This window comes from Passer domesticus, chromosome Z (genome assembly GCF_036417665.1).
Source record: "Passer domesticus isolate bPasDom1 chromosome Z, bPasDom1.hap1, whole genome shotgun sequence".
Classification (NCBI taxonomy): Eukaryota; Metazoa; Chordata; class Aves; order Passeriformes; family Passeridae; genus Passer; species Passer domesticus.
Window position 1 is genome coordinate 79,143,049 of NC_087512.1, and position 72,089 is coordinate 79,215,137.

The 72,089-nt window shown below is 38.4% G+C and overlaps 2 long non-coding RNA genes across 2 annotated transcripts; one reads left to right on the top strand and one right to left on the bottom strand.

Annotated features, from left to right (window-relative positions):
- Window positions 1-1,172: 1,172 nt before the first annotated feature.
- LOC135290109 (uncharacterized) lies at window positions 1,173-36,974 on the top strand. The gene is made up of 3 exons (XR_010352818.1): window positions 1,173-1,384; window positions 15,348-15,421; window positions 36,622-36,974. It is a non-coding gene; the product is annotated as an uncharacterized LOC135290109 (long non-coding RNA).
- Window positions 34,177-43,915, bottom strand: LOC135290108 (uncharacterized). The gene is made up of 3 exons (XR_010352817.1): window positions 43,315-43,915; window positions 36,557-36,734; window positions 34,177-35,237 (listed from the first exon to the last, which is right to left on the bottom strand). It is a non-coding gene; the product is annotated as an uncharacterized LOC135290108 (long non-coding RNA).
- Window positions 43,916-72,089: the final 28,174 nt, after the last annotated feature.

The following is a 72,089-nucleotide window of genomic DNA, read 5'->3' on the forward strand; positions in this document are numbered from 1 at the left end:
AAAGTGTTTAGTAAGTGAAGTGGTTTTTTTCTCCTCCCCTCCCACTAAAAATAGAATTAAATCTGTGTATTACAAGTAATGGCAGACATACTTCAGTACTTGAAGTGCTTACTATAATTTCCCTATGAGTATTAAACTTTTGGTAGCTTAATTATTAGTAATATTCAGGCAGCTACTTTGGGTTACATTGTACACCCAGTAATTTGCTTTTTCCTACTGTTAAAAAGTTATAAATAAAACAGATTTTTGACATTCATGGTAACTTGGAAAACAAGACGTAAAAATTTCCAGTATCTGATCCATTTGTCTACTTAATCTCATTTTATGTGTCATTTAATTCACCTGTTTCTTCTCCACATTACAATGGTATAATTCACATCTGCAATATATGAGGGTGCTAGGTATACCCACAATAATCAGACCATGTAAAATTGAAACTGAAATTAACAAATATGCTCACTGAGGGGGGTTTTGTGTTATTATTGTCTATCTTAGAATATTGTGTAAGGATTGAAAAATATAATCACTAGCCTATAAATTTGGTAAGTTGCCCAACTTTCAGTCATCACAGTGCTGGATTTAAAAACTCAGTTTTGTTTACAAATTATTCTGACTTTGCAGCTATATTTGGGATTAGGGCAGGCTTTGATAAAACTGAATACACAGTGCTAGCATATGTGAGGCTGCTTCAACTATTTCCCAGCTGATTCCTGAGGAAGTGCTCACCTCACTTGGTGTAAATGTCAAAGGCTGTTCTGTGACCTTGTTATGACATGGCTGATTCCCATTCTTCCTTACCAGGATATTTAAACAACTCAAGATTTATCCTCTGGAGCCAGAAGTATTTTAAGGCATATATTTGGATCATTGTTGGCTGCTCTTTTTTTTTCTACAACAACATCTGGCTAAGGAGTTCCTGAGCCTGCTCATTAGTGCTTACCACAGTTTGAACTGAATCTGGGGTGGATAACATTGGCTACTTAAGACTTGTTTTGCATCTTCCTAGTAGTGTGACCCACTGGTGTCTCCTTTGGTGGACAGAAATGCAGCAAGACTGGCTCAATTTTCTCTCTGGAGCCCTGAGGTGCAGTTTTGCCAGTCAGTAGATGACACAGCCTGTGCAATACTGCATCAGCCGTGCCAGGCACACACCTTCCTCTCGAGGCTATGAGGAAAGCGCTGAGAGCCTGTACGCCTGCTTAATCCTCCTGAGCCCAGGAAGTGCCATGAATCAAACATGTCAGGCCTGGATCAGGCCCAGGAGGCTCACAGTTGTTATCGGAGTCACGCTCCACTGTGCCCATTGCTAGTGAAAGGATGAGCTTGAAAACTTGGTCCAGAGAGCGGGAGGGAAGGCCTGCAGGGACAGCTCAGGATTACCCAGGTGGGGACTGAGCAAAAACAGACCAAGCGCAGCTCAACAAGGGGAAAGTATTGGATTGTGCCCCTGGCATGGTGCAAGCCTGGATGCACGGACAGACTGGGGAATGAGAGGCTGGGAAGGGAAATGGGGGATCCTGGTCAGTGGCCAGCTGGACACGAGCCAGCAGTGTCCTGGAGCCAGGAGGGACATCCCTGTCCTGGGGGCACATCCCTGTCCTGGGGGCACAGGCCCGGCATGGCCGGCCGGGCCAGGGAGGGATTGTCCTGCTCTGCTCTGGGCCGGGGCGGCCTCACCTGCAATACTGGGTGCAGTTCTAGCATCACAACATAAAAAAGGCATTAAAGTGTCAGAGAGTGTGCAGAGGAGGCCATGGGGATGGTGCAGGGCTGTGAGGGGAAGCTGCGTGAGGAGCAGCTGAGGGCACTTGGTTTATTGAGATGGAGGAGAGTGCAGCTGCCTCATGAGGGGAAGAGGAGGGGCAGGCACCAATCTCTGCTCTGTGCTGACCAGAGGATCCATGACAGCATCCATGGAATGGCCTGAAGTTGTGTCAGAGAGGTTTAGGTTGGATACCAGGAAAGGTTTCTTCCCCCAGAGGTTGGTAGGACACTGGAACAGGCCCCTCAGGGAAATGGTCCCAGCCCCAGACTGAGTTCAAGAAGCATTTGGACAATGCTTTTGGGCACATAGGGATTCTTGGGGATGCAGGGTCAGGAGCTGGACTCAGGGATCCTTGTGGGTCTCCTCCAACCCAGCATATTCCGTGATTCTGTGACAGGACACCAGAGCAGCCAGGAGGACAAAGCAGGCACTTTGCTCCTGCCACTGACCTCTGGAGGGAGGAGAGCTGTGCCGTGGAAAATAGCTTTTGTGCATTTATTTCAGCACTTTCTCTGAACATCCATTTCCTGTAATCTGAGTTCATGCTGGGCTTTCTATTGTCTTTTTAAGCTTCATTGAGGATGAGACAAAACAAATTTTCTTGAAGGGGAACCTTGGTGTCAGGTACAAAAGCAGCAGGCATCTTCTGCCACAGATGAGTACATTGTCCAGGATGGTAGTATCGTATATGTGCTGTTACTGGGAGATTTCTCCTCATCATCTCCTTGGTTTTCAGCGTCTCCTTGCACAGTGTAAAACAAATCATGGCACATCTGGACTGCAAGTATGGGCTATTTAATGCTCCCATTTAGATAGGATTTCTTTGCCAGCTTTTGACATTTACGAGACCAACTAAACTTCAGTAATTCCTGAGCAGAAAATTCCATATTCAAGCCCAAACTATTACATCAGAAGTGCAGCGATTTCAGTAAATCCAATAAATCTGGCTTTATTAACCATTCAGTTCAAGGTTTCGATAATGAATTAGACCAAAAAAAAAAATATATATATATACTGGTGTAAACCTGTGCAATTGCTTACTATGACCTAAATTACTCTTGGCAGTAGGCTGAACATGGAAGGGATGTAGGAAAAAGTCTGTGGCTTATGTAGATTGGTTTGATCACCCTTCCTGGCAGTCGTACTCATGTAGTGATGATAAAGGTGGCTTCGTTCATCATTAATGAATGAATTAAAATATTATGATAATCATGTGAGTTACACTTCAGAAACATCTGCTAAAGAGTGAAAAGATGACCACTTGGGCTATGGAACAGTTGCATGATAGTGTGCGAAGCAAATTTGTGTGTGGTGGCAGCAGGCTGCTTGATTTGAAACCATACATTTCACTGGGTGCAAAATTTAAGGAGCAGTACATGATTGCCACAGGCCTCTCCTTGACTGGGCAGTATGTACTGGATATTCCTGAAGAGGCCCTCTGCTCAAGGATGCTTTTAGGAATAGGGTTAATTCTCTGTTATGAGAAAAAAAAATGCAACAGAAAGACAGGGAAGAAAAACCAGAATGAAAGAAAAGAGAAATTATCAATTTCACACATACCAACAGAAGTATACAACACTACCAAACCTGACATCCTCACACACACAAAAAACAAGAGTGTGGAGTAACAGAGTGATTCAACACAAAGAAGCCACATGAAGCTACCTGGTTATACTGAGAGATCCCCTCCATCACTGAAAAAAATTTATTTTTGATTACCAGAAACCTGATGGTGCCTAAGCACCATTTTAAGCTCTACCTGCTTTTTAAAATGGAAGCTCAGCATCTGTAGAGTTGCTGGTTATTTATGATTTTTTTTTTTTTTTTGCTAAAACTCTGCAGGGTGCTGAAGTGACAGAGGTCCTGCAATGTCTTTCTAAAACACAGACTGTTTTAGAAAGAATGGAGGTTGCTTCCTATTTTTTGGGTGTATCTTTTCAGGAGAGGAGAGACTGTTTCCTGTTCTTTTTGTTGCAGAAGACTTTAAGCTAACCAAGCACTCTTTAAAGCATACACCAGCTTTAAAAAGACAAGCCTGTGAGCTTGTTAGATTTTTTTCAAACCATGGATGGTTTTTTGAATTAGGTTTTGTGGGGGTTTTCTCTGTGGTAGCAGTTTCTGGCACATCCTGTCTGCAGTGGTGATGGTTGAGAATGCACAAGGTGCACAACACTGCCTGTGCTCTGTTAAGCGGTTTAATAAGAAAGGATGTTAAGCCTCTTACATTAAAGGTTTATTATCTTAAGGAAAAATTCCTGCTTGGAGTTCTCCACAAATGCCACCCAAAAACTTTATGACATCAGTAAGGGTGTTTTCTTCCCTGCAAAAAGGAGGGAAGAAAAGAAAGAAAAGATATAAAATAAAAACTTTTCTAATCGGAAGTGGCACATCTTGGAATTACAGACTCATGGACTTGTCAAGATTGTACAAGACCATTAATTCAGCACCACCATTTTCACCACTAAACTGTATCCCCAAATGCCTTATCCATGTGTTGTGAACAATCCCAGGAATGTCCAGCTGCTGTCACAGCATCCCAGGCCCTGTCCCAGTCCCTTTCACCCATCCTGCAGCTGCAGGGGTTGTTGTGACCCAAGTGCAGGATCCAACATTTCATGGTGTTGTCCCTGACCCCACTGGCCTCATCCCATGGATCCAGCCTGCCCAGAGCATCTGCAGAGCTCTCCTGGCCTCCAGCAGATCCACATCCCACCCAGCCTGGTGCTGGCTGAAGGGGCCCTCAATCCCCTCATCCTGGTCCCCAGTGAAGAAATTAAACAGGGCTGGTCCCAGTACAAACTCCTGAGGAGCCCCAGGGGTGCCCAGTCCCAGCTGGATGCCACTGCACTCCCCACCACTCTCCAGCCTGGCCATCAGACAGTTCTTTACCCAGAGAACACTTGGCTGCTCATGACATCTCCAGGTCATGAACAGCCAATTTCTCCATAAGAATCCTGCAGGAAAGGTGTCAAAGACCTTAATAAAGACTCCAGAGCCTTTCCCTCATCCCCTAGATGGATCACCTTGCCATAGGAGGAGATCAGGTCAGTCAAGCAGGACCCATCTATCTAAATCCAAGCTGTCTGGGCCTCATTCCTTGGTTGTCCTGCACATGTTAGCACTCAAGCTGATTTTAGCAGCTGCAAGTCAGAAAAGTGTTAAAAGACAGGCCCAGCTGACACAAAGGGTTTCTAATTAAAAAAACCCCAAACATATTCAAATAAAGGGTAAGAAACACAATTATCCAGCTGGAAGGAAGGGACATGTGTGACTGACTGACTGACTGAGTGACTGACCAACCCCATGTGAGGTTTCCTAGAGCTGGGAGAGTTTCTGGGAGATGGGTGAGGGTTTGTTAGGAAACCTGAGAGAAGGGTGTAAGAAGGAAGTATCCTCTACTAAACTAGAGGATTTAAGAGCTCACCACCACTACTGCAATGGGATCTGGCTGTCCAAAATCTCTGACTCTCACAGCCTTGCTGTTTTTTAGCTGGGACAGCATCAGATGTCTCTGATTCTTAGCAGAACATCTTTAGTCCTGGAAGGACAGAGGGAAACATGGGTGGCGTGGGCAGATACCTGCATGTAAACTGAAATTTCTAGTATTCTGGTTCTTTGCTCATGACACTGGCCACTCAAAGGAGGAGGGAAAAAATTGTGTTGTGATGCTCCCTGCTTTTAAGAGGGAATCTTCTTAAAACATGCAGAAGTGGTTTACAGTTGCTTGGTTGTTTAGTTTTGGTTTTTATTTTTTCATGACATCCACAGAAGATGCAGTCTCTAGGAGAAATTACAGTACCAAATTTGATCCAGCCTAATGGTGATGAAAGTCACAGAAAATGGTGCCTTGTGGTAGAGACCAGTCAAAATCCAGCTCTTGGAAGAAAAAGGCTGTGGGGTCTTGAGATCTGGTGGGGTTTGCATGATGTTAAGACACTGAATGTATGAAGAAAGACACCAAACTAAATACAGACATCCCACGGGATATGTACCAGTAAACAGAACCAAGCTTTGCCCAGCTGGAGATGAAAAGTAGTGTCCTATACCTCACAAACTCCTACAAAAGGTCTGCTGTGCTCTACCTACAGCTAGAGCTGATAGAGCTGATCTGCTGGCTGCCTCACTGGGACCTGTGTTTGGCTGTTCTTTTGCCTAATCATTTCTGGTTTGTTTGCCTCCTACTTCTGTGTGCTTCACACTTAATTTACAAGTGGCTAAAAGCCAGTTCCTGTGAGAACTTAGTCCCTTTGCAGACGTTCTCAATTATTTATGCCTTTCTTCAACAGTGAGTCTATTGTTTTCTGCCCTGTCGGCAATGAATCCTTGTCTCCTCTGTGTGAGGAGTATTCTCTGTTATACAAGGATGCTCCATTATTTTTTTGCAATAGCTGGTCTCAAATTACCAAAAAGCTAGACAGTTTTTGTAGGTGATGATTTAAAGAGATCTTATTTGGAGCACATAACTATGATGCAGTGGGCAGAGTAATAACCTTTACAGGAAAAAACGTACATGGGGAAAAAGAGTGACTGATGCCCCACTAAGCTGCAAACATTTGCCAGATTATTCATAGAAAATGAATATAGTGGTGCAAATCCCAGTGGTTTTAGGGATTGAAATGATGAATCTATTTTCTTCTGCTTTCACCTGTATGCAGTATCAGTTTTCACTTATTCTCACAATATTCTCCACAGGTGACTTTGTCTCTACCTTTCTTAATTGCTTTAATTAAGATGTTTTACAACTCCTGCCTTGAAAAATGTTAAGTTTTGTTAAGCATGAGGCCATTCTGCCCATGCCTACTAGCAGGCAAGTTTATTATTGATCACACATGGTGCTTCTGCTGTGACTTTTTCTCAGAATTGTCTGTTGAAATTTCGCTTGGTTCTGTTCAGCATTGATTGCTGTACTGTGCTCCAGTTAAATGTAGAACGTTCCTCTTAGCTGTTGTATTACAACTTCTCCCATTTCATTCTTCTCTTTAAATTGTTCTTTTAGTCTTACCTGTCCCATTCAATCAGTCTCGTTTCTTGTCTTTAGATAACATCCTTCAGCTGCTTTTTAGCTTTTGTTACAATTTCTATAAAATGTCTTTGTGATTAAAACATTTATGGAAATGTTCTACTCTGTTCACATTACGTTCTTATCTAACCAAACCATCCCTCCTTCTCTTGTCTTTCTCAGACTCAAAACTGAGGGAGAAAAAACTTAACAGGACATCATTTTTTTCACAAAGGATTAAAAAAAAAAGGGAAAAATCACATTCATGTTCATGACAATGTTGAAAGTCATCCTAAGAGAGCTTTAGGCAAGGAATAGTGATACAGATGGCAGAAGGTACAACACGATGGTCAGTGAGCACAAATAGTATTTTAGGTCAAAAGTTATCTTTCCCTTTACATTCTTAATTTTATTTAGTGAACTATTTGTAGTTATCTAACCATTTCTAGCAGGGAGCCTCCTAGCTGATGAATTCTGCATGTTGTTCAAGAGAATATGCTCTGTATGGGTCTCTTGCTGGCTATGCCTTCTGTCTTTAAATCTCTAAAAATAATTATGAGACCATCCTTTTTCTGAAACTATTATGAGTTAAGTGAGCCTTACATACATAAAACAGAAGGGGAAAATCTTTATTTTGTCCACAGTCATCAAAACCAGGCAGAATTCTTGGCACTTATGCTTAATAGTAGGGTTTGGAGGGGTGGTGGGTAGCTTTTGCAATCAGTAAAATTGTCCCAGAAGCAAACTTGATTCAATCTTAGTGTGGGTAAAATGGAAATTCTCCATCCTAGCATTCTCAGTTTGCTTATTTTGCCATGTGGAGGGATGAAACTGGTGAATTTGAGTAAGGATATATATGGGTTAGGTACCTTGGCCTTCCTCTGTGCCAAAGCACAAAATTAAAATGATGAGTCAAAACACCTTGGAGTAAGGAAACAATCAGAAATCATGTTAGGAAGAGTTTGACTATTTATTTCTCAAGGTTGTGATATGGGTGGATTAACTTAAAAATCTCTGCTCTGTTTGCAAACAACGGATACAATTTTGAATTACAGTGTTCCCACATATACAACCTGGTGTAACAGAACACATAACTTTCTAAACATTTCAATTTATTTTATTTTTTTTTACTTTCTAAAAGCAGCCATGCTTGACTGCAATATAATTCCTTCTGGGACCTCTGCCTGTTGAAATTAGCTGCAATTTTTGGTGATTTCTTTTAATCTTCATGCAGGGTGGTTCTCTCACTGCCCATCTATGGGTCCATAATGTGTTGGTGTTCTGCAAAGGTGTGTTTACAGTTCTCATAAATATACTTACTAGTGAAATAGAAGCACAATGACTGCCTAAAGCTGTGTCTGAATAGAAGTCTGTTCATAGGAAAAACCTTGAAATTGTGTAACAAATGTTTTCAAAGGTTGAAAAGGCATTAATATCAATGCTGTAAAAGCACTGATATTGATGAATGGTATTTTCTTGCCCACAGCCAATAAATTGTGAACTTTCTGTGGTAGCCTCAGTCTGTTTTCCAGCTGTAAACTTTTGTTTTTTAGCTGCTGAAAACCTCATAGTGAAAAGTTCATGACAGGATGACATAAAAAAAGAGGAAGGATGTGAGTGTTGCTTTGTCCTAAATAAGTGAATCAGAAAGTTTCTTCTTCTGCACCACTAGATTTTAGTAGTTTTATTACTTTATTTCTTTCTAGTAATTTAGGAAACTTGGCTGTGAAAGCAAGGAATTAAAAAGCTGTCATATTTTTCCCTATAACCTGGGTAAAAGCACTGATCCTTTTTAATGCAGACTGTAGATTTGTTTCAACTGCAGTAAAAAGAAGTCTGCATGCTAGGAACCTTGAGATCCCTGTGTTTTAGGAGGTCAGGAAAGCAAACTGACCAAAAGAACTTCGAATTCAGACACTAGCTCTTCAGAAAATTATATAATTTTCCCAGGTTTCATGCATCTTCTATTATATAAATCTCTGTTTTGAAAATGAACTTCAGCCTGGTTGCCTTGAAGCTGAGGGGCAAAACCATTAATTAGCAAGAACAATGTAGCAGAATTTAACAATGTAGAAGTCTATGAGGTATTAATTCATTGAAATCCAAACAAAACCCCTGTAACGTCAACCAAAAAGGGGTGGAAATGGGTGGGAAAGGGTGAAAAACAAGGCAATGATTTATTCTTATAATTTGCTATGAAGACATGGAAAAATACCATGCCCAGCGCACGCACTCAGCAGAAATCTCTCTTTAGACAGAGACACAGGGGAAAAAATGTTGTCTGCTGAGCTAACACATTGCTTAATCAAGATTTCACAAGCAGAATTCCTCCTTGCCACTTGGAGAGTGATTAAATTTTGGCTGAACACGTCTGACTGTTGTAGAAACCTAAGCTAAGAAACTAAGATTCTGCAACTATATGACCTGTCTCCCTTGATTATTAAGGCATTTAAAACTTTCTATGGATTTCAAAATGGGGGCAAGAATCTTGTAGATGAGTTTCCACATAGGTAGAAGGTAGAAGAAAGAGAGCATGGTAATTTTGGTACCCAAATTAACAGCACATCAATTTGAGTTCTTTTCTATGTAGCCATCAGCAAGACTTAATCACAGTTATGTCAATCAGAGAGAGATATAGATCATTTAGATCAACACTCCCTTACTGTCTTTTCATCTGGGAAGGCAAAAAATAAAATAATCAGAAAATGTTGGTGGGCAATAGTTATGATTTGGAATTCCTGAGGTGCAAGTAAAAAGGAGAAGTAATGATGCCTCACTTAGTTTTGCTGTCTCAAAGACACATCTATTACACTTAGTCTTCCACATGTAAAAACAAACTATAGATGCCTTTGCAGGTTTTAAACTGCTAAAAGAACTTTAAACCTGACTTTGGAGTGACTTTTGGCCTATTTGATCTCTTTAAATTATGAACCACAGCCTATGTGTTCTCAGCTGGAGCCTCCAAACTCCTCAGTGAAAACAGACAGTGCTGGGAAGATCAATCTTAAAAAATAATGAGTTCACTTATGACACAAATCCTAGCAATTGCCCTTTATATTCTAGGTTCATAGAGAAAATTTGCACCCTCTCTCTGAATCATGTGGGAGGGAGAGCACTTTGAAAGCAGTTTCTCACATCCTAAGTAGCAAGTAAAATGAGTTAGAAAGTTCTTTAGTCTTTGCTCATATATCACCTGTAGTAACACAACCTGAGCTTAAGTAGATACTTGGATTAATTAATTAGAGAAATAGAATTCATTTATCAGACAAACAAACTAAGGGTATGCATCCCCGAGCAACACATTTGGCAGACACAAAATGGATTAATATAGCCATAATTTTTGAGAATAAAAGAGTATGAGATGTAATGATTTCTTTAATGTTCAGGTCTTAAAACTGCAGAGGTTCAGAATGGGTTCCATAGCAGGTTAGCTGTTTTTCTAATATTTAAAAGTACAGCTTCCAGAGAAGCCAGTCTTTAGTTACTTCAGCCATACCTGTACTGTTCATGCATTTTTTGGATTTTCCTGTGTCATTTTTCATTTGGGATCTCGAGATAAATTTTGCATGTATCTTGATTTATGCTGTCAAGTATAATTTAGATATGTAAGCAAAATCTTAAAGTTTCCATTTTCTCTCAGCCCTCTATTAAATAGTCTGTGTTTAGTCAGAGCAAGCTAAATAGTCCAGATCTTACAGTACTGCTGTACTTTTGTAGTAGTGTTCATTGCACTGATTCAAACACTGCAAGATTTGAAATAAACATGTTTGTAAGCTAATATGTTTGTAAGTAAATATGTTTGTAATGTAACAGAGCTAATAAAAACTTCAGAGATGCTAAAGAGACTTGATGGATGAGGCTTCCAGGCTCTAAATGCCATTTAAAATGCCAGTCTTGAGCTGACAGCTGACCTGCTTGTCTTGTGTGAGCCACAGATGGTGCCAGCATGTCACAGATAACCATCTTGTGTCAGAGCTGGGATCATTACTGGCTCTTGTCAGGTGGTTTTCATCCCGTGTCCCTGATAAGTGAAAGGGCTTATCAGTTCTGATAGCATTCTCCTCGTAGAAATTGGTCAAAACACTGTGAATAGTGGGTGCTGCTTTGGACACTTGGGATCGACTTTGGAGCATCATGATGATCAGCTCAGTGGCAGACCACTAAAACATTTGTGAGAAGACATTCCTGAAGGAAAATTTCCCTTCCTCTCTGTGGAAGTAGAGTGATAACTGTGCCAGAAGACTCTGTGCTGTGACAGTAAAGATACGCCAGAATCCCCTCAAAAACCTTAGAACAAGCATAAAAGGTGCCAGAGGAAAGTAAGGGTAATAAATATTGAAAGCTCTGACATCTGTAGCTCATTGTGTCCCATAAAAACAAGGTCAAACTCTTCACCAGAGAAGCCACAAAAACTGGATTCCAACACGTTGAACTGATGGGAGATTTCATCACTGCATTCAGTGGGAAGAACAAGTAATATTGCTGAGGCCTTGCAGTCTCTTAGAGTACCTCTGTTTCTGTCCAGATGTGCTTGGTGGAGCTCAGGTGATACAGGCAGGCATGAGGAATATTCCAATGGGCATGTGGGCTTGCAGCCTCAAGTGGAAAAGTTAAGACTTTATGGTCTCTGCCAGGATTTTGGTGAATGACTCACCCCAGGAGAACCTGAGGGCACGGTAAAGTCCTCTGTTGCAAGTTTATAGTTACATCTTGTTGAACATCAAAAGTATTAGACACCAATTTTGCCTTATCTATGGATTTTTAGTAATGCAACTGAATTAGTAATAAATTAATAAACCCACGTGAATTCTCTGTGGGTTTTGAACCCATTTTGTGCAGAGTTTATAGAATCCTTTCATAGAAGAGAGGCTCTGTGCACTCATACTGCTGTATGTTGTTTAATTTCAATGCTCTGAATTTGTCAGCCTGTTTATTAAATGTCAAAAAGTGCCTCATCAAATAGTTTTCTTAATATGCTGTCACTTCAGATTCCTGACAGAAATTATGAGACTGTGGGAGGGAAGTCTATTATCTCACAATACACCTTTGTTTGGCAATGTCAGTGTTGATCCATCACAGAATACTTATTTTGAAACCTTGAGCTTTTTGAAAAGCATAATCAATTTCAAAACACTGCGTACTCAGCAGTGTTTTTCTAGGTTGTGATATCTTACATGATTTTTCAACAAACTGCACTTCTACCTGTGACTTATGAAATGTGAAAATCAGTTTGATTTTCTGGGAATTTGGAAGACTGGGATACCCTTATGCAGGACTTAAAACCCAGTCGGTTCAGAATTATAGATAATGATATGACTTTGCAAGTGCAAAACTTGAATTTGGAGCCTGTGATCAAATCCAATTGCACAGAGAGACATTTCTTTCCAAGTTTGGTTTCCATATAGGCACTGTTCTGCTGAAAGTGAGCTGTGGATTTCCAGGATCTCAGCAAACTCCAGCACTATGCCCTCCATTGCCACACTAATTATTATTTATTCCTTTTAGTATTCAATTATGTCACATTTAACAGAGGTGTGGCATCTAGGTTAGCAGAACTGCCTTGCCCATGGCACCCAGTAATGTATTTTTTCCTCAAAAACAACTTTTTAAAGTTGTTTTTTGGTTTTTTTTGGGTTTTGAGTTTTTGTTTGTTTGGGTTGGTTTGATTAGGTTTTTTTTTGTTGGTTTTTTTTTTTTTTTTTTTTAGGATAAACTGCTTGCTTAAGATTTGTTTCAAAAATGGTGGAATAAGCAACTTAACAGTTGCTTATCATTAAGGTAAGATTTTGGACTACAGTTTTCTCAGTCTGTAGCCACACAATTTAAAAAAATATGTTCAGAAAACAGAGGTTTGAATTACTTATGAAAGTTGAAAATTTCTTAAAATTCATAAGTAATTAATTCTTTTTTCAAAGCAGAAAATATTAAGAAAAAAATACCACCCTGCTCCCCAGTCCTATACTAAGTTAACACAGATCTATAGGATCAGTTTGGAGGAGGTAATATAACAGGGTTGAAATGAAAAATTTTATATTTGAATAACCATATATTACCTTTTCATTCTGATCTGCTTTGAGAATTCTTATGCTGCAGACCAGTGGCTGAATCAAATAGAAAGACACATGCCTCTGATCAGCCAAAAAGGAGGCTGCACTCATTAAACATTCAATTCCAAGTAGGCTCTCCCTGAAAGCAAAACAATATAATACTGGAGCTGAATGTGTTCACCAGCTTTGCCAGCTATGAGTGAGTGTGGGCTGAATCATGACAGTTCTCCTCATTGTTATGAAAGCTCAAAACATTTCTAAAGAACTGTTTTCCGTCATGAAAATTGATGTTCGCTCAGTGTGTTCTGTTGGCAAACCACCACTTCTGGCGCATTCTTCCCATGGGTTAAATTTTAAATAAATCATGACATTTTGTCAGTTGGCATCAGCCTTGCATTCAGGGTGCCTGTTTGGAGCTGCATTTCTCATTCCTCATACCTTTTTTCCATGTTTTTACCTGCAGAATGTACTCCACAGATATATGATTCCTCCTGTTTCTGCTCATCTTTCTGATTCATTTCTACCACACGGAACAGAACTTGGTTTTTATTACCTGGCAAGAACAAAAATATCTTTTCAACTGGCCTAGCTATTGTGATCTTGTCCTTAGCAATGCATGGGAGATGGAGAGGAGCTGAGACATCTGTGAGGTTGAAAGCCACAGCCTGAACTGATTCCCTCCTGCTTGTGAACAGATGGGAGGTGCTTTCTGTGCAGGCTCACAGAGCAAAGATTCACACAAGATGCCTAATTTTAGAGAGCTTCTTTTAAAAATCATAGTCCTTTTTAAATTGTAATTCTCATAAAATCATTACTCTTTCAGAATCATAATCACATCTTTTTTTAAAATCTCAATGACAACATAATTGTCCACAATCCCCATGTGGACAATTTGCAGTGAGTATAAAAATTACATTATTTTAAGAGAAATAGAGCAGACTGTTCACCTTCAGAAGCCACTTTGATTAGTAGAACAAGCATTGGACATGGAAATAATATGTTACATGTATTTTGTGTAGGAAAAACTGAGGCTACCAATGCAGTAAGAGACAGTTTTCTTGCTAAATATTTAATTATTTGGAGCCATAGCCTTGTTTTGGCTGCATAACAGGTGCTGTTGCTTCTGAGGGGCTGCCAAGAGATAAGAAACTGCCACAAGGCTCTAAAATTATGTTGGAAGAAAAGGTGGTTTGTTAACCAGACAGGTCTGGCAGCAGCTGCTTGTGACAGCCATGGGAGCTGCAGTTCCAGTGTGGACAGGCTGTAGGTCACTGTGCCAGCCACATCAAATTGAAAGAAATTATAAAAGGGTCATAAGAAAGGGTTATGAAATGGTTAAAGGGTGCAGCAATGATGCATCTACTCCAGTCACTGGAAGTGGCACCCCTAGCAGGGCTTTGTGCATGAAAGATGTTGCTGATCAAATTGTTAGATATGGTTATTTTATATAAATGCAAATATAAATAAAAATAAATATGTAAATATAAAATTATATAAATATATATTCACATTCATATTCTTATATTTACTTTCTATTTACATTTATATTCATATTTATATTTTTATTTTTATTTATATTAAAAGAAAATTAATCATACTTATAATATTTATATATTCATATATAATATAGAATAATATAATTACACATATAATGTAATTATTCTATAATTATATAATTATATATAATATTACATATAATATATATTATCTATATTATATATAGTTATAATATAATTATATATTATTATGATTATATAATTATTATATAAACTATATAATTATATAATTATATATATTTTATATATTATATCTATTTTATATATTATGTATTATATCTATAATAGATATTTATAGAATTATAAAATTAATAATAAATATAATGCTTATAATTATATTTATAATTATAATTAGTTATTTTTATTTTTATTTTTATATGTAGTTATGTATTAAAACATAATTTTATATATAACTCTATCTATATACAGTTATAATACAAGGTAGCATAATATTAATGTGCTGCAGAAGACCCAGGAGAGAAAGGATTATCCTAGACATCTCTGGTGTGCACATAACATGCTGTGCAGAAAATCAGTCTGGGCTAAACAGTTGGGCTTCAATTCCATTGGGTATTGCCATGCCATGAGGATCTGAGCACTCATAAAATGAATTTTCAAAGCATCCAACTGTTTCACATAATCTAAATTATCTTTCTAATAAAATAGATAGTTACAATTTTTCTTTTATTTGTTGTTGTGACACTGCAAAAGACCATTAGTTTCATGAGATATCTTGGTTTTTTTTTGAAACAGGCTGTGAGATTGTCCAGCTAACTGAGTGCTTTACCAAACCCATCCCACTGGGTGTAATATTTCTCATTTACCTCACTGGCAGAAGGCTTTTATGACTATAAGTGTACTATTCTGGGATACAAAAGTTTTATTTTTAAACGCATATGAAAAAAGGTAGAACAGTCTTTATAATTATCCCTTCAAAATCTGAAATTACATCTTTGTCAGGTTTCACTTTTCTTTTACAGAGGACACAAAAACAATCATTAAAACAATTTCCATGGGAAGATTACAATTCCTGGATTTAGTAACTGAATTTCAGGTAAGAAAGGAAATTACTTTCATGGAGATAGAGAAATGTAAAAACAAAACCAAAAAAATCGAAGTCCCTGAAATTTGGGTCAGCGTAAGCACAATTATACCAGCCTCACAATCCTTAATTTAGTAGATGGGAGCATTTTTTAAAATTATTTTCTTGTGCTGTTTGTATCAGTGTAAAATAAAGACATGAGTTATTTTCCTCAGTAGCAAAATAACTTTTGGATCAAGACTATTCATTTACATTACAGGTTCTATGGAAAATGGAAATGTAACCATTTCATACACAATTTTTATTTCTATGACTTCTCCCTTTTTTGTTACTAATGCCCTCAGAACTGACATTCAGAAGTTTTTAAAGTGGGGATTAGTTATAAATTAATTGCACAGTAATTGCATGGCATGTTTTGTTTAAAAACTTATTTGAAGAGGTAAATTCTTGATATCTCTAAGGTATAATTGCAGTTCATATGAATTTGTTCATTCAGAGATGAGAAAATAACATGTTAAGGAAGCTTAGGATGTCTTCATGGATTTAAATTCGTGAAGAGAAATTAAATAAATAAATTTAAATTAAGTTTCCTCAGCCAGCTCATTCATGCTTACACTGGGCACCACCAAGTGCCATAAATGTCTGAGTTCCTGTAGCATTATCTTAAGGGACAGCGTGGTTTTGGATTAATAAAATGTGATTGGATGCAAAACCAGTGGAATGTGGCTGTGTGTTCGTGCATAAATATATATGTATTCACACACATAAATTACCCTTTGGAATATGTAGCTCAGGTTTAGGCAGAAATCTTACCCTTTCTGCAATGGAGCTTTTCCTGTTGATTTCCAGAGGAGCAGAACTGCGTCCATCTACACTAATATATCTCTTTACAATAGAGCATGTGGGAGTCTGTAGGGGTTTAGCAAGACAAAAAGGTTGACCAATTTGTAATGGTAAACAAGTATGATTTTAATTATCTGTTTGTTGAGCTTGTGGGTGGATATTTTGGTCTTGCATTCCGCCTTTTCTCTCCAGGCATTAGCCACATTTCAAAGGGGCTATTGTTTAAGTATATTCGTGATGCAGTTGCTGACAAAAGGAACGCTGTATTTCACTATTTCTGTGCTTATTTACACTCTGTGTAAGCATATTTTTGTCCTAGCTGTGGCATACCAGGTCAGTTAAATAGGAATTTCAGGGTCTGCCTGGAGGTGGAAAGCATAATGACCAATCATCATCCCATGTGCCTTCCACTTGCTCTGGCAGCTCAATTGCACCCTTAATGCTGTGCTGTCATTGGCAGCTGCAAAGACAAAATCTCCCCCTCTCCCAGGCAATTCCACCCTCCCAAAGCTGTGTAATTGTTTATTGCAATTAAAACCTTTATCTGGGACTCCCAGGAAGGTCCAGGTTTTACCCAGTTTCCTTTTACGCCCTAATGTGGTGAACAAATCCCAGATACCTGCCTATCTTGAAAAAAATCTCTTATTCCAGAATGTAAACAGAAGGGTAAAACTGTGCAAAAATTCAGTTCCAGATTTGTGACTGGCTCTTTTAGGAGCTTTGGTTGGTGGGTTTTTATAGATACCCATATTTCAGGGAAAGTGCCAGGTGATTTTTCTTTAAGCTTGGTCTGGGCTGTAGAGCAAGATTCTCTGAGGTTCTGTAGCTCAGCCCCAGGTTTACATTAAGTGCAATTGAGGCAGTCCAATTAAGCACAATTTAAGAGCATCTCTGCAGATTCTTGCAGCTTTTTAATGCATTGTATTTAGCATAATGGAACATTGTCTAATTCCACCTCTTTAACCCGAGGGCTGCTTGAAGGAAAGAGAATTACTTTCACTGCAACATCTGCCAAGTCTATTTGGGGAAAAGAACAGAGATCTGTGTGATGGCTCTAAATAGACCTTGGTGTTTACAAGCAAAGAGAACCCTGCTCCTGTCTGTCCACCACCTCTGTGTGGAGAGAAACCCAGCTAAAGGAGCACAACACTCCTCCCAGTTCCACACCACTTATGCAGTATTTAAAGTAGCTTACGAGTAATTTCTTTAGTACCTTCTTTTGTAGGAGGTCTGCCACAATACATGGAGCATATTTGTGAGAGAGGAAAACACTTACAATGCCCTGGTAATTAAATTAAACAGGAATTAAACGTCTGCAACGTGTTGCCAAGATGCCACTGCTATTCTGGTTTTTGAAAGGGAAACCTGGGGCTAAATGTGATTCTGCTGTCTTCCTGCAAGATATGGATCAATCAAACAGGGAATTTATGTTTTGATTACCACTAAGGGCATTTTGGTTATTGTAGAAGAGATTTTGAGGAGTAGGTTTTTAATTGGACGCATTTCACCTCTTCTTTACTTACTATTGTCCTCCTTTTTTTTTTTTTTCTGAAAACATTATTTCATTTGAACTTTTGTAAATTCTCCATCAATAAAGAAAATGGTTTAGTAACTTTGAAATAGTCACACTGGCCAACTGTGCACAATATCATGAGGATGTGTGTTTTAGGAAACAAAACTGAAACTAAACAAATACCAATTTAAGAAGGAGGGAGTTGTATTATACATTAATCACACGCAAAAAGTCACATTTTTAGCCTAAAATGATAAATTTCTGTTGAGTACCTGAAAGGAAACTGTGACTCGTGCCTTAATGTGGAAGTGGAACATGAGGAAAAATCTGTTTCTAGCGTGGAATATTTGCAAACTACCTGTTCACCCATTAACTGCATCAATTATACCCAAGAAAGAGCTTGCCTCCTTTTGGCATTACTTTGATCAGGCTATAAATTTAAACAATGGCCTGAAATCAAGCAAGTTCCCCTGCCATTTCCAGTTCCCTTGACTCACACCAGCACAAATATTCCTAAACTGTTAGGAATTTATTCAGAATGCTCAGAGAAGTGTGGTGGCTTGAAAGGTACTTTTTACAAAGTGTGCCTCCAGCAAAAATGTCCCACTAATTTAATTTTTTGTTGAAGCTAAGAATATTTTAGGTATAATCCTGCCTAGGGGCAGGGCTGAAGAAAAAAAAACATCTCTCAAGCCCCTATTTTTACCTGTGATTCTATTATTAAAATGTCCAGGTTTTCCTGGAATTCAGTATGCATATTAAGAGGCAAACAACCCAAAGCCTAAATGCTCATTTTACAGCAGCTCAGACTTTGAGCTGTTATTCACTCAGGTCTCAGAGGAAAATGGCATGATGTGCTGAAGCAGTTCAAGTACACGTTGTGCAGATTCAGGGTTAATAGAGAACTACACTGATTTATTTTAAGAAAATATGAAAGAAAAATATGTTTAGGCTTTCCTATGACAGCATAAGAAAAGATCAACAAATTAATTTTTTTTTTCCAGCTAAGGCATCATTCTTCCAGTAATTCTGTTGGGGGAAATAAGTGCAAGGGGTAATATATCAGAAGAAAAATTCTGAGAAGGGTTGCGAAGTGTTCAAGAAATTTGTTAATGTCTTGTTTAAATTAGCAACACTGTAGAGTCACTACTAAAATAACATAAACAGAACCAAAAATCTGCATCCCAGGACCCTGCTGGCTTTCTGAGAGCAGTGTCGTGTTTTTGTTCCATTCTGAACTGATGCAGCATTTAATTTTCTGCCACCAAATAAAACAAAACAAACAAAAAAACCCCACCCCCAAGTTAAGTAAGTCACAGGCAATCTGCAGCAGAGCTTTTGTAGGATTACTGTCTTCAAAAACTCTCAGCCAGAGAGTGCTTCATAAGGTTAGAATAAATTAGCACAGCCAGTATTTATGTAATGATTAGATCACGGATTGATAAGATTTGTGCTTGAAAGAGGAAGCGAGTCAGAGCATGCAAGTGGCTGCTGGAGCAGTAAATTTTTAGCAAACAGCCATGAGATGCACAAATATTCCGCTAAAGCCTTATGGTTGTTGAACCCCCAGAAGACCATGGGAAACAATATTTCACTGGCATTCATGCCAGCGCCATTCTATTGTCTTCAGATTTTCCCACAGACCATCAGCAGAGCAAAAAGCCTTAAAAGTTTCAAGATTTTTCTCTTTTTCTTTCCCCCACTAGCCCACTAGAGCAGGTAAAAGATGTCCAAGGAAGGGCTCTAAACCTAAGGAAGGAAAAAAACCTTGGGAATAATTCTGAACTCTCCAAATGCACTGCCACTCTGAAAGCTTCTGCTTTTCTGGTTGACTGGAAGCTGAACAGCTGTACTCTGAGGGATAATTAGGCCATGGAAACAAACTGTGGAGGCCTCTGTGCTCTCTGACCCTTTGATTCATCTGGGACATCTCAAGTCTTTATCTGAGCCTGAAATTTTAGATCTGAGTGTTTCATTTATTTAGTCCTTTCAGAGTGGCTACTGCTTTATGCATAGGCAAGACAAGTTTAGCTCGTGTTCATGAATATGAAATATCACCTCATCATGCCTTCACTCACCACCTTTTAATTTGGCATATGACCTTTCTAATAATTTATAATTAGGAAATAGTATCCTAGATACCTGAAGCGATCAGACTACTCAACAATGGAAAAAAATTTGCTTGAGACTTTTTCTTGGGACTGCAAATGCTGCTGATCACATGACAATGAGTGTCCATACCTCTTATTTGATCTGAATTGAGTCAAGGTTGATACTAGCTTGGAAAGTAATTTTGGAGAACTGATGGAGTTATGCTGTGGAAAGATTCATCCTAATCCACTGCTCATAACAATTGGGTTTTTCAGGGCTGAACAGAGGCTGGTAGGATTACTTCAGATTTTGAAAGTGCATATTACATGAGGTGAAATATTTTCATCCATTTCAAATGTGCCAAACCTGAATTTTCCTCTTGAATAGTCAATGGGCTATTGCATGGAGGTATGAAGGGTAGTCTTACATTGTTATGCTGGAAGCTCATTTGCTAAATCAAGGTTGGCAGTTACTGTACATCAGCAGAGGAAATATATTAAATTTTATAAAGTCACTGAAATTCCAGAAAACAACATGAATAAATTCTGAGAGCCACTACAAATTTTCAGCCAAAACTTATCAAAAAATACCCAATTGGACTGACATTTGGAACTGACTTAGCTTTAAAAGCAGGGAGCTGATGGGATGGATATTTGCTGCATTTTGGAATCTTCTGCTCTATTCACTTAGTTAAGAATGGAAATGGTATTCAGCTGCTAAAGGAAAGTCTCCTCACTTAAAGCCATGTGGTACTGACAGGACACTTTTGTCCTGGAGAGTGATCCTGCCCTTCTCCAACACGGATAACAAGTCCAGGACAGTGATCCTGCTGCAGCAGTCAGTGTGAGGGAGACAAAAATAACAGGACATATGTTCAGCTTATGACATTTGAGACTTTGAAAAGTCACTTGTCTTACTTCACACTTCACAGCCTGTAACTTATTTAAGCACTGCCTTCTGGCACCTCTTCTCTGCTTTCTCATCATTTGAAAATGAGCACTCCCTTCTGAGGGCAGTCACTGCTCACATCCTCTGTGTAAGGCTGAAATGCTGTCCTGCCTGGTAAACAATCTGCAAAAATGAATTGTTCTCATGGGAAAAAGTCAAGCTGGACAGCTCTGTGACAGACTTCTGGAGGTTATGGGAAATCTAGGTTTTAATATGTTACTAAACTTTTCAGCTTGTCCCTTTGCTGCTGCAGAGCTGACATGGTTCTATTGACTCCTGGAGGACAGAACTGATTGACATAGCTGAAATTCCTACCTTTAATTTTCCTTACACTGTAATCCTCTGCTTTAATCAGCTTTAAACCTGTCGTGTGTTTTTTAGTCCAGTGAAAGAAGTTCTGTTTTGCTGTTTGCAATGCATAGAACCTGTATGTTTGGAATAGCATTTTTTGTTTCTACTCATCAGTCTTGAGTGAAATTTGCTCCTTACAGGGGGAGAAAAGAAATATGGGAGCATAAAATAACCTGACTTTCATCAAGGCAGCTCTTTGCCTCCTGCATCTAAACAATAAATACATCCAAATATCAGGTCCAGCTTGCCTGATATGGGTGCATTATGTAACCTAGACTGGGTTGCTGTAGAGATTTTGATTGCATTTTATTGTCTAGTGAAGTGGCTGGTTCTCAAGGGCTTTGTTTGTTTTGCCAGTAGAGATTCTACGAATCAGTTGTTCAACACCACTTGTACAGCTTTTCTAGGCTTTACTCTGTTGAATTTTAAATTTTTCTTCACTCACTCTTTTCATTGTAACACTTGGGTTTGCTGTTAGGACCACAAAAATTACTTTGAAGCCTAAAAAACATGAAAATTGAGAAGGACTGAACTCCTGGGGGAAAATAACCATCAGATAAATACTCCAGAAAGTTCAGAGATCAGTGAATACACAGTGAAAGTTGTATTCATGTACTTCAGGGCGGCATCTCAAAAGTGAGCAAAAAGTGAGCACGTATGAAAAAGAATGGAGAGGAATCTAAATCCTTTGTCAGGGAGAGTTACTTGCTCAAAAGTGACAACAGAAATACAACAGAGTGGCATTTCATTGCCCTACTTTTCTGGAACCTGAAGATACAAGCCCCAGTCACTACCAGGATTAAAGCAGACTGAGCTTTTCTCTCAGGCCACTGTCTCTGATCAGGAATGCAAGAAGGGCAGAAACTGGGGAAAAAAATAGAGTTTCTGGTTGTAAGTGTCAATTGCTTTGATTTAGCCCCTTTTCCTTTTATTATTATTTTTTCTCTTTTCTGGAAATTGTGTATTCACTGTGCTCTGATATCTTAAAAGCTTTTTTTGAACTTATGTTTTAAATTCTGTCTTATTTCACACTATTCACATACCTGAGGAACATTTTTATAGACATGAAGTTATAATGTAGCAGAATCTAACATACATATAGAGGATGCCAACAAATAATTTAACAAAGCAAGTCAGGATTTTATAGAACAGCCCCGGGTATATCAATATAATATAAACACTTGCCCCATAAATGACATTACAGTCATAGAATGAATAAGCTAAATACTCTTTCCGCCATAAAAACAATATCTTGGATGAGATCTGATCTTTGCTAAAATTTATTATGAAGCTTTGCTATTACTAATTGTAAACTGTCATTAACTGTATTCTTTCAGGAAACAGTGGTAAGTGTGCTTTAGGAATGAAAATCTAGTAACAGTCACATGAACATAATGGAAAACTAACTAAATCTAGGATATCTAATTAAAATAGTTTAGTTCCTATCTTAAAAAGGAATTATGACACCAGTAGAAATTTAGTTGCCTAAATTAATTTCAGATGCTTTAGTTTCATCTTTAGTTTCAGATGCTAACCACAGCAAGGCAATAGAGAAAAAAAATCACATCATTTGTCTAGGGGACCAACAGATTTAATTCAAAACCTGTGGAAGATAAGTAAATATTTCACTGAAGTTTATTGGCTTTGGGCAATAGCTGTTGGAAATTAATCTTTGTCACTCAATCTTAATACTGACTTTTTTCTATATAGTACTTGAGAGCAAAAAATTTTTGTTGTTGTTCTAAATTCTCTGAAAAAAAAATTACTCAGGAACTCGTTGGCAGTGTGATGGATGCTGTAAAATGAATGGGTTTGTGCTTAATATTTTTCAAGGCAATGTGCTTAAAACATGCAGATTTCCAGAATTAAATTACTATTCTGTTGTGCTCAAATACATGACATGGTGGCAGAACCTTGAGGCTGCAGAGTTACTGTGGGTGCATCCTCCTGTTTGTTCTAGGTGGTAATAAAGTAATTTCTTGGCTAGATCTGCCACAGAGCAGCCTGTTCCTAGTCACGGGTTCAGCTTGAATTTCAGTGAATTGAGCTGGTGGGGTTACAGTAGGAGAGTGCCAAACCAGGCAAAATGGGAAATTAGTCCATCCCTAAATCAATGGCTTTCAGCTGCTATATTTGTTCTGTATACAAGAGTGTGCAGACAGATTTTTGACATTTGAAAGACATTTATTTTGTTGGCATATGCAGAAGAAATGGATTTTAAAGGAGTATCAGTTGTGTCTCTTTGCAGATGACACAATAAGTATTATAGATAAAGTCTGAAATCTCCTTAATTCTGTTCTTCCAGTACTTCCAGATCAGGTCAAAATTCCTCCTTCACAGATCATACTACTTATCAAAAAATAATCACATCATATGATTTCCAAAAGTTTAAAGGAGTCTTTAGTTTCCACAAAGCAGTGCTAACTTTTCAGCTTACTGGGTTCTGTGAGGTGTGTCATGTATAACTGACACACAGCTATGGAAAAAATGTGCAAGTGGAACAATGAGTAAGTATAGGCCTTCAATAGCTCAAATTACATTAGCTGCTCATTTGCACTTGGATGTGCCAGGAACATTTTCTCAGAAAGAAAAGGCTTGATTTTTAACTTCCAGCCAAACCCTTAATGATTTATGTATATAATAGCAGGGGAGAAAGGGGTTTAACAAAGATGTTTGCATCAGCTGAGCACACAAAACTTTTACTTTCCTCCTGCTCTGGATGCTTTTCCCTTAGATGCTTGAAAGAGGTGGATCTGCTCCAGAAATTAGATCCCTGTGCCCTTTGCTAGACCAGAAGGCAAACACATGACAAAACATGTCCTTGTCCTGTGCTCTTGGAAAAGATTCCAGGTGCACTTTTGTGTGTGCTGACGGATTAGTATGTCAGAAATGCTTCTGTGTCCTGATTCTGGCCAGCTGTGAGCATCTGAGTGACCTTTAGAAAAGAAATAGGGCAAGTAAGAAGACAGGGAACAGGTTCTGCCTGTCTGGAGGTAGGACAGTAGTTGGCCAGAATCCATCTGTAACTTTTTTCTTTTTACATTCTTCTTTTAAACATTTGTCAGTACCATAACATTTAAGATAATGTATCTAACCTACTACTTCATGCAGTCTACTAATTCATTGGTGTTTGTCTAAATCCAATTTATCTGATAAAAACCTAACAATTTATGATGTGTCTTTAAAAGCGTAGATTAAAAAAGAGAAAAAAAAAGAAAGCTGGATGTTTGTGTGATTTTGAATGGAGATAGAGTAAAAATAGACAAGTTGAGGTAAAAGCAAAAGGAAAACATGACATAAAATACATGTCAGGAAATGTAAATAGCTAGATGAGACACTCCAGACTGTTACAGGCAAGTTGGGAAAGTCAGGGAGAGAGCACAGTAAACTGAAGTACGTTGTGTGAAGACAGGAATTATCTTGGGAATTACAAGCCAATGAGCTTACTTATCCAGAGATACACTGGGAAGATATTAATTGGTGTACAAGGGTCTAGGGAATAACCAAAACATTAAAAATGGTCAACATACTTGTATCAATGTGAAAAATCATACCCAGTGCTTTTCTTAGGCAGCATATCTACCAAAGAAGACAGGAGAAAAATTGCCTGGATTTCAGTAAGACTTTTTAAGTTCTCTGTGAAATTTTCCTGATAAACTAAGGAGATAATTCTTGAAACTACAATAAGGTAGAATTACATCTGATTGTAAAGCAGCATTTAAGTAAATTTTTAAAAATTTTCTGTCAGATTAGTGTACACATCTCAGGTTTATGGAGGTCTAAGGAAGATCTGGGGACACTCTGATCAACTTGGACTTTTTCAAGTATTGTTCATATTGTTGCTAAATGCTGTAATGATAAAGGAATACATTTTTGATGTATGAGCAGTTATGTGGAGAGTCAGAAATCATCAACAAATTGCCGTAAACTCAGGCAGACGAAACTCATATAACATAAATTGTGTGCATATACATAATAAAATTATAAAAAGGAAGTAAATTTGAATAACTTCGTGTGAGTTTTGCAGGCAGTAGTAAATATAAAAAAAATATTTAAAAATTAAAAAAAAAGAAAAAAAAGAAAGGGAAAAAAAGGTGTCAAAAGTGTTGGGTAAAGGCATGTATTAAGACTGTTGCTACATGGAAGTCATGAAGGGTTGCAACACTTTGTTCTGTCAATGCCTTGGGTAGCTGCAGTGTCCAGCTTAAAACATTAAATAAAAGGCTTGACATGGAGGAGATTTGGGCTTGGTTGTGTCAGAAGTGATTTGGAACATGAATTTTTGAAAGAATTGATTTCCTGGCCCAGGCAAGAGAAAGCAGATTAAAAGAATAAGTTTCTCTGTGGCTCTGCTGAGTGGGGAACTGAGAAGTTCACTGCAGAGACAATAATTAGTTCTCCATTGTCCAGGACAGGTAGGGGCACAGGTAACTGGAAGAGCAGAAGGATATGGATAATTACATGATAGGCACTCAATTGTGCCAGCCCTGCGCAGACCTTATTTTATCAGACTTGTAAATTGGAGCAGTGGGAAGCACAGAGGAGAGATTCTCCAATTTTCCAGACTTCTGGCCTTGGGTGTTTTTTAATTAATTAGTATTATAATTGCAATTAGTATGATGGGAGAAGTTCTTTGCCTGAATTTCTTATTGTCAGAGGACCTTTCTTAAAAATAAGCAGTACCCATATAAACATGTTTGTACCACACTGCTCTTCTGCTGAGGGCATAATGGATTCAGCATGATGTAAAGCAGTTTATGTGCCTAGTCTCCAAATACAGAAATTTTCTATTTACTTTATGAAAAGAACATGACAGACAGAGTCTATAAATTTAAAAAATCTGGTTAATTGTTAAGAAATTTAGCACCAGGCCCAAGACAATTTATGTCTAAATCCTAACAGAAACATTCTCAATAATAAATTGTTCATAAACAATGAGGTTATATAAATGTGGTATGTTCCATCTCTATATTATGAGGGACTTGTTATATTAATAGACTGCTTTGTAATATTAGGTTGAATAGCTTCTCAAATTTAAAGTATCACCATCAGGAGGCTGAAACCATCTGCTGTCAGTGTTTTTATCAAACAGTCAAATTGTCAAACAAACATGGAAATTTTTTCCTCCTTTTTCTCTTCTTGTGGCAGGGAAAACAGCCTATGACTGTACTGCTGATATTATTTAGTAAGGTAGACAATATTCCAGTGTGTGGAAGCTTTTTTGGAGGGGGAAAACTAGGTAGGAAAAGAGTGAGAGAGACAAAAATTGAGAAGTCCAGAGAAGAAGAATGAGGAATGACACAAAAGACTTCCAGCATATTTGTTGAAGGAATTACAGAGGTTAATGAAGGAACATTGGAAGATCCCCACTTTTTGATTGAAATGAGGCTTCCCACTCCCAGTGGAAGCCTTCTTAGTCACATTACACACACAGCAGTTCTGCTTCTTCATTTCTGTTTCATTTCTGAATCTTTCTTCTCCTCCCATCATTTTTCCAGATATGTTGTGCCTTACAAATGCATACCTTCTAATTTTTTTCTCTTTTTTTCTTATTTTCTTCATTTTCTCTAATCCAAATCTCCTTCACCATGCCCTACCCAGCACAAGGAATCTCAGGCTTTGCAGTTTTAGGCACACATGAAAATGATTATTTGCTCTTTGACAACATTGGTGGGTATTTCTCCATATTGAGTTATCCCAGCTCTGTGTAAAACATGACTAACAGGACAACAATGTTGGGACAATACTATATGCTATAACTTGATTTTAATCACTTGGATGCTTTGATTTTGTCCCACCTGCAAAGACACTAAATTTAAGTCCCTCTGAATATGATTTTTATACAGAAACAGAATTACCCAGTGTGTTCTTCAAATGCAACCAAATTCTTCCACCTTAGTTGACTTCCAGACCACCAGAATTTCTTTGTTGTGAAAGTCTCACTTCTTGCCTCCTTTGCCCAAATTGTTGATGACAGTATCATTCCCATTTCTACTGGACATAGTAGCTTTGAAGACCAAGACTGAAAATCTGAAATTTTCCTTTAAAAGAGATTACAAGCAGAGATATGCACAAAAGTACAAAAATGAACTGGACTCATTTCAGAAATTGCAATTTAGTTGCCTAATGGAGTTTGCCACTTAAAAGATTCCCTTCAAAAATTAGGTGTTAGATTACAAGGTCTTGATACCTTTTTTTCTTTTTTTCTTTTTTTTTTTTTCCTGTTGTTGTTGTTTGGGTTTTTGTTTGTTTGCTTGTTTGTTTTTTGGGGTTTTTTTTTGGGTTTCTTTCCCCAGACAGGTTTTCAAAGCAGAAACTGAAAATGAAGTTCTGGTGGTTAAGATATACTTGGCAATTTTACCCCCAAATAATGTGGCATGTTGATCACAGGTGCATTTCCTTGCCTGTATTTCAGGCTCTTCTCCACTCCACTCACTTCTCTAAGAAATAGTGTCAAGGAACATGAACTGTACAAAGTAGAACTCAGAAAAAACTTAAATAAGGATGGATTTAAAATTTAATCAAACTCTCTTAGTAATCACCCATTGCTGACAGATCTACAGCCAGTGAAAGGTCTGTTTTATCTTCCTGCTAGTGCTGATTAGTCCTTTTTAAGCTCTTTCAAGCATTTTCATCAGCACCAAGCCCTGGGGCTTTCAGCCTGTGTCTCATTTGCCACTATAGATTAAAACATTGCTGAATGTGAATTTGCTCCAGATTCATATATTCAGGCAGCCTCCATATTTAATTTAATTTATTCATTGTTCCAGCAGTATGAATCATAGCCACTAAATTGTAAGTACTATATTACTGACCCAAATCTAGTCTGATTGACCTTGAGAATCATAGAGACTCTCTCTTTTGGGGATAAAGGCTAAAGTAAAATTATTCAAAAGACCATTGCACTGTTACAAATTTTCAGCTGGCCATTCTGCTCAGCAGTGAACTTAGAGATGTAAGGTCTTCTAGTTCAGATAGCAGCTGGTTTGGTTAATGAACATATTTTCAAATACAGATTTGTTGATTTGCCAGCTCTGGTGTATTTATTCTGCCCAGTACTGATGGAGAAGTATTTCCTACATTTGCCGAATCTACCTTAAGAATGAGAGATCTGAACATCTTAAACATTGGATGTTTCTAACTGAGAGTGAGTGCATGTGTTTCTAGATAGTTGATGAATTTAAACTTTGAAACATTAATTCTCGTTTATTTTCTCAATATAGATGCTTCAAAACTGAGGCAATTTATTAATTTAAATTAAAAACCTTAGCTGTGAAAAAATATCCAGTCTTTCAATTTTTCTTAGTTTCAAAGAAAAATAAAGTTAATATATATCACATACTCATATTGAACACCTCTGCTGTGGAAAAAAAGGGTGAGAGAACTGCACTAATTCAACCTGAAAAAGAGAAAGTTCTTGGGAGACTTTATTTTGGCCTTTTTATATATAAAGAGTGCTAAAGGAGAAGGTAGAGACTTTTTACCAGGATCTGAGGTGACAGGACAAGGGGCAGAGGATTAAAATTGAAAGAGGGTACATTTAGACAGGACAGAGGGAAGACATTTTCCATTATGAAACACTGCAACAGGTTTTCCAGAGATGTTGTGGATGACCTGGAATATGTTCAAGGTCAGCTTGGATGAGGCTTTTAGTGATCTGACCTAGAGACAAATGCAGGAAGGAATGGGGGGGTTGGAACAAATGGTCTCTGAGTGTCCCTTGCAAAAAACCACCTTCTCTTCCTTTAGGATTCTGTGATCCTAACCCTAGTGGCCCATAAAATTCACATTTCAAGTATCTACTGCATATTTTTCAGTTATTTTTAAAGCATAACCCTTGCATTTATCTGGATTTAATAAAATCAACATTTTCACATTGAAGTTAGTTGTAAAACGGCAAAGAAATCAACATTATTGTATGTGTTCCCAGAAGATCATTCTCTAATATTTAATGCTGTAACTATTTCAAAAATGCACATATTTTTTGTATTATATATGAGTATAATATGCTAATTATTTCTGGGGAAAAGCTGTGAGCTCTTAGACAGTATATATATATATATCCTGGAGGCATTTTTAAGATTTATAAAAAGGCCCAATATCTAAATCTTTAGTGCTGTTGAAGAAAGAAACTTCAGACAATGGCATTTGCAGAGCTGACAGGGTTTTCTAGATATGCTGCTTTTGGCCATGTGAATCTCTCTGTCCATGAGAAATTTGCTGGGTTGGACATGAAGGCTTTACAGCAGCCTTAGACTGATAATGCTGGCATTAATTAACTTACACTTGCTCAAGATTATGAATTTTAGATCATGAATGAACCTCATTTTATTTGTTCTTAACCAGATTGTGCCAGCTGGGGTGAACAGCAGTGCTTTTTAACCAGCTGCCAGCACAACTACCTAGCTTGTGGTGTTCTGAGCAGTGGAGTAACAAACATTGTGCACACCTGTGGTTCTACGAGGTGAAAAATCAGTTTTTAACAGGCTGTGATTGCAAAGATATAAGTGACGTTGCACTTCTTACCAAACACTGGTGTTTTCATTATCTCTTATTTTTCTTCCTGTTTAGAAAGCAAGGCTTTCAGGGAAGCAATATCTTCCTGAACTAGCAGCACGTGGAATATTAGGCAGAAAATGTTACAACAGTTTAGCAGTTTAGAAAGATTTGCCTCGCTTATTAACTCGTAATCAAACTGGCCAAAGCCACAGCTGATATCAAGATTTTACCAAGGAAAGGAAATCAGGTAAAAGCTGGATCTACTAATTTGCTAGAGGTCTACTCATTCAGTGAAGGCTTATTCATGAGGGCCAGAAAAATTCCAGTGCAGGGTTTCTAAGAAAGAGCTGGGAAAACATTTCTGAAAATTCTCCAGAATTGAAAGACTGTCTTTGTTATTGATCAGCTACAAAAATACTAAATCATTGCAAAACAATCAGTCAGATATTTTAGAATACTGCCTTTATAAAAAATAAAGTAAAATATGCAATAGTGTGCCATTCCTTTTGCTAAAGGAAGTCTGCCCTCTAAATTCTTGATGGTGCAGCTACTCAGGCAGCTCTGCTCCCCTCCTCCTCTTCTAGTAAGGCTCCAGTTTCAAAACGTGGGTATCAAATCCCAGGGCTCCATTATCTGTCCTGCTGGATGGCAGAGGATCAAAGAGGCTGCATCTGACCCAGTGCTACGGGCTGCCATGTGTCCAGCTCTTCCTCCCTGCTTTCAGTCCTGCAGGATGAACCCCGGGGCTGCACTGCTCCAGCATGCATTACTGGGAATACTTTTCCCCCTGACAGAAGGGGTAATTTGCCTCCAAACCTTTACTCAAAATTCAACAATATAGTTTTCTATATGTTATTACCCATGTCTGCAACCACGACAGAAAATGAAATTAAGTATTTGTTACATTCGTTTCTGATCCTTTCAGTTACAGCTCTTAACCAAAGGCCAGACATTTTTTTCTGGATTTTCATCAGCCTCAAGCTTTTAGCTCCAGGATTTCACATTTTCTTCAGATCTCAGGCCCATACTTATTCTGCAGCCCTGAGAACCATGCTCAAGCATGACAGGACCACCTTAGATTTCAGAAATCTTGAGGTCTTCACAGCAGTTTTATAGGATATCCATAGGTTAAAAACAAAGCTAAGTCTGTCAATGTGATGTGGCATTAGCTTTGAACTGCCCATCCAGATAAATTGCTTTAATTACCTCTGGTAATTGTGGCCTGAGAGACTTAAGTCCTTGTAATGATTCCTGCTGGAGGTTCAGGAATTAGCAGGGGCTGTGGATCATTCCAAAGGAGGGGTTTGCTTGCAGTCCCTGTGTTTTGGAGGCTACAGGATTGAACAGAATGTAGAAACCTTCCCTTGCCAACTTGTTTTATCATGAGATAACAACCCTGGCCACACATAAGCTGCTTGTAGAGACACAGCATTAATGTAATGGCCAAAAAGCCAAACATGTAGACAACAAATACCTCCTGCAGTAATAAACAGTGAAAAAAAAGTAGGTAACATTCAGGAAAAATCTGACTAGGGTACAACAACTGAGGCCAAAAAACAATCAGCTGCATTTTCTAAGTGACTAGCAAATACATATAATTTGGGTTGAATAATTAATAACCTGGAATATTAATCAGTGCCAAAGAGGGTTTTTATGAAACAAGAATCACGCTGTTACAAGAAGCTACACCCTTTTTTTTAAACAGCTCTTTGCAAGATTGAAAAGTTTGAAGTAGAAAAAAGAGAAGTGGAAGCTGCCATTCTGCTAGAATAAGTGAGAGCATGTTCACCATTTGTTTGTTGCAATAAGGTAATAGATAAAAGATCTCTATGTGCACTTGCGCATTCATCTTACAATAATTTTTAACATTTCATTAGGACACAGTTCCTTTAACTGCTGCAGAAATGGCATAACTATTAATCAAGCAGAGTTACCTAAAGCACTTTACATGAAGTGATTTGGGTTTTATAGAGTGAAATTGGTTTTCTTTTTTATTTTGTTTTAAATCAACATTATAATTAGACTAATTATAAAGGCCAAATTTTACTTTATGAATTAGAGTGTGTAGGTCTATCTATACTATTTTATAACAAATGTATGCCTGTATAACCTTTGTGGAAACTAGGTTGTATATTTTATATAGTCATCCATTCAAAAAGTTAAGGAAAATTTCTTTAAGGAGAACTTAGCAAAGAAAAAGCAAATCACCACTGGGTGCCACTGTTCTTCCTTCTAGCCTGTCTCATCTATCACTGCAGAATGATTTTAGCAGTGAAGGCCATGATCCAGAGCCCATTCAGATGCTGATAATGCCCACAAAGACTTCAGCAGGACGTGAGGAGAATCTAAAAGAACTCATCCCCGCAAAAGAAATGTGCCTGTTGCATAAGGATTATAAAATATGGTAGCTGTTTGTGCAACAAAAACTCTCTGGAATTTTATTCCACTGTTGTGCATGGGTTTTTGACAGCAACAGCTTCCAGGAGATGAGTTAGTAAGCTGCTCCTGAATTCCTGAGAAGGCTGGGATAAATCTCTCCTGCTCACTTCAGCAGAATCACGGGCAGGCCCCACTCTTCAGACATCCAGTTCTTCACATCCAGAGAGGTGCTCACTTCAGAGCACCCATGAGGAGCTGCAATCCTGTTTTCCAAACCTTCTAAGCTGCATAATTTGCTGTGCAGTAGCACTAGCAGCCCCCTCAAGGAGGACTCACTGTGGCTGCAATTTAAGGATGCTGGCATTATTCTTCTCTTGGCTTCACTCTCCAATGGTAATATTGTTGATTTATGAAAGACTCAGAGTACTTAGATAAGCTATTTCCTGGCTCTGTGCCTTCCCTTTCTGTCTCTATAGAGCCCCAAGTTATGAAAGAGAAAGGGAGAGCACTGTCCCAAGCTTTTCAAGTCAGGTTAATGCTAAATGCCTTTGGCATTTGAGAGATCTGTGCTGAATCCGATATTATCAAATGGTACAACAAAGCTAGAAAGACAAATCTCAGAAGGACCTTAAGTAACCAAGGAATGTCAGGCCAGGCTTGTAAAGATTTTTATATGTTTGATAATCAAACAGCAGGAATTTTAAATGTTTGAAGGTCAGTGGGAAGTGGACACATCCAGAGCTTCCTGGGCATTGGTGGGTTCAGCACTGAGGGCTCCTGTGTTTAAAGGAATTACCTATCACAAGCTAGATACATAAATATCCCTGACAAACACAGGAAGGAGTCTTCACTTTAGAATGGTGTTCAGGAAGGCCAATAAACTGAGTGGAAGTTTACTTAAATTCATCTTTGGGAAATGCTGATGAAAGCTCTCAACTCCTAAAAGTGCATGCCTCAACCCACTGAGGTATAACTGTTTATATAAAGCAAGGTATTATTCTTTTAGAATAAGTGTTTTTGTTGCTGGGCTACATTTTAGCACCTATTTGCATTTGCTCTGATTTGTACGAAAGGAATGTCAATTGAAAGAGACACTTTCTGTATCCTCTGTCCTGTCTCCTTCAATCACAGAATTATTAAGGTTGGAAAACACCTCTAAGATCAACAAGACCAACCATTAACTCAGCACTGCCACATTCACCACTGCTCAAGTGCCACATCCATCGTTTTTGAGCACTTCCAGGGATGGTGATTCCACCACTTCACCAGGCAGCTCCTTCCAATGTGTCACCATCTTTCAACTGAATAAATTTTTCCTGATATCCAACCTAATCCTGCCCTGGCCCAGCCTGAGGCCATTCCCTCTGCTCCCTGTTCCTGGGAGCACAGCCCGACCCCCCGGCTGTCCCCTCCTGGCAGGAGCTGTGCAGAGCCACAAGGGCCCCCTGAGCCTCCTTTGCTCCAGGCTCAGCCCCTTCCCAGCTCCCTCAGCCTCTCCTGGGGCTCCATTCCCTTCCCAGCTCCCTCAGCCTCTCCTGGGGCTCCATTCCCTTCCCAGCTCCCTCAGCCTCTCCTGGGGCTCCATTCCCTTCCCAGCTCCCTCAGCCTCTCCTGGGGCTCCAGCCCCTTCCCAGCTCCGTTCCCTTCCCTGGCCACGCTCCAGCCCCTCAATGTTTTGTAGAAGTTTTGTACATTCCACCCAGAGACACAAAGGCACAAGATTTAACGTGTGAGCGTAAGGGATTTCATAGTTTTCCATGGCATTGAACTGTAGGACACAGATCATTCCATTCCATTCCATTATTTTAAATGTAAGATAGTTTTGAACTGAGCCTTTAGTACAAAAAATATGGTTTAGTCTTTCAAGGATTAGACACAAAAAAAATATTTTTATGTATGTCTTCTGTTAAAATGTGCCTCTGGAGAGTGATTGGAGTCTATGTGTCTGATAAATGTCTGCAGATGGGAATGTAGTTTTGGCTTTTCTGAAAATATCTTCCATGTACTTGTTTCTGTGTTTCCCAAAGTAGGATATCTCCTCAGTACTGCACAGATCAAACACAATTCAGATGTATTTCAATGCCTTCTTTTTTTATTCTTAATTTGTCCCATCATTAAGTCTATGGGAGCCAGGTTACTCCTTGTACTATAGCAGAAGCTGAAGGCTCAGCTGTATTTATTTCAAGCCTGATGTAATTAGCCTGATATAATTCATAAGAATCCTCATCTCTTCTCTTGAACACAATAGCAGATGCAGTTATGCAGAACTGATTCACATAAAATGTGGGGAGAAAGCAGCAATTGTAAGGCAAAAATAAAAAAAGGAAGTATTGTTCTAGGTTGATAGAGGGGGGAAAGGGATGAAACTATACATAGTAAGGCTAACATAAGGTTAAATATTACAGAGGCTGTTAATTTTGTATGACTAAATTATACCAGTGAGATGGAAACAAAAAGGTGTCTTTCAAACAGCAGAACAAAACTCCATTAAAAATTATAACTCTATACTTAAAATTTCCAAGTGTCACAGGACGAAAGAGGATTTTTTAAAAAAAATATTACCATAATAAATAATCTGAAACCTGAATTTCAGATACTCAAATCATTCACTTAATTTTATTTAAATGCATTGTGCCTGGATTACCCTTCCTTTGTTTAGATGGGCAAACTTATGAGGCAGAGTGGTTTGGGTGATTTTTATTTAAAAATAAACCTGTGAGCTATTTAATCTGAGAGGATATTTGTTGAGTATTAATGTATTCAAATATACATTTGCAGTTGGAGTCGGATAGAACCGCCTGTCTTCGCCTTGCAATCCTTGGTGTCACTTGAACTGCTCATGTGACAACACTCTAATATGAGAGGAGACAATAGGCATTGTTGGCCTCACATATTAATAAATAAAAGCCACAGTGTGTGCAAACAAAGGCTGCTTCCTGGAACACTGTGTCACATGATTCCCAGGGTCAATCCTGATGGCTTTGCTCTGCTGAGATCAATGGGCTCCATTCTCCTGGCGTTAATTTCACACCGCTGCGGAGACGTTGCTGGTGCACGGTCCCAAATTCTAACCTCAGCTCTGCTGGTGTCACTCAGATCAGAAGTGACCTACTGATCTGAGAGCCGTGTCCAGCATTAGCCCTGGGCTCCCTGGCCAGGCTGGTGTGGGCAGGCAGAGCAGACCCACCGGGCATCTTGGCATAGCTGTAATTAGACAGTAAAATCTGTGTGAATCACCACAGAAATGGTGAGAGAAGAGCTCTGGAGGGTTATAAGCAAGTGTCCCATTTTTCTACTGAGCAGGAAATTAATGAAAAGAATAAATACTACGTGACTCTGTCTGTGGGGATTACCACCCCCATGCTTTTTCTCTAAACTTAGATTTAAGTCACACTGAAGATGAGTGCTTGGATTTTTTGCTTGTTTGCTTTTGAGTGTTCTTACTGCCAAAAGAGCTCCCTGGCTCTTTGGATTGCTAAGCAATAGATGGTAAAAGATTATCATATAAAAAGAACCAGAAAGAGGACAGTTTTCTTAGAAACAGCAAGCAACCTGAGGTTTGCACCCTTAACTGGTGCTTGCCTTTTTCTAAAAATTTCTAATATTTTTTCTAACTGCTAATGAACACACATGGATATTACTACTCAAAAGAAAACCCCAAAAACCCAAAACGAAAAAAAGCAAAACAAAACAAAGCAACCCAAAAACCCCCCACAAAATCCCACAAAATAAAACAAAGAAAAACAAGTTGAAAGGAAGGTCTTTGATTGCATGCTTATTATGTAGGAAAACCTGCTATAAACTGGTCAACCAGGTTTTTGTTCTTTTTGGGGAGGTTGGAATAGATGATCTTTGAAGGTCCCTTCCAACCTAAATAGTTCTGAAAATGTGTGCTTTTAAGAGAAGGGTGAGTGTGTTTATTTCTACACCAAAACCAGGTTTTTAAACTTTCAGTATCATTCTCTTCTCCATTACTCATCCACGTATCCTGTTTCAGCACTGTCCCACAATTTCCTCATATTATTTGCATATGAATCTAATACAGAGTGCAGCACTGCCCCAGGAAACATTTTCCACTTAAAATCAGTTTGGTGAGAAAAATAGTCAGAGTCACTAATCTTGATGGACAACCTGAGGAGAAAAACAAAGGGAATATCTCTTTGGGAGATTTTACCAGGAAGGAGGAAGCCTGGGATAAACCAAATCCTGGTGCTGAATTCCCCCTGGGGTTCTGTATTCATAAAACTCTGCCAAAATATATAGTACAGGTTTCAACTAAAATACACCATGTTTTGTAGATGGCTGGTACTGACTAACCAGTATGCGTTAATTAATTGATCTGCAGTGTGCTCAATATTAATTAACATTAAAGTTTATGAGAATGTCCACACAATCTAATTAAAAGTGGTGAGGTGTGGGTTTTTTTGTTTTTTTTTGGTTTTGGTTTTGTTTTAAATGTGTCACTGATAACTCAGCACTAGTTAGGGCAAGGAAATACAATAATAACAGGAATGAGGTTTTACCAAGCTTTTTATCCTTCTTCAGCATACTAAATAACATGGGTTTCCATCATCTGCTTTGTCTCCAGCCTCTGCCTCTAATGGATCTGAGCAGGCTGTTCAAGTTCCAAGACATTCTGTTGCTCCTGAGAGCCTCAGAAAGCACATCCCAGAAGGTTTGTTTCCTTTTGGTCTTTGACCACTGTCAAACAGACAAGATTAATGTTAGCAAGAGTTGCAAGGCAATCTTCCTTATCTCTGATTTTATGAATTTGGACCTGCCTGTGTGTCCATCAGGCTCCTGAAGACTCAAACAAGACCCTGGCACAAAGTAGCAGACACAACTTGTAATATATATGTGTGTATATATATATATATATATGTGTGTGTGTGTGTGTGTGCAAATTTATGTAATTAATTAAAGGTTATCTTTATGCCCATATACGTGTATATATCAGAATAATAACCACAGTCCATATTTGTCTAGTTCTGCTTGTCTATTGTGTCTTTTTCAATGCAACACCATATCCTTTGAAAGCTTTCAATGTACTGCTGAATACAAGCCCAAAAAAAGGAAAAAAAAAAAACCATATTCACTAGTAACATGAGAACTGACTGATTTGTGAGTTGTCCAGTTCATTTTTCCTCTGAGTTATGTTGACTCCTCTCTCTGTGTCAGTACAAACAATTATGAAGATAATGGTCAACTCCACATTAAAATTTGAGTAGAAGAACTCTTCCCTCCTCTTTTGCTCCTCTGGGTTCATGGCATAATTTTATTTTTTAAGAAAATAAAGACAACTCTAACAAGTTTACCTCCACATTTCAGGAGACTGTCTCTCCCACACCTCAGTAAGTCATTTTCAGGTGATTATGGAATCCACATAAATACATACCAATCATATTTTTCATTAAATGCTGAAGGCCTAAGATACTGTGCCATATTCCTGTCCTGCTGTACTGGCCCTGACTAGGAAGATTACTGAGAATACCTCGGATACTTCATGAAATTGTGTAATGGCTCCAGAATACTTGATACAAACAAAGATTAGTGCTTGGCTGTGGCAGTATCCTATTTAGGCCAGTGCCCATTTAGACTGTTTTCCCTCTATTTCTTTGTGAGTTCAGGTCTACAAAAGCAAAACAGTACTTCAGCTGGTGCATTTCTAGGGGATTATTGTTCTTGACGGGTGGTTAAACATCATTCAATGCATGCAATGATTGCCCAAATATGCACTGCCTATTGTGTTTTAGTGTTTAAATAGAGCACTGTGAGGATAAGTTTGTTTGAAGTAAGGTAGTCTTAGCAGCAGTGTTTGTATGTGAAAGTGCATAAACACCATTATTTCTGTGGAGCCAGAAGTGTAATTCCTTCTCTAGAGCTGGTTCTGCCTGAACACGCGCTTGAGTTTTGTGTCATACCCAGCAGATCACAGAATCATGAAATTCTAATTATTAGTGACAGAGAAACCTATTAGGTAAGTCCTGTGGGGACCAGCAACAGAACCACTGACAGTAATCTCTCATAATAAATGTAGTTATACAGCTAATGTAAGTAATTGGAACTTTCTATCTCTCTATCCAGTTATTTCTGCCTGAGTGCAGGCTTACGTTTTGTATTATACTCAGATGATCAGAGAATCCCAAAATCAGAATTATTAGTGATAGAAAAACCCATTACATAAGTCTCCCAGGGAGCTGCATGGCATCATTGACACAGTAATCTCTCATGATAAATGCAGTTATACAGCTAATTTTAGCAACTGGGTCTTTCTTCGAACAAATTTGTTACTTCTGAGGCCATTTGTATCTGATGTCACTACAAGAGAATTGTTCTGCAGCACGACTTCAGCTTTGTTAGTGAGGAAGGAACAGGAACACTGGTACAGCAGTGCTGTATTTGGAGCAGAATATTGGCTTAAAGAGAATGGCAAAGATATAACAAATCAGCTTTTGTTCTTGTTTTTCCAGGCAGGATGTTTGCCTCTGCTAACTAATTACATAACCAGTGGCTTTGCTTAGTCTTAAATGTCATGCTCTTGGTGGTGTGAATGGTGTACACAGCTACACTTGTGCCTTCAACACACAATATCGTTTGTGTTTCTTCCTCTTTTCCTGTGGATTTTTAGGGTTGGGAAAATAATTTATATCACGTTCCACCTGAAACTCCCCAAAGAGATGTGTAGGCTGTATCTCCACTGGGAAATAATCACAGGTGAAATGACTGCCAGTCAGTGTGTGTGTGTGCAGAAATCCAACCTGCAGCTAGAGAGCCACACTTAAATCAGTGTGTGGGTGCCATGCACACACGGCCCTGTCCCTGGGTATGATCAGCACAACAAGCAGCTTATCTCAGGATTCCTCAACCTGGAAATCATTGTTTCATTCCACACATTTCTGCAGAAAACGACGGGCTCAATTGCCCTGCCAAGTCAAGAGACTAAAGAAGGAAATGCTCCAGAACACGATGGCTCTGCTTCACCAAAGGTGTCTGAATCCTTGATATGGAACTCCAGTTCCCCATTCACAGTTAAGTTCAGTCTAAAATCCCATGGGCAACAGGATTTTGCCTCTCTCAGGATAGAAACAGGAAGGCATTCCACCTGCCTAAACAGCATTGTCCTACCCCTTTGGCTGGAAAGTGGAGACAACCAAACAAAAGGCTAAAGCTGACCCTCAGGTTGTACTCTGACTGAGTCCAGGCCCTGAAAATGTGGTGTGACCATGTCCTGTTAGATGCTGACAGTGGGGTTCTGTTCTTCCCCAAACAACTGAGAGCTGCCAAACTTCTGGGCAGTAATTATCTGATTGTGCCTCTGCCGTTAACAGGTTTGCATCTACATGGTCTTTTTGGTAGTGACTGCAGAGGACAGCTTTGCATGTGTCCACACTGACCAGGTTTAGCAGGAGGAGGCAGACCTGCCTGGTGACACCTTGGTGACACCAAGGATAACTCTTACAGTTATCCTTGGCTTTTCCATCAGCTCTGTGCACTGCCAGCTGGTTTGCTTGATCCTGTTACCAGCTCCTGCTGCTCCAGCTCAGCTCTGTGCAGCAGAGTTTCCCTGTGGGAGATCAAAGCGCTCATATAAAGCCAGTGAGGAACGCAGATTCTGATGTAATCCTCCTTCAGGTGTGAATAAACAGATTAATCACTTTTTTTTTTTTAATTGAGGCTGAAGGTGTGTTATCTGTTTTATTTAATACCAGACAGAGGAGTGTGAGTAGGGGAACTGACAGCTTGGAGGAGCTTATAGAAAGGGTGGGAGGAAAACAAGGTGTCAGGTTTTGAGATTGTCATGTCTGCACGTTTTCACTGGGATTATCTTTTGTTATCAGTGTTCAGAAAGAGTAATTTGAGGTCTGTCCTAGACCTCAGGGCATAGTGGCTAGGTTGACACGCATGATTTCAAGGTAAAAGGCTGTAGGGAAGGCAGAACACTAAAATAGTAAATAATAAAAATAGTAAAACTACCATCCTCATAACACTTGCAAGAATTAAATGTCTCTTTGTTGTGGGCAGTCATCAAATCTGTACGGAAACTAAACAATAGCAACTATTAATTGGATGATTTTAGTAGGTAGAATGAAGAGGAGACCAAGACTTACACACACAAATTTTACAGTGATGAAAAAAGAGACCTTTTTAATAATAAAAACCTTGGATTTCCTTTTGTTCTAAAAGACAACCTAGAGCATAACATCATGATATGTTCAATAAATGATGATTTAACTATAGTTTCAGAATAATACCTTTTCTTTTTTTTTTTTGCTTGTGCTGAACAACTTCTAACCCACACAAGTTTTTTAAGATTATTGCACCTGTGAAGTCTTAACATATACATGCATGGCCTATATAGGGACTAAATGCAAGTCACAAATATCCACCTGATCCACTTAAATGAGTTTTATCAAGTCAGTCTAACTATACTTTGTAATCTGAAAAAAAAGAATTAAAAACCAAAAACCAAACTAGCCAAAAAACCAAAAATAGAACCAAAAATCAAGCTGGTTATATTAAAAAAGGTTTCTAAATTTAAAGAAAATAGGGAATGCGAGTACTTCTTCTAGTTTAAAAAACTGCCTAGTTCACTGAGAAAATAATTAATACAGCTTTAGATAGATATTCGAGTTCATGTTATCTATGAAGGCTCCATTTCCAGCCAGCTGAAGGATACAGAGGAGCCAGAGTTCTGCTCATCTAGTTCTGCTACCAGTGTCTAGGAACTGTCCTTGTTTTTCACAGAGACAAAATTTGATGAGTGCGAATAACCACACACATAGATTCTATAACTGGGGGTGATAGCAAAGAACAGACAATCATTAGATAAAGGACAAAGAGACCTAGTATTTTTATTTTTTAATGAGCTGCAAAAGGAATGTATACAATATTTCAGGCAGATGATGCAGGTTAAAACAGTCCAATATTTATGTTTTTGACCCCTGTCATCTCTTGGCCTGGTGCAAATAAAGGAAAGGATGTGTTTAGTGCCCGAGGTAAGAGATGGCTTTGTTTCCACAGTGATGAACTAGTGAACTTCAGGTAAATCTAAGACAGAGGTAGAGTATGCTTGAGGATATAATGCAGATTTGCCACATTCACCATTAAAAATTGTTTGCCAAAAGTATTTTTCATAATGAGAAGCCTTTAGATACTTCCATGCATAAAAGATCACACTTAAAACACAAAAAGACACAATTATGGAAGAAGAACATTTAACAGAGAAGACGGGCCTGTGGGGTAAATAAAAATGAAAATTAGGATGGCAGTTAAAGCCTTTTATTAAATATCGTATAAATAATATATCCTGTAACAACAACAACAGAAAAAACCTTTTATTTGAAAATAATCCTGGTGGAGAAAGCCTATAGAAAATCTTGTCTTCACTGCATCAGTTTCTAAATCCTGTTTAGAACAGGAAATTTGTGTTTCCTGGTGCAGACAGTGACTAAAAGTTTTATTGTGCTCCTCAGAGGTGCAGTCAAAGGATAGTAGCTACTAAAATTGTTTCCACAAAGATTCTCTGGCATTCAGACCTAAACTCAGCCATTATTCAGCTATTTAGTGGGATTAATGGAAGCTGTGGTGGCAGGGCAGCTTTTGGTGATACTTTGTCTTTTTGACTTTGAAGCACTGCAACGTAAAATCCCTAGGAAATTAAAAGCAGCTTGTTGTGGAAAGAAAGTGGGGAGCAAGACATGGGGAAGGAGGGGAAACTTCTGTGCCTGGAAATACCTGTTCTACGTGGGGTTCAGGGAATATTTTTAAAAATCTGCTATTAGTTACATTGTCAGCCCTGGATGAGATTTGTGAACTCTATATGATTTACATGAGACTTGTATTTGTCTCAAAAGTCACCCCTCCCTCCCTGTGGTGGAACATCGCCCAGACTTGCCTGGAGCTTTATCTTTATCTGATATTGAAAATAGTGCAGATTGCATCTTTGTCTGCCAACAAGTGAAGAAAATTATCAAAATTGTTTCATGAAATGGAAAGCAACTTGATACATGATTATCCTTCTTTGTTGCTTAATGATTTGGTCAACCTTTCTTCAGCACTGACATCTACAGACTCCTACGATTGTGCAGATAACAGGGTCCATAAATATTTAACAGTTTATCACATTAAGCTGTAGCAACATCTCCAAAATTAAAGGAAAAATGAGAAAATATGCCTTGTTTGTAATTTCTGAGAAACTGTGTGTTTCATTAGCTAATTAATTTATCACTTTTCAGGTCAATTGTTTTTATTATTCTCAAATCAAACACTTTTTTGAACAGAAATTGATATGTTTGTCTGATTCTATCCGTGATGTTTTTTTAAGCCTAAGGAAACATAGAAGTTGAATGGCTTCTATGATGGCTGAACTTTTGTGAATTAAAGCTCAATTCATGAGGCCAACAAAGTCTTTAAGTCATAAACCCCAATAATGTTGCTAAAATCCTCCTCCAATCTGGAACAGCTTTTTCCTAGCTCTTTAAGAGCACTAAAACAAGCTCTGCTTGGTTTGTCCCACTAACAGGCAAGTCAAAATTCCTGTAAACTCCCTTCTGAAGTTTTTTTTTGCCCAGAAATGTTTTTTGTATTAAAAAAAACCAAAAAAAACCCAAACAAACAAACAGAACCCCCCCCCCAAAAAAAAAAAACCCCAACCAAGTTAAATGGATTATTACAACTTATAATTAATTGACACCAAATCTGGGACATGAATCAATGTGTTCAAGGACAGGGCTGCCAACTAGAGAGACCTAAACAAGTGGAAGAAAAAAGCCAACAGGAACCTTATGAAATTCAAGAAAAATGAATGCACAATCCTGATGTGGGATTGAATAACCAGGTCTTATCATGCCTGTGAGTTACACATTGGATCAGGGACTTCTGAAGCTCCCTCTCATTCTGAATTATCCTTATGTCTTATCACGTGAGTTTAATTTTATTCCTTAAACACATTACTGGTCTGAAATGAACAAGTTTAAATATATATTTTTCATTTATTTTGGTTTTTTTTTTTTTATATCTGACAAGCCTAATTTTAAGTTCTATATGACCTAGTTTTCCTTGCTGATTATGCTTGATCTCTCAGTTCCTTTATCTGGAGTGATATATGAAAGTATCTTGGCACTGGCTGTGCAGACTGAGAAAGCCAAGGTCGTGCTCTTGTTTTCTCTCCTCATCTCTCCTCCTCTGATGTGAAGGCTTTATTAACTGCCGGACCTGCTGCAGTTAGCTAATACGCACCAAACCAGTTTTCACTGCAAGCCACACGTAAAAGGAAAATCACCTTCACGGCACCTTTCTCTGATTTAGCAGTCAAACCCGAGCCAAGGGACCGTGCGGCCTTCTCTGTCCCTGCTGCATCCCCCCACACTGGGCTGCCATTAATCAAACCAGGCCAAGCTCACAAACCACAGAGAAAACCAGCAGCCTGACAGCAGCCTGAGCACACCAGGAAGCTGCTAAGGCACTTTGGGCAGCTGTGATTAAACAGGTGAAGAAGTTAGAGCAGACACGGAGCAGTTGTGCAGGCCGTCACACCGCCAGCGGTGACAGGAGAAGCCCGGGTAATGGCGGCACCTCCCTCACTGCAGTATTGCCACTGCTGCTGCCTTGGTGCCACCTTTCCCACAAGGATTATCAGCTGGGAAGGGCTATTTCTGCTTTGTTTTGCTTGGTGTCACTATTTTTTGCTCAGGACGTGCTGTGTTCCTACCCAAGGCTCCACCTTGGCAGCAGGAGAGGCCTTGGATTCGCCCCGTCCTTGCTGGGAAGGATGGACGGCCCATGATGGAGCAGGAGGCCGAGTCCCAGCCAGGGAAGAACCCCTGGAAAACAGCTAAACCCCTGGTTAACAACTATTTTATTAAAGAGTAGTCCAAGTGTTGAACACTGAATCCCTGAGAGCAGGAGGTCTATCTCCAGCAGGTTGTGTGCGCAGCACGTTTCCATTTAAATAAAGAAGCCAATTTTTAGGAATTGCGTGGAGATGCCATTCCACAATAGTGGAAATTTGCATGAATGCCCAAGACCCAGATCTGCACCGTTTCACACATTTGTGTAAGAGGCAAACACCTCATGAAGAGGAGAAGCAGCCTGCTGGACCTCAACAGCAGCATCATCTCTAGGCTAAAATCTGTACAGGGAAGATGCAAAACAAAACAAAACAAAAACAAAAAAACAAAAAAAAAAAAAAAAAAAAAAAATCAAAAAAACCCTAAAAAACCAACCAACCAAACACACACAAAAAAAAACCCCAAACAAACAAAAAAAAAACAACTGACACAAAGCCAAGCCTCAGGTTAAACTTTAAAAGTAGCATATGGGAATCCTCAAAAAGGGGAGGATTAGAATTGTAAATGTTTTGCCCAGTAATGAATCCACAGACAGCAGAACATCAGAAACAGATCCTTCTGCAGCTGCACCGTGTCCCAGCCCATGGATGAGCAGGGGGATCTGGGATTGTGCCTCATCTGACAGAACTTTGTGGGGTAGTGCAGAACTGCTTCTGCAGCCCACTAAATCCACAGAAAAAAAAAAATGCTGCCATATTTAGCTGCAAGTAATTAATGCCCAGTGACAGTCTGTGGGTGCAGGCAATTACTGTGTTCTCTGCGTGGTGTGAATTCATCCTGTCACCGAGGGTTGCAAAAATGAGTGTGAAGGAAAGCTTACCTGGAAGCAAGGTTTTTATGGGACGCAGAGTAGAATTCATGGGATGGAAAAAAAAAAAGAGAAAGGCAACTCCTTCAAATAAACCTTAATTTTTAATAAGGATCTAGGTGGCAAAAAAATAATATTATTAATCTTAATATAAGTTCTTCATACAGAACAGCCTCATTTCTATTTTGATTTGCCGGGAAGTGATTTCAACAGATTTTTTTAAAATATAGATATTTCGAATGTGGTTCCTGATTTTATTTTTCCTTTTAAAAATACTTTACATATAATTAAAATGTCAACTAGTTTTAGCCTCTATTCAAACAGATTTCTAAGACCAAGTGTCACAAAGAATATTTGGAAATAGCTGTCATTAAAGGAAAATCTTTGAAACAGTAATATATGCCAGATATCAGGCATGTTCCAGAATAGCATAAAAGAACCAAGATCCCAAGCCCTGACAGCCCCAAGAGCTGTGAACAAGTCTCATCTATGGTAGTTACAGTAAAATAAAGACATTTGTGCCAAACCATTTTGCCTGAGCTACATGTAGTCATTTAAGGACAGCATTGCAAAATCTAAATATTTGTCTTCCTTGACACAAGTTATGTGATATTTCCTGCAGAACATTTACACAAAGAATCTAAAGATTCAGTATGAGCAGGAAAAAAGCCTGACATGAATCCAACACATGCAGCTCTTTTTTACTCAGGAAAAATCTTTCAAAATGTTAAAGTAACATTTCATATCTGCAGATACAACTATTTAGCCAAGTTCCAAGGGAGACAAAATTAAACACTGACAAGGAAAAAAAAATATAAGAAACTGTGCTTTTAAGCAGTGCTCAAAACTTGGGAAAGATCACCAGGCCACATTTGAGAACAGATTAATTTATCCTTAGCTAATTACCCTGCAAGGTTCAGCTGAGCTGCCAGCACCACTAACAGTCAAGACATATCACAATGGATTGTTCTGTCTGTTTGATAAACTTACTCACTGAACACATTGATTTCTGGCTGTGCATGTACAATAAAACCTAGGCACTCCACAGAGCTACTACTCATCTCATTCAGACCATTTTCTGACTTTTTGCCATGGCTCATTATTTTCAACCCAGTTTTTGCATCATTCTTTCTAGTTTGGGGACAATTCTGGCAGTCAAGACCAGTGTGTTCCAGTTCTTGCTCTGCCTCTCATTATCTCTGCAGTTTTAACCAGCTCTGACTTCTTTTAACAGCTGGCTCATCTGCAAAACTTGAATAGTATTTAAAATTCTCTGGGGGTCTTTTAAAATATAAAGTAATTATCACAGTGAAACACACATACATTGCACAGCAACATGAAACTGTAACATCCCAGAGTGTATTAATTTAGTTGTAATATCCCATGGCAAGCACAGAGTTTGATTTTGATCTGAAATATGCACAGAAAAAAACCCCCAGAAAAGTCATCATTCAGCAAGAAGTCTGTGCTTTCTTTGGTCTTTTCAGTATATAGAGACATAAAAAGAACCAAAAATTTCATGGAAATAAGTGTGAAAATCACACAAGTTTCCTATTTTTTTTTTTTTAAATAGTTACTTAAAAATGTACACATAAATATGGGGGGGAAATGATGTAATTAAACATAGTGTAACTTTTTTGACTTGACAATGAATAAATTGCTCTCACTAAAACTACTGCTTTCTGCAAAATCAGAGAGTGCTTTCACTATCAACCAGTCATAACAACCGACACCAAAAAGAATCAAATCAAGTCCATTATACTGAAATCTTAACAGGTTGCTGAATCTTAGTTGAAATATGGTGATGGCTTGCTTTGAATGAAAGTACAAAATGAAGTTTAATTTGAATATAATTTCCCAAAAAGCCAGTCCTTAGATTCAGAGCGGTGTTTTAATTTTAATTTCTGTTTCTGTTAACCTGTAGGACCTTAAAGAAAAACTCTTTCTTTAAGCCTGAGATAAAATATATCTTGCTACCTGCAGAATAAGAACATACTTTCTTTTTAGGAGTATAACAAAACTAGAAAGTAAACATCCTTCTTACTGCGAGCAAGGATTGTTCATTAGATTACACCAAAAAGGAAACTTCAAAAATTTTAAATATTCTATTTGCTTTGGACTGTACTCTGACTGCTACTCTACAGAAGAAGAATAATAATCAAAATAAATAATCTGTAAAACTCCCAAGCTCCGCCACATGTTGTTGTTGGGTGTGTCAGCAACAACTTTGAATTACTACTTGACTACTGTTGCGCCAAATTTCTTACTAATTGAGGCACAGCAGAAATATCAGTGATTATTGATAGTCACTCTGGTGTTGTGGTAACATCAGTCATAAAAAGCACATAATTAGGGATTAAAAGTCACTGGTTTGGCTCAAATTACGGTGAGAGTGTTTGGTGACATTTTAGAAGACGATGTGCAAAGTTCCTGCCTTTACATTGCTGGAGGCTAACGTTGGCTGTTTTGATATAATCCTAAGAGCCAAACAACATTGGTTCCTAGCATTAAGGGACAATGACAGCCTTCAACTGGCCTCTGGAACCATCACCCATTCTGTTGACATTATCTTTTGGCTGTCTGCAATTGATTTAAAATCAAACAATGGCGTTACATAATGCACACTACATAAAATTTCTGTCTCGTTATTAAAGTTCTCAGCTGACCTTGCCTGGGCATGCAGCCACTTTGTAGCTGGTCTAGAAGGAGGCCTCAGATAAAGTTTTCATCAAATTCTTAAGGGCTACATCTTCATTTCTGCATTAATTCAGCTGATGTGACACTGAGTGGGCGTTTGTGGTCTGACACCTTGCGAAGCCCTAGGGATGCTGCTCTGTCCTCAGTGGTGCTGTCACCACTCTGTCAGGACAAAAAAAGTGTCTGCATTCTAAGTTAACACAGGTTTTTCCTGCCCAGATATCCCTGCATTAGCCAAATACAGAGATATTTGGGACGATTATAACAGCATATTGTAGTCTGTAGTAATCATTCTCCAATACTCCCAAGCCAGCATTGAGAGTGGGCTCAGGAGTCTTTTGTTCAGATGCACCATTAAAAGGTGCTATATTTTCATTTAATAGTCCTTAGGAGATATTTCCTGGCAATCTGTTTAATTTCTTTCAGACTAGGTTTTGGGGGGGTCTTTTTGCAGGCGCAGTATGCACAATGTCCTGTGGCAATGAGCTCTGCAGCTTGACTGCATTTTGTGTGTAAAATCCAACTTCTTTTTCCCTCCTTGCCTCATAAGTGCAATTAATCCATAATAATTCTTGAATTGGACAAGACAGCAAATTAACCCTCTTCGATTTGCCTTTTTGGGGTTTTTTTGTTTCATTCATGGCTTTACAGTCCTTAATTGTGTCTCTCCTTAGCCATTTGTTTTCCAGTCTGAGATGTGTGTACAGGAAAACGGTTCCATATTTTTGCCAATCTTTTGCCCATTTCTCCGCTGTCTTTCGTTCTATTATATCTTTTTAAGATGGGTAAAATCTTAAAATCATAAGAAATACATGCAACATCCAAATTCAGACAACATTCAATGCCATATGTAACAATACTCTGTTATAAAAGGTAAAACAGGGAGGTTTTTTTCTGTTCCTTTTCTCTTCTGTTCCATGCTTACTTTTACTGTTAACAAGAATGGACATAATGTTTTCCCAGAAATAGATAAACTATCACTAACTTAAAGTACCCACCCTGGTCGTTATTTCTCAACTTGGGAGTCACTTGCTGCACGTGTACATTTAGGATAATTTTTTTCCCCCTGTGCTTTTATCTACACCACATTTTCTCAGTTATTTTATTGACCACCCTTTTTTCTTCTCTGCTTCCTTATAGCTTGTTTTTACTGACCTGAATTACTTCACTTTCAAGATGAAACTGCCACTCTGGTATCACTGTTTTTCTCAAATAATTTATTAACATGCTGAGCAGCCTGTCCCATGTCATTAGGACATATTGCTTTTCTTCATAGGACTGTGAACCACCTGTAGCCCCATTTTGATCTCTCAGCAGGGAAAAGTCCTGAAATTCTCTCAGCACTGAGCTATTTACTCTGCAACAACTTTTTTTGTTTATTTTGGTCTTTGCAAACCGAGCAGTTACCAAACCCAGCTGAAGTTGCACATGGCCCAAAACTGACTTTTTTTTCTTAAGTACTTTTGAATGTAAAGGAAGGTCATAAGAGCTGAGGCCTTATCTATCCACCACAATCTGTCATATTATCTGTAATGGCTCTTGGAATCACTCTGCCCATAAAACACTGGCATATTTCAAACAGCCTCAGGTGTTCAAGTGTTTGATGCAAAACACACTTTGAAGTTTAATCATGGCCATAAACACTTATTGCTTCCCCAACGGTGCACGTGTTCAAAGATCACATATTCTGTGTGCAGTTCAATGTATGAAAGGACTGGGATACGAGGGTTTTCCCCATCCTTTTATCTCATCTATGTCCTGCAAATATTTCCTGCCCTAATAGGTCATACTGATTTATTTTTGACTGTTGTACCCTTAAATAAGTAGAATCCTGCTTTGTCATCTAGAAAGCTCAGTGGTACTGGAAACTAAAAGCTTAAAAGGTGACTACAGTGCACAGAGAGGGCAGGAGAAGAAGGGAGCAAGTGGCAATTTTACAATAATAAGTTAAACACTTTTTAAAACTTTAAAACTTGTAATAGTCCAATATAATGCATATAATTACATTGTAATTATATTGCACTTACAATGTGTATAATTATGTTGTAATTGCATAAATAATGAATGTTTCAAACAGTGAATAAGTATTTTAAAAGTTTGCTTTTTCAAATTATTTGAACCCAACATAGGAACTGCAAAGAGCTGTCTTCTCTCACACATCTTAATATATGTTACAAACTAGGAGTCCTTAAAGTTCAGGAATACAGAGGAATTGCATTTTCAACTTGATCCAAGTACTCAAATTCTTTTTACTATTTTTTCAGCTCTGGTGTGGTAACAAGCAGGTAACTAAAGCATGTCAGCAGAAAAAAACCCCAAATTGTAAGTTTTTAGTAAATCTTAAGAGTAGAAAAATTATCTACCTGCTCATACCACCATGTATTTGTATTTTTGAGGAAACTTAGCTCAGGGCTCAGATTTGCAAGGTGGGCAGTCAGGATGCTATCAGACCAATAAGGAGCACATATAAAATTTGGGGGGCTTATGTTTTATTACAGAGTGTAGAATTATGCATATCTGTAGTTATCAAATTGTCATAACTGTTATTAAGTCTTACTTATCGATGCTATTTTTTTAATATACAGGGAGTTAGAATTTAAAAATTTAATTTTTTTGTGTGTTTGCAACCTACTGCTACAGTTGCTAAAATTTAATTTGAAGTCTGAGGACAAACAGATTAACTGCATACCAGCTCAAAATAATGAATTTTTGTTTTCTTTACATTCCCTTTTCTGAAGAGCTGTATATGCAGTCAACATCTTCTGTGTCATCCTGAATTTAACGAAATTACAAAACCCTTTAGAAATTTTAAGCTAAACTTAACATGTGCTAGGCCAAATCCACAAAACAAGTTAATATAATATGAGGGTAGCACACACTTTTAAAATTCTATTGCATAGAAATGAATAAATGAAAAATTTGTTGTTTCCTAAATGAAATGTTTCCTAAATGGAAAGCATCACAGTGGATCAGGGGTTTTTCATACAAATTGTACAGGTTGTCTCAGCTGTCCCCCTGAAAGGCATGTATTCTACAGGGTATTAATCCAGGAGATAAATGAAAGTGTGCCATTCCGAGCTACCAAGTTGGGACCTTTCCACAGAAAACCTCACTTCAGAGGAAAAAGTATATTCTGCCTGAGAAGGATGACATTTTGATATACTTGTAGATTGTACCTGCGTGGTCTTCCCTCACACGTAAAATTCCTTCAAGGTGCTGAAGGCAAATTCCTTTTCTGTCTTAGGATCAAATAAACTACACATTTTTCACTGAGAGCTCAATAAGGAGAACTGTAATAGGATCCCCGGAGGTGTGCAGGTCTGGAGCACAAGTGACAAAGTTTTAGTGAGAATAGCATCAAAAATGTCCTCTGAAAAATCCCCCCAGTGTGTTCTCACTGCTGTGCATTTTTAGCTGAACTATCTTTGTGTGCTGCAGCACATGAGGGAAGAGACAGGTCAGGAGCATCACCATAAGAGAGAAGAATAAGAAAATACAGAATTTGAACTACTTTCTGCCAGAAGCACATTAGAAGCTCCTCAGAGTCACAATGATGTCAAACTGGAACAAGGCACCTTCATTTCAGCAAACTTCCATATCAACAAATATCACTTTTATCACTGTCAAAAACTCCCCAAACTCCACTCATCATCTCCATCCTCTCAAGTGGAAAGCTTGGACTACCAGAAATTACTTTTTGGGGAAACAAGCCTTCTTTGCATCCAGAGGTCATTCCTACTTTTCTTTGAGCTCTCTAAAGACCTGGATATTGTTTCAATTGCCTATAAATAAAATCTGGTTTATTTGCATTGTATATACTGCAGTACATGCATTAAACATATTAGCAATGCATGTGAAAATTTGTGGGCTAATGACATTCAGATTTCAGGCTCCTAGCAACCTGCTTTTCTCAACCCCTCTTCTTTGAAGGTTAAGTGTCTCTGCAGCACTATTTTATACTTCTTGGATTTTCCTTCTTGGGAAGGAAGCCACTTTTAGCCACTTTTAACCACTCCTTTAAGTAGCAGCACATGAAATCATGGCCATTCATTTCAGTGTCAAAAATGAATAAGTGCTGACAAATAGACCCTTTTGTTTCCTTTAGGACATCTATGCACAATAGGTTCTATATTTGTTTTCATACTGTAATGTTTTGTATGCATTTGTATGTGTTTATGTCATGCCTTTGATTTTTTTTACAGGGTGTGGCTGGTGCAACTGATCCAATGTTGATCTTGTAACTTTGTGGGGTGGACAAAGTTATTTCCAAGCATTTTCCAAAGTCTGGAAGCCCTAGTGGACATGATTTTGGGAAGCCTAGTGGGACAGGATTTCATTCATACCTAAAGGGCAAGACCCAGAATTTTGGGAAACATCCTGAAATTTTGGGCATTAATTTATAGACTGGATTCAGCTGCAGCCAAAGGAACTCAGCCCAGCACGAAGTGACAATTTTACACTGAATTACTTCAGAAAAAGGGGAATGTTGTTTTTGGAACAGAGAGCCATTAAAACAGTGCCTGTTAGAAAGCTGGCTTTTGCATTGCTTTTTGTGTTTTAATGAGTAACACCTTATGAGTTTGGAGGGGGCTGAATGTAAATAAGACAAATACATGGCATGGCTTTTGTTTGTTTTGGTTTTTTTTTAATCCCACATAATAGCTATTTTAGCTTGGACCAGACACCCTGAAACCACTTTCTTGTCCATGGACAAAATCTGTAAATTTTCTCTCTCTAAGTTACATAGGTGAGTGATTTTGGTTCTGCTTTTGTGTAGTTCCATAGTCATAGTCAAGGTTAAACACCATGACTTTAGCACAAGACTAAGACTAAACAATAAGCTTAAAATCCAGTGTGGTTATACAAACTGGGTCTCCAAGATCCTTTAGCTATCAGCCTGTTCTGACCAGGAATACTTAGAAGGCAGAAGTCAGAGCTGTGCTGGACTCTGAAAAGCCATTATTGGCTTTTGTGACTTCACTTTAAGGACATTCAGAATAAAAGGAAAATAAACAAACTATTTCCAAAATATGTAAAAGTAGGGAGTGAATGCATCCTGCAATGGAGACGCTTGTGGGGGAGATGGTGGTATTCTTCCTTCTCACTATTTCCTGCTATGCATTAAACATCTATATTGTTTAGACAGGAGAGAAAAATGGAAAGAAAAATATTGGTATATATCTTAGCAAAAGATCCAGATAATTATCTTTCTTACTGGACACCTCATCAATCTTTTATTGGTTGAATTGCTTTGGCCTGCAAATATTTCCAAAATACACATGCTCCTAGAGAAAGGAAAGCTTGTGTATTGGATCAGCATGTTTTAAAATTTATTTTCTTTTGATGACATAATTTACATGAATTTACTAAAATCCACTAGAATTTTTCTGGAGATGCAGTACTGCCACTTTTACCTTGCTGTAACTAGATAATTTCAGCTTTAGAAAGAGAATGTCTGCACTAAGTGTTGAACTGGTCTGCCTATGAGTTTGGCAGTTTTCCTGCCATAAGTCCCTCTTTGGGAGAAAAAAAAAGATGAATTTTAGCTTGTGATCAACTTAGTGGATAAAAAAATATGGAATATAATCCAGTGCTAGAGTTTCTGATTTCAGGCTTTGGATGTGTACTTTCCTCATTCCTCACACACACACTGTTTTCAGCCCAGAGCTTGAACTAAAAATTCTGTTTTCTTTCAGAACGTGGGACTGTACCCCATGGCTTGATAAATATAAAGAGCTGTGATGCTGCAGCAAGGAAATTCCAACGAGCCTGCTCTGGCTGCCAGGGTGTTGCCATGCCTCTTCTGTGTTTCTTGAAGGTGCCATTGTAAAACACTCATATTACACAGGCTTCCAGCACTGCTGACATTTGATTTGGAGCAACACTTGTGAGAGTTTGGAGGGGCTGAGCAGCACACACAGAGCTTTTCCCCCAGCCCTCCATCGTTTGACACAGAGAGTGTCCAAATGCACCCTAATGGCTGCAATAAATATTCACATGTTTGCCAGTGGATGCTGAGGCTCTGCACTCTGTGTTTGAATGCTTCTCCAAGCAGTGACTGCTTAGTTTTGCACAGCTGTAAATCACAGAAAAGCCATCTGAGTTATCAGATTATATCATTTCCTCTGATGAACTGCACTACAGAGTCTGCAACACGGTGCAGAGGTCCATGGTTTAGTAAGATGATTATTCTATGATTCTTCCTTTTTTTCTTTTTCTTATAATTTTTCTTTTTTTTCCCTTTTGTGTTGTTGAAGAGAGGGAAATTGTGGGAAAATCTGTTGTTCTGAGTGATCTTTCCTGTATCTTTACTGCACTTTTGGCTGAGTTAAAGCAGATTCTTGCCACGGTGTTGTACAGCCAGTGAGACAAGTTAGCCCAGTTTGCAGTGCCACTTCACCTGGATATGAGGGTTTTATTTGACAGTGCAAAGACAAAAGGGCAGGATCTCTGACAATACCACCAGAATGAGAAAAGTATTCTCATAACCTCTCCTGGGACGACAGATTACAATTGCTGTATTTGATATAGCAGTCAAATATATTTGACATACCCTGCACCACAGCTGAGCAAACAGTGAGCACAGTAAAGAAGAAATCTTTATCAAGCAGCAGTTTAACTACAGCTTGGTTCTGCCAGTGCCAGGAAGGAAGATGGTGAAAGAAAATAATTGGCCAGCTATAGTTGCCACAGGTTTTGACATAAAATTAATTGCTGTGCAGATACAATGATGCCTAAGACAATTTCTCTGGGACTGTAAAGGACACATATTGATTTATGTAAATGTGGGCACTTCACCTATGGCAGGGGCAAGCCCCATGTTACAATGAAAAGCTAGAACTGAGCTCTGTTAGTGGAGGAGACTGCAGGAGAGTATGGTAAGATACTTGTGAGCTTTACAAAGTGTAAGGGTGGCTAAAAAATATTTTTATATGTAACACCAAACATAGGGAGATTCTGAATTTTTTAATTTGACTTTGTGGTGATTACTCCAAGAAAACCAAGCCAGATCTAACATCTCATGTGAGTGACTTAATGTGCACAGGACATAATCCCAGATGATTCCTTTGTGGTGTCTTTGATTCATCTCAGTCAGGTTCCTGCAGTGTTGCTGCAATATCTGATGCTCTGTCCCTAAGCACTGCTTTTTCTGTGAGGTTTCTCTTAGGCAGACACTCAATAGCATTGACAGGATCCCTGAAACCCTTCAAAGGCAACAAAATCATAGGAGGCAGCCTGAACTGATCCCATGGTGTAACAGCACATGTGGGGGATTAAAAAAAAATCAATCAAACTGTAGCATTTCAGGGAAAATCTTGATCCTGATCCATTTAAAGTCATTAAGACTCTTCTGCAGATTGGAGGTAATTTGGAGGTAATTTGCTATCAGGAAGAGATAATTAGAAGGTTTAAAAAAAAACCAAAGTTGTCCAACTACTAAATCTCATGTCCCCTTTTATTCCCCCATTTTTTCTTGTGTTCCTTAATCATTGTTCTCTAAGACCTATTGTATAATTATTATGTACTCAGTTTTTGTCTGTTGCCCTTTCTTCAGTAGAGATGACCATAACTTTGTGAATTATTTACTTAAGAATTCTTGTTTTCTTTTCTCAAAACAAAATAATTAAATATGCTTTGAGCACAACTTTGTACCATAGTTAAAAGTATACAGGAACTTGCATAGGGTATTTTTTAATAATGTTATGCCAACACTACTTGGATTGAAACCTTCTATTGCAAGCAAAAATATGTTTATTCAACCTACAGATATCTTTTTATGTGTCGTTTATATTAAACACATTCATGACTTTTCCATGACTTTTGACTTTAGTGTGAGTGTGGCCTCTTTGCTGTTTGAGACCATCAAACTTCTCTCTTTTTGCCAGTATGACAAATATCCAATACCTTCTCTACTCCAGCTTGTGCATTCATGTCATCTGAAGAATGCAAGATCCATCAAATCAAACTATTTACCTTCTTAAAGTGCTACACATGCTAAAATGCTTTACTGCTTAGTGTGTGTAATTACCTTTGATCTCTGCTAACTTAAAGGGAAAAGCAAGGAATCTATCCCCCATGCATTCCAGAAAAAATATCCCAAAAAACAACCAGCACTCTTCCATTTGAAACTCTGTTTGTTGCTGTTCTTTTTGTAGGAACAGGAATTTCTTTAGTCTGAAAAGAAATCAGGAATAAATCAGATCAAAGCCCTTTTTTTCTTGTGACATTAGAATAAAACCCTGCCACTCACAAATTATTACATGTCTTCATGAGTGCTTACTGTATGTAAAAGACTGCTTTCAAACTTTTGTCAGTAGTCAGAAATCTGCAATGAAATTGTGAGGGAAATGGGTAAAACAGTAGTTTCTGTACCTTCTGCTCTATTCACCATGATTAAAGACAGACAGAATTGTACCTTTATGGAAGGTTTGGGGAATCTGTTCTACACTTACATGGTTAAGGATTTTGTTATGTAACATTAATAAAAACTTGTGTTTTTCTGCTGAAACAAGACCATTCTAAGATGGTTCTTTGTCACAGCAGAGCACTGCAATCCTTCCACTACTCTATTTCACACGGTGCAGTAAGACTCATCACAACAAAACAAAACCCAAATAACACGGAAGTTCTTAATTAGCCACATTAATAATAAATCTAGGTGTCACTGAGAGGCTGCCTTAGGTGTGACTTACCTGTCAGTCTGATGAGGAACTAGACTCTGAATTCTTTGAGCCTCAAGAAATCTTTCAAATGTCATGTAGATGGGAAAGGGTTACAGAGACAGTTGATATCCAACCCTTCTGCTCCTAAAAATTTAATCACTGTGAAGGAATTAGGTGAGGCTCGAAGAACTTGTTTGGCTGCAAAGTGTCATCAACACAGCCTGAATTGTTACTTTTTTGTGCTGGACCCAGACAAGCAGAGGTAGATGAAATCTTTCATTAGAACAGGAATGCATATAATTATGCAACAGCTTCTGTCAGTGACCTGACCTTTTCAGGTTGGTTTCTGTCTTCAGCTCAAAAGGTATTGGATGTTTTCAACCTGTACATTAATGTAGTTGTGCCATTTTATACTCATGGTATGTCTTCATGCTGTTTGCCCTCTGGATAATTAATGTGGTGTCCTGGCTGTGGTCTGTGAGCACAGGGGAGTTTGAGTAAAAAAACTGAATAAAAAATGACAGCTCGGGAGCTGCTCACAATTTATTATGAACTGAAGAGGTGAATTTATAGCCATTTTCTGTCCTTCCTCATAAAAAAAAGCAAAGTGAACAAAAAAGGAAAAGCTAACAAACCAACCAAGTAATCAATCAATAACAGCAACCCAACAAAAACCAAACCAATAATCAAAAAGACCAAAAAGGAACAATAAAAAAACAAAACAAAACCAATCAAATAACCCAACAAAACCCCAAACAAAACAAAACAAAACAAAACAAAACCAAAAAAAAAAAAAAAAAAAAGAAAAGAAAAAAACCCAAACAAACAAACAAAAAAACCACTCAGCAAACAAACAAACACAAGAAAAGAAGGGGAGCTATAAAAATAATTATTATATATAGTATATATGTGGTATAGATTAAACCATATGTGAATCGGTTCTGGTTTCTTTTCCCCCAGTTCATCATTCACTGAATTATTTCTTAACATTTTTTTTTCAACAAACAAATTCAATGATTCTTGGTTGTCTGAGTAAAACAGATTCAGCCCGGAGATTCACAGGGGTTACATCACCTCTCTCTTTCTCAAGAGTTGAATTTTTTGACACAACAGCCCCTTCACTGAGGTTTCAATTAACTTGAGCCACACTTATATCCCTCAACCAGTACAAAAATGCTTCCTAATAAATTAATATCCTATTGATGAAGGACTCTATATTTCTTGGGAAAAACAACAACAACAAAAAACAATGAAAAACAAAACAAAACAAAACAAAAACAAAAAAAAACCCAAACAAACAAAAAAAAACACCAACTCCTTCATCAGTGTAAGAAGCCATAAAAATGAAACTTGCTGGTGATGCCACAGTAATGACCCAGAAGGACTGGTTACTTTAGGTAACCCTCAAAATATTTTGCTAAGTGAAAACAATATACTTTGCTGCCTGTAGGCTCCAAATCTGTGTAAATCATAGGAGAAAAGATGAGCCACCCTGAGTGCTAAAATTTTGGAGGCCTTGATTCTTGCTCACTTTTGGGAAATACACAATCCCACAGCTAAATCAGTACGAATTTCTCTTCTTTCTGAAGAGTTATATAAGTGGCTCAAGTATGTTACTGCAGCACAGCAGACAAATTGTCAGAAACAGAAGAAATTCTAAGTGTGCTACTATTTGTAAAGATGCATTAGGTATTCTCATATTAGAAATTATCTGGTTTCTCACAGATCTTACTACCAACTACATTCCTTCACAGTGTTACTCTTTGTTTCAGCAATTTCTGTCATTTACACTGTCATTTAATCAACTAATCTACTACATAAATTGCTGCTTTATGACTGTTTTTCTAGTGCTTAATGCTTGCCCAAAATGGTATTGTTTCTTCCCTGTAAAACCTCTAAAATTGGTGTCAGATTTAATGTGCTGCGTGGTTCAACCTTTGTTTCACCTCCTCAATCTCCTTCTCCCATTTTACACGTGTAAAAAAAAATCAGACATATGAATTCATGCTTACCAATTTGGTTAATAATTGTCAGTTTCAAGATCTGGCCATTAAAAAAAAAATTTTAAAAAAAAATTGAAGGACAACATGTATTTCTACAATTTTAGTTGCAGTTACAGTTCACAGTTCCCTTTTGGCAGGTTGATGAGGACCTAAATGAACAGATTTCTTGGTTATTTTCCTTCCAAGAAAAGGTGAGGCATCTTGCCATAGTTGCCCCAAAAAAGCATGGATCTTAGGTGCCAAGTTTTTATTTTATGGAAAATCACGTCCTGTTCAGTTTTCATGCCACAGGGCCACATTTATTCCAGAAATACCACATTTTCTTTGCTTTTACTGAAAAGCTGGAATACCAGAAATGTTTTATTGGGCTGAAAGGGGAGCTGCATATCTGTTGAGCATCCTTTCACAGACTTTTCCCTACTTCAGAGTCTTCTTCCAAGCTTAAGGACTGAGTTTCCCATTTGGGTGTGATGGTTTAAACAGGACTTGACTCAATCAGGTCTGGTCTAAACTGGTCATTCAGGTATTCAGCTTCTTGGCCCTGAAATGCTGCTGCTTAATTTCTCAGTTTGTTCTTTCTACCTTTATTAGGGTGATAAAATACTTTTTTGATAATTCTGAAGCCTCCAAACTGAGTCTTCAACCTCAGGCCTACCACAGGAAGGCCTGGAAGCTGCCAGGTATTGACATTTTAAATATCAATTGTGCTGTCCACAAAGCTCTTCTGCTGTAATTACTGTCCTGAATTGTGGTTCACTCATCAAGTTTCTGATTCCACACGCAGTAAATTAAAGTCATGACCATGTTCCACTGCTGTGGAACCAGAAATTTAATAGACTCCTTTCAGAAATGGATGATGGAAAAGAATCTTTCAGAGTCTTTGTGTGCTGCAAGAATGGCACATGTGACACATATTTAAACATTTTCATGGTCTTCAAGGTGTGCCTGGGAGAGAGGAAAAAGTGTTTTCTTTCAGTGAGGTAAACTTCTGCAGAATGCACAGGGAATTGCTGTGTTTAACTCCTCGGGCAGGCAGGCAAGCCAACATTCCTGAGTGTTTCCTTCCTTCATTGTTTTGTGCCAGCAGTGACCCTGGAAGATGAGTGAGTCAGAAGGTGCCACAAACACAAAATCATTGTCAGAATGACAGAAGTGTCAGGGCTGGAAATGACCTCTAGGACCACCAAGCTCAGCCATTAACCTGTCCCCAAGTGCCACATCCACACAGGTTTTTTTTAAGATTTCCAGGGATGATAATCCCAGTGCTTCCCCAGGCAGCATCTCCCAAAGCCTCACCATCATTTCAGAGAAGAAATTTCTCCTAGTGTCCAATCTAAATCTCCCCTGGCACAAGGCAAGGTAATTTCCTCTCATCCCTCATTCTGATTCCATCAGGAAGCTGTGAAGAACCAAAAGTTCAAAAACCCCCCCAAGCCTCCTTTTGTCCATGTCAGATATAATGGGATGGGGAGGAAAAAAAGGGCTCAAGACTTGCCAGGCATGATGCTGTCATTTTGCACTCCCCAGAACAGATTAGAACCACAGGATGCCTTTCTTTGCCCTGGTTATCAGAAGATCTTTTGCTTTTTGCTACATACACCTTCAGAAACCTCCGAAAATATTTTTCCCTAAGTGGAATGTTGATTTTGGAAAGAACCAGAGTGGGAGTATCCATTAAAAGTCTCTGCAATTTAGAGCTATATTTATATTTCTAATTGTGCTAAATTCTTGGCTAATAAAATAATTATGAAAATACAGCATACTCAAACATACTCTTGAATTAAATTACATAAGTAAACACACATTCATTATTACTTAATTTTCTTGTTCATCCAGCCAAACTCATCAGATAGCTTGCAAAGACAAGACAAACAGAAAGCAGACTATATGGTGTAGACTTTATTTTTTTTTTTTTTAACCTAAAAATGTTTATGGAATTACTCCTGACTAAAGTGGTGCTAAATGTTTTTACCTTTCATCATTTTAAATTAACAGCAAGCATCGTGAATTTAAATTAATTTGAATAAATTTTAATTAGTCTAAAGAGCCTAAAAAATTAACAGTGAAAAAATTGAGGTAAAACAGCATCAAGCCATAAATTTAAATGGATGAAAATTTCCTGTACATGCAAGAAAATGTTTACTTGCAGTGTGAGACACAGATGTCATCCCTAGCATGTATAGCAACACTCAGTGAAGAAGATAACATTTAATAAAGTCATTTAATGGTTTTTAATGTGACAATTTTAACTGCTATGTCTTTTCTGCTTATGTAATTTATTTTTCATCAGACACCCTCATATAAGGGCTACCTCACCTAAATAACCCCCTAATTAATGTGCTGTATTAATTAGATGGTAAAGAAGCACTCATTCTGAGTCATCTTTGGAATGCTAGCAGCAATGGCTTTTCTTTTTTTTTTTTTTTTTTTTTTTTTTTTTTTTTCCCCCCAGTAGAAAGTCCTTCAAGGTGAATATACAATTCTGGGGTTTTCCTCTCTCCTGCCATCATCTTCCCAGTGCATCAGTAAACAACTCTGCTAACACAGAAATTATAGCCAGGGAGGTGGAAGAGCAAACAAGATTTAGTTGGGAAATTTCTTGAATGTGACAGGGACAAGTGCTGCTAAAAAAAAAATCACAAACCATTCTATAGCATTTGTTCCTCACCGCAAATCACTCTGAATGTAAAATGAGCAGGAGAGGCCAGGAAAACTTCTCCACAAGGACAAAGTGACCTCACAGTGAATCTGCAGCAGAGAAAGAAAGGGATCTCAGTTCCTCCTCAAGTGCACACCCCCACCAAGAAGCTTCTTATTAATCCTGGTCTGACTTGATGCTGATTTACCAGAGAAACTTCAGTAAGGACCTGGTGCACCCAGTTTGCATCTTCATTTGGCTGACAGTTCATATTTCACTGAAACCCTGTACAGCTGAGGAGCAGCCACGTTTTAAAATAGACTATAGGACTTTAAAATAGACTTTGCACATTTTATCCCCATCATTTTCAAAATGGACCAATCTATCTTAAAAGTTTCTATACTGTAACTTTTAGTAAAAGAGGGGAAGCCTCCTTATCACTTGCTGCTCATCAGGGTAAGGATCTAAGAATTGGGGTTTGGCCCCATATTTTTGATTCTCATCCTCAAACAGTGCTGGTCCTTTCTAACAAAAAAAAAATTGTCAGAAGTTTGAATGTCTTTGACTATATAAGCATGTGATAATTAGTTTTAAGGATTTGGTCTACAGAGCAGGTAAGATAAATAAATAATACTTTTCTTAGATGAGACCTCTTTTTTTTTTTTTTTTTTGCATGTGTAATAAGATGTGACAGATCTTGATAGCTAAGTGGAAAAATGCCTTTAAAGTTAACAAGAAAAAAAAAGAATGAAAAGGGAAAATAACATCTGTGTGTTTCTGTGAATGGAATTTAAGCTGGTATGGGAAAGGATTCTACGGTACTTGTGATGTTTTCTTTGGCTGCCATCACAGAAAATATTTCAGTGGTGAAACCAAAGGTTAAATGCAACCGGCAGGAAGTTATAAAGGTGAATTGCATAAGATGTTTCTGAATAACAGGAGTTTACAACTCCAGCTATTGCTTCTGTTCAGAGTGCTTGGAAGCACTGCTGTACAGTAGTAGGGGTTCATAAAATGCAAATTTTACAGCTTAGGGTGATAAGTTTGTTCAGGTTGAGGATTAAATTTAATTAATATAATAAATGTTATATGACACACTTATAACATTATAATTATAAACACAATATACAATATAATTGTAATACACCATATAATTGTAATATAATTGTATATAATAATATAACTAATATTATATAAATGATGGCATTTCATCAGCTATAACAGTGAAGTATTATGTGCTGCTTTTTCTTTTGCTAGACCTTCTTTTGAGTTCCTGCTGTTGAAGCAGTTTGGGAAGAAACCAAGGGAACCTGTATATGGCTATTGCACTTGTTTGGAACAGCAGAATGACATGGCAAAGTGAATTTATTGACACTACTCTACCTCTGCAGTTTCCACGGTGAACACACAGCAGTGCTGCTCCTTCTGCCCAAACCATTCCAGAGCTCACCTGCCACTAATTTAACTGCTCAGCTTTTGAAATGTGAGCAGGGCTTTGAAAACACCCAGAATTGTTGCTTTTATTAATGTGATAAATGCAGTGATGTGAGTTCAGGTGGGAGGCTTTTCTTCCAACATGCCCATGGGCAGAGTACCCAGTGGGCTGAGATTTTGACATTTAATGTGCATCCTTGTTAGGGTTTTCCAAACTGGCTGTGTTCCATTCACCTCTGCCCATCACACGTGATATTTCTGGGGGTGACCAAGGTGACAAGCAGAGGAAGGATGAAAAGCCACATCTCTGAGCCTGTGAGAGGGGCATTCAGCTTGCACGACAAGGCAATTTTAAAAATAAATGAGATCCAGGAGCTGCACCGGTTACAAGGAATGCCTTTCAACACCATGAAATGCAAAATTGCTCATGGGGAGGTGTGTGACAGCCATTCAACACCCTAAAGGAGTAAGGGAACATTTTCCCACTGAAACTGGTAGAGGGAATTCTATCAAGCAGATTCAGCCATCTGTAAACATAAATAAATAAATGAATTATGACCACATACTGTATGATGTGCACTCTAAAAGGCAAGGAAGTAGTTTTAACTCTCCAAAAATTTTTAACATGTGGCTTAATTCTGATTATCATAGGCAGATTTTCTCTGTTGTATTTAACACCTCTTCAATGCAGCTCTTCCAGCAGAAGAGTGAGAGAATCCTTCTTGGCATGACAGATCATACTGAAATTATACTGAGATTAATGAGGTGCAACCATGCAGATATCACATTTCCTATGGCATTTTCCTTTCACATACAAGGCCCACTGGGTTTTCTACTTTGCCCTGAGTCTAACAGGGACTTGGCAAATTTTGGCCATTGTTTTAAAATGAAGAAGTACAGGAAAACTCAAAAACAAAAAATCCATGCAAAAGCAATTGTAAATATTGCTTTTATATATTTATGTTAAATATTGCTTATATTTATTTATTTATGAAATATTAAATTTGATATAAATATCAAAACCTGCTAAGGCATAGTTGTCTCACAAGTGTTGGTTCAAGTGCACCATAACTTTAAGTATCGTTTGATATATAAATTTATCTGTAGATATAGATATATGAATTTCACATGGGCTGAATGGAAATGAGTTTCTTGTCAGTTCCGGTGAGGATACTGGAATTCTGCACTGGCAGAAATTCCAATTTCAATCAGCAAGCTCAGATTCCAGAGAGGAACTTTTATCTAGGAATGACATGCTGGACAGGATTCTGTTTAGAATGCCACATTTGCCTCCTGATAGGTTTATTTCCTATTAATTTATTTCAAGGTAAAAAAGAAATGTTCTTTTTTCACAGGATGCTGGAGAACTGCCCAGGCTGCCCAGGGAATGCTCACAGCTCCAGAGCTCCAGGAACCTTTGGACAATGCTCTCAGGGGTGCACAGGGTGGGATTTTGGGGTGTCTGTGCAGGGCCAGGAGATGGATCAATGATCCCTGTGGGTCCCATCCAGCTCAGGACATTCTGTGACTTAGTGGTTCCAGATGAACTGAAAGAATGCCCACAGCACCAGGCATTTTACAATTAATATAGCATGAAATAATTCTCAAGATGAAGCCATTGGGCATTTTTTTTCCCTACTAATTTTCATGTTCTATATGTGAAAATCATTGAGATGAATCTGCCCAGCTTTGTTCAGAACTGGGTTTGTCAACAGCCACTAACTAGAGGAGTTGGTTAATAAGTATTTGCCACAAAGCACTTTGCTTACGTAGCAGAGTGTGGCATATGAAAATATGGTTTAACTAACCAAACAAAACTGGTATTTATCACATCATGTATTTGGCATACAAATAATATCTAAAATGGTTTTATTGTCTATTATAATTATAAGGCGCTGTTCTTTACTGTGTTTTATTCCATTATCAATGACAACTGCCTTTTAGTTTTATATAAAATAATAGCTCATTTTACCATGTGAAGCCATGAAAATGCACATTTTTTTCATTTAGCTCTGGAGGCATTGTCAGGGAGAATGGCTTTCAAGCTGTTCATTAAATAGATGATGCTTATTACTACTTCTAATTTGGACCACAGCAACACAGGGAATTAGTTTGAAGCAGCACCAAGCAACCTAATTTCTAGAACCACTCACTAAATTCCTCTTACGTTAGCAGGAAGAGTACTTTTTACTGCTGTTAACCATGGAGAAGCAGTAATTATATTGCTGCATTTCAGTTCATCCATCATCTGGACATTCTGCAAATGAGTCTCATTGAACCCATGTGTAACACCACCAGCTCCAGGTTTGGGTTTTGTTTGTGTTTGTTGTTTGTATTTTTGGTGTTTTTTCCAATTTCCTAGGTTGGTCCAATGTATTACAAAATCCAAACAGAATTATTACTTCTGCATAACTTTGCAGCTCAGGAAATATAATTTTTGTACTCAGATATTTTCCTTGCTTCTTTGAAGCCAAGCTGTTACAGAGCAGCTCTCTCACAGAGGCTTCCAAACTTGGCAACACCAATGATTTCCTAGGATAATTTCATAGGAGCCCCACTATTTCTGGGAATAAAACTGCATCTCTTTCCCTTAAAAGCAACGTCCACTCCATTCATAGGATGATTTGGGGAAGCTGTGAGAGATTTTGCTTCTCTGGGCACCTGTTCTGTAAGATATTCTGCCAAAAAGATGCACAGGACTGGAGCTTGTTTTGAGAACTTGCAATAATAGATAAAGGATGACTGAGAATGATTCTGAAATTCAAAGGCTATGGTTTAAAATGGATGGAGGCAGCTGCATAAAAACCTTGGTGTCTGATAAGAAGAAATCATATTTCTCATAGAGGTGCTGGCCTGTGTGGAATGATTGTTTGTGCTTTGCTACCCTGCAGTGAAAAAAAACCCCAAAAGATAAGAAAATGCCAGCCAGGCAGGTCTGGGGGCTGAACCACCCCAAGGATAATACAAAATAATTCAAGAATGAGCCAGAGGATTCAGGGGCAGGACAGGAAAAGGTTGTGAAAACACAGGCCTTCAATGAAATTATAGCAGAAAATTAGGTACACAAAGTCTACATGGGACTGAGGGAAACAGAAACCAAATTAAAAGCAATGTTAAAAGAAACTGAAGAAGGAAAACCAGGAATCTGAGCCTGGTGAGCAAAACAAGACATGTCCAGTCCTTGACTGGAATTCAGCATTCCTCTCCAGGTGGAATATTTTCTGATGTTCCTGCCTGAGGCTGTCTGACATGCAATAAAACAGCTAGGAGTTCTATCTTACTACCATAGCAAATTCAAATTTAGCTGACAGCTGAGTCACCTGGCTGTTGCATTTCTGCCCTTTATTTAAATTTCGCCAGTTTAACTTGTTCTTTTAGGGTTCTTATATGTTATTTTTCTATACTATATCCAGTCCTGTTGATAGCTGATACAGTTTTGCAGTGAAATTCACCTTCAATTCAGATGAATTGAATTAGGATTTTGCATCTTCCAGCTATAGATTTCATAATCATCTGGTAATTCCAGATGCATAAGCAAAAGCAGAAATTTGGAATATTTTGGGGGGAGGGATAGGGGGAATGAACCAGTCTGCTTTTCCAAATTTAGATTGTAATTTTTTGGTGTCTGCAAGGAAAATATTTAAGAAAAGCACTGCTCATTGTATTTTTAAGACATTTCGCTGTCAGGCCTTGAAATTATTCCAAATTTATCTTAGACTTTCCTCACCTCTGAAGCTGTGTTGAATCCTACCACGTGCCCAGAGACCTTTACCTGTGTGCTTTCCTGTCTTGCAACTTGTGTGTTTGTTTTATGTGGGGTTGGTTTTGGTTTTATTTTTGTTTGATTGGTTTTTGGGTGGTTGGTTTTTTGGGGTGGTTTTGGGGGGTTTTTTTGGGTTTTTTTTTGGGGGGGGTTGGTTGGGGTTTTTTTGTTTGTTTTTGGTTTTGGTAGTTTTTGGGGGGTTTTTGAGGGGTTTTTTGTTTGTTTGGTTGGTTTTTTTCTTTTTAAAGAAACTGAAATGTGCAAAAAAGAGTGAGAATATGGCATCACTGGGAGAACTGAGCAGGGAGCTGGCCTTGCCCTCCTGCAGCCAAAGCTAAAGGCTCTGTGGTGGAAAGCAAACCCCTAGAGGTCACTGTAATCATAAACATCCACAGAGGGATCTGGATTTGAGCAATGTCACGATTAAAATGAGCCATCTACAGAAAGGAGCTTACAGTCAGATTTCTGCCCTGTCCTGAAGCGACCCCTCCAAAAATCCGTGGAGGTCACTGGTGATGGTTTGGCAGCACAATCTGTCACTCCACGTCAGGGCACAGCACCAAATTGTCAAAATTTACCAGGGCAGAGCTGGGGTTTGTCCTTGTGAGGGAAGGAAAAGAGAAAATAAGTGAAAAAAAAAAGTGCTTGTCACAGTGGCCTGGACAAGATGGTAAAGTTTGCTAAGCATAATGGGCCAGCAATCCATGTTAAAGGGGTGAAGGCTTTATGTTGGTGGCAATGCAGAGCAGACACTGTGTTTGGTCTGTGAATTGCAAACATTGACTCAAGAGAGGTTTTCTCATACACTAAACGGGAACAGATCACTTGGAAGTGATCGTTCAGAAAAAGGGGAGTATAAACTCCTAAAACTCGTAACAAATGCCACAGCAAGGGTGAAATAAATATTAGATGATCTGTCCAAAACAGGAAAAATACATTTCATAGCATAAACTGAATTGTTCAGCACCTCATTTTAATTTATAAACATTCCACACTACATACGGTTGAGAAGCAGTTTATGATGCTGTGCTCTAACCTTGAACATGTTGATGTAAACAAAATCCTGTTTTACCTGTATTCAGTGATTGTATGTGTAAAACCCAGATTAATTCACTACCAACCAATTCACTATGACATGAAACAGAAGCGAGATTGGAAATGTCACAGGGGCTGTATCTAATTATGCAGCAGTTTATTTGGACTTCTGGTTTTTACCTGGCTCTCCAAGGATCCACAACATAATTGCATTTGTCCCCAGGGGAATGTGCTGCAATTTGACAGCCAAGAGAAGAATGTGGCATAAAGGTGCTGGGACATCACTGGTTTCTTGTTTATGCTTTCCAGACCATGTAAAATTCATATAGACAATTTTCCAGTATATTGAAGCATTTAAAGGGTGTGTCCCTTATCAACAAAGCATAAATACGATTTTTTTGGGTTTGGTGGTTTTTTTTTTTGTTTTTTTTTTTTTTTTTTTTTTTTTTTTTTTTTTTTTTTCTGGTGATGACAAGGGATGGAATACACAGGCAGGTCTTGATTCAATTGGCTGAACAAAACTCTCCCATGTCAGTTCAGACACTGGAGAATTTGCAGAGTCCTGTCAGATGTGATGCCCCAAGAAAGCAAGGATTTCTGGATTTGCATATGAATGCCATGTGAGAAATCCTGGGGTATCCCAAATGTCACTGGGTGCACGTGCTTGGACAACTGAATCAGACTTGCACTGCTCATACATTCCCTCAACACTGGTGCTCACTGCAGCATATGAAATAATTAATTTCTGTGCCTTGTGTTGGTATGGACTTATTACCTCATTACAGTAGTTCTTTGTGTTAACTTCATTAAGTTTTCAACACGACTTCTGAAAACAATGAAAATTCCAAAACAAATTGTATAAGATCTTAGATAACAATGGCTTCAAAAGAGAGCATTAATCAAGACCTAGCCCCTGGTGCCTGAATAACATTCAAAAGGAAACAACAGTGTTTGTTTTGCCTTTTTTTTTTTTCCCCCCTAGTTTCAGACTGTCCAAACTGAACTGAAGCCTAGGGCAAAATGAGCTGAAAGGGGAAAAAAATTGGAACTGAGTTTTAAAACAAAACCGGGGGGGGGGGGGGGGGGAAGGGAAGAAGGAAAGAAAAAGAATATATATGTAATACAATATCTCAGTGAAAGGAGCAAGAGGGCCTATGCCAGATCCCATCCCAGCTTCACAATGCTGCAATGACATGGAATTCTGGAGGATTGTGTTGATCCAGCTGAGAGCAGGGCTGGTCCTGTGCATGATTCTGGAAAAGCCACTGAATTTACTTCAGAGGTATTTTTTAAATATAGAATTTTTAAATAGCCTGATATCTGGTTTTGGAAATATGTTGCTGGCAGTATAAATGAAAGGAAAGCTTTGTGTTTTGAAACTTTCTGTCTTCTTTCTCATTTTTTGTGATTGAAATAAGTAATATTTTCGTTATGACATGACACTTATTTCAAAAGCAACTCAATATGCTTTCCATAAGAGGCTCAACACATTAACCAAGGGAAGAAACACCTAGAAAGAAGGCAATAAATCTGATTAGACTGAAATATTACTTAGTATGGGTAGAGGGCTGGCCCTTTCTATATTCAGACAGGGAATTTTATGCAGGGAAACAGTGATTATTTTAGATCCTTTGGCTGAGCTGCCTGCTGAAATAGAATGAAAGACATTGATTAAAATATTTAATTCTTCACTTGGAATTTGAGTTATTAAAGAGCAAAAAGAATCTTTTTTAATATCTTCCTGTAAATAGCTATGGTATGTTACTAGCTAATAAACTACAGGGTGCTTGCTGAGAATCATTACATAAAAAATAAATATACATAATAATATTATAACAACTTTATACATTTCAAAATACATAGATTTTTTTTTGCTGACACTTTTAAATCATGTACAGAGCTTCCCTCTATCAAAAAACCTTTTTATTTTTTCTGAGAGCATTATCTTGGCTCTGCCCTGTTTATCTTTATAATTATTATTGTATATAACAATTTTTCTTCACATACACATAATTGCCCTGCTCAGTCAGGAGAGGATATAGAGTAAAGCAGGCAATTAAAATGGTAGCAAAAACTGATTCCAAGCTACAAACTTCAGTTTGCACAAAGATTGACCAGGCAGAGGTAGAAGTCAGCCTGCTCTTGATCTGTCAACACGAAACTGTGTGCCTGGCAGCAGAGTCTGTATTCCTATTATTTAGGTGCTGGCTTTTCCCAGGTGATTTCCTCTTGGTGAAGTCCTAGGTGAAGTCCCTCTTCTTTGTAGGTTTCTGATTATATTGAATATTTAGACAGACAACATTGGAATTTAGACAGACAATTCCTTAAGTCTACTTAGATCATAATTTATCTCAAAATCTCCTATTTTATTACAAAAACTTTATTTTAAATTTTTTTTAAATGGAAAAAATAATTTGTCTTGGCTATCTTTAGCAATCTCATAGCATTTAAAAAACGATTGCTCACGGCATTTATCAGGCACCAAAGGTAAATGTACATGATCACATTCAGCTATGATCAGATTGCACAGGTAGGGTGAAGAAGCAGGCAGGCAAAGTTCTCTGTCACATTTCTTCATGGACAGCTTGCAAACTCACAGCTGAGACCCATTCCAGTTGTCTGCTTTCCCCTCTAGTATCAGAATGCACTTTTTTCCCTTTATTTTTTTCCCCACACCGTTGCACAAACAGTTTTCATAGAGGTGATTCCTGCAGAAATCCCTTTCTCCTGCGCGCATCCCCCCGGCGTTCTGCCTTCATTATTCCGCAGGGAGTTTCGCCCTCTGGAGAAGGGAATTGGCAGGAAGCAGACCAACTGGAAACAGATGCATGAAAACCTAGTCTGCTGCTTGGCCCGTGAAGGTCAGGGACAGCCACAGTGCCTGGGAGAGCTGATTCCCAGGCGGGACAGCGGGTGACATTCCGTCCGCGCGCTGCGTTCCCACAGCCGCGGAGCTGGCTCAGCGCTCGTGGAATCACTGGGAATACTGCAGTTATCCCCCCTGTGCCTGCTCCTTCGTGGCTGGTGCAGGTTGTTACAAATGAGAAGCTCGACTAGGCCAATATTCAAGCAGCAATCAATTTATTAATTAATATGGTAAAGAATGAGCAATACAGCGCTGGGTACAGTGGGGGAAATTTTCCCTCCAACTGCACACAGATAGTTGAGGTTTACAGATATTTATAGAGGCACTCATAAGCTTTCTCAGCAATTTCTATTCCCAGTTTTTACATCCCAATTCTATACACTATTGTGATTTAGTTTTTCTCAGGATGTATCCCAGAAAGGAGTATCCCCAGATGGGGGGGTCCAGCTTCTGAAAGAAGAAAGAAGTCTCCCAGCTGGTGAGGTCCAGATTCCAGATGTGGGTCCACCTTTTAATTGCAAGGACTATCAATCTCATACCAGTGATGTCCAGCTTCCCTTGGTCGAAACTATCAATCCTGGAGTTGATGTTCATCTTCCTTTCTCAAGCTGCTTTTCACTGTTTTGTTAAGGCATCGAGATAAGCATGTTTCCTTTTCATATATTCTAAAGCTATAGTTCCAAAGATCCTTACTACAAGCAATATTCTACAATTGTACTTCAAAAGGTTATTATTGCAAAACTCTTTAAGGCTTAGCTACAAGCAGCAAGTTCCTGTCAAACAGCAACATCCTTAAAGCTTTAATTCAAATGCTCCAAAATCAATTTAAGACTTAAGGTTAATAAAGGTTAATTGTGAACAAAGGAGAGGTTCAAAGGCCTTCTTCCATGCTTTACTCCCTCAGTTATTTATTGGAATTGTCTTTATAACTGTGCCATGGTCAATTTCCACACATATCACAATCACAGACACACAAGTTGCCTGCATGTACCTGACACAAAACACAGCTTTGCATTTCACAAGGTTGTTTTGCTGGAAGAGGGAGAGGGCTGCTGCTGATTCACACAGGGTGAGCCGGCCAACATGTGACAGTGGCAAGGAGCCAGGAGGATTTTCGGGGGCACCTGCTGCTCCTGCCACTTCTCCTGAGCCTGTGACCTCAGCTGTGGCAGGGAGACAGCTGAGTGACTTCTGCTCTGTTTATCTGTACCACCTCTTCTGCCTTCAGCCCAGCTTGCTCTTAGTTAAATAATGTAAAAACCATGAAGTCTTCATCGTGGGGGATCTGCGTTCATTGTGGTTTTCCTGAAATTTTTGTAGTACTGCTCCAGCATCAGTATTTCTTTAGCCAGACTGGGAAGGCTGATATTTTTTCGTATTTGTCTGTATCTACACCATGGAAGGCTGGCAAATCTGACAACAGCATCAGCAATCCAAAGCACTTTTCTCCCTCATCTCAGCACTGATGGTTCTCCTCAGACAGAGACAGCTGAATTTCAGGAGTTCCCTACTGAGGATTTGCCATTGTCCCTTCACAGCAGCCACAGACACTATATGGAGAGAAAAAAGAAGAAATCAAGACAGAAGAATTTGCTGGTTACTCTCAAACAGAGACGTGTTTGCATTGTCAGTTTGCACAAACCTCTTTCCACTTTTGAGGGGAAAGATGGAGCTCTCCCTTGAGCACAAGTGAAACAATTGGTTCAAATAACATTTATTTAGTAGTACAACTATAGAGGCCCTGATGCTGCAAGAATAGGAGGCAGAACAAACTTTGTGAGAAGTTTATAGAATATTCTATTAGGCCAGCTCGTTAGTACATTTAGAAAAAGTCGACAAACTTGTGAGCACACAAGGCTTTCCCCAAGTTTGAAACTGCAGTCTTGACTTTAGTTCTTTCCTGTGTCCATGACCTGTCATTAAGCCACACTGAACCAGGCCTTGAATTTCAGAATATTTGTATGTCCCCTACCTGTTCTGTTTAACCATCATTCCAGGACTGATTATGAAGGGTTTCCTCTCTGAAACACAGACTTTAGTTTGTTATATAGTCAAAATAAAGCCCAGAAGCATCATTATACCTACTTGAAGATGCTTAGCCCAGGTTTTGGTTTGGGATTTTAGTTGTTTGCTTTATTGGGAGGGTTTTGTTGGGTGGTTTTTGTGGGTTTGAAAGGGGTGATTGTTCTTGTCCTTTTCCCCTTTCCTTTCCTTTCCTTTCCTTTCCTTTCCTTTCCTTTCCTTTCCTTTCCTTTCCTTTCCTTTCCTTTCCTTTCCTTTCCTTTCCTTTCCTTTCCTTT